Source organism: Squalius cephalus (genome assembly GCF_949319135.1).
Source record: "Squalius cephalus genome assembly, chromosome: 4".
NCBI classification, from domain to species: domain Eukaryota; kingdom Metazoa; phylum Chordata; class Actinopteri; order Cypriniformes; family Leuciscidae; genus Squalius; species Squalius cephalus.
The window spans coordinates 24,441,889-24,513,977 of NC_137125.1; the positions used below are offsets into that span (position 1 = coordinate 24,441,889).

At 41.4% G+C, this 72,089-nt stretch overlaps 2 protein-coding genes and 1 long non-coding RNA gene across 3 annotated transcripts; 1 reads left to right on the forward strand and 2 right to left on the reverse strand.

The window, feature by feature from the left end:
• Window positions 1–26,734: 26,734 nt before the first annotated feature.
• LOC307157809 lies at window positions 26,735–27,611 on the reverse strand. The gene is made up of 3 exons (XR_013821084.1): window positions 27,363–27,611; window positions 26,953–27,081; window positions 26,735–26,828 (listed from the first exon to the last, which is right to left on the reverse strand). It is a non-coding gene; the product is annotated as an uncharacterized lncRNA (long non-coding RNA).
• A 3,734-nt stretch (window positions 27,612–31,345) lies between these two features.
• On the reverse strand, window positions 31,346–34,030 carry LOC307157660 (uncharacterized protein; the record flags this gene model as incomplete). Its single annotated transcript, XM_079869588.1, has 6 exons — window positions 31,346–31,672; window positions 32,212–32,265; window positions 32,943–33,025; window positions 33,133–33,335; window positions 33,426–33,775; window positions 34,011–34,030. 6 exons carry the CDS (start codon window positions 34,028–34,030, stop codon window positions 31,570–31,572), a joined length of 813 nt encoding a protein of 270 aa, XP_079725714.1. The 3' UTR covers window positions 31,346–31,569.
• Window positions 34,031–39,387: 5,357 nt separating this feature from the next.
• Window positions 39,388–51,697, forward strand: LOC307157358 (uncharacterized protein). Its single transcript, XM_079869251.1, has 3 exons — window positions 39,388–39,444; window positions 44,358–44,513; window positions 49,947–51,697. Exons 2-3 carry the CDS (start codon window positions 44,429–44,431, stop codon window positions 51,257–51,259), a joined length of 1,398 nt encoding a protein of 465 aa, XP_079725377.1. The 5' UTR covers window positions 39,388–39,444; window positions 44,358–44,428; the 3' UTR covers window positions 51,260–51,697.
• The last annotated feature ends 20,392 nt before the right edge of the window (window positions 51,698–72,089 follow it).

A 72,089-nucleotide genomic window follows, 5' to 3' on the forward strand; every position in this document is an offset into this window, starting at 1 on the left:
CACTCACTACAGCAGGACATAAAATAGCAAAGCATGATTGGAACAGACAGGTTGGTACAGGATCAACTATGGAAGTGGCAGCTTTCATTTTTGAAACCTCGTTACAAAGAGAATGAAAGTCCAATGTGGAAACATTTGAGAGAAGGGTACCGGAAAATTCAGAAGTGATTGAGGGAGGAAGAGATGAAGGCAGAGCAGAGATAATACATTTACGAATGTTATCAATCTTAGAGCTGAAAAAAATCAAGAAACTTATTACAGATGTGAGTTGAAGCTGGAACAGTTGAAGTAGTTTGTTAATAGAATTAAACAATTGTCTTGGGTTATTCTGATTGTTGTCAATTATCTGTGCAAAATAAGCAGACCTGGCCGATGCAATTTGAGTCTTATATTCAAGTAAGTGTTCCTTCCAGGCCTGGTGATAGACAGTCAAGCCAGACATACGCCACCTACGCTCCATTCTACGACACAACGCCTTCATAGCACGCAGATTCTCATTATACCAGGGAGAAGAACAACCGAAGAAAACCAGTCGTGATTTCAAAGGAGCAAATAAGTCCAGGCCAGACGACATGAGTCGACATATATATATATATATATATATATATATATATATATATATATATATATATATATATATATATATATATATAAATAAAGTTGACTTGACTTGACTTGACGAGAGAACAGAATTTAACATGAGAACTTTGTCCTCCAACGCATCAGATGGAGAAAAACCACTTAAGGAAGAACCAATAAAATCTGAGATATCAGAGGGTTCAATCGATCTCCATTTGCGATAGTTAATAATGCGAGAAGAGGTAGTGTTTATGTCAGGCAGTTCCATATTAAAATAAAAAATAGACAGATGATCAGACAGCCCTAAGTCAGAGGTGTACAACTGGGACACAAATGAGCCATTTAAAATCACCATGTCAAGAGTGTGGCCTTTATTATGTGTAGGACAGTCCACGAGCTGGTTCAAATCGAAGCACTCCAATAAAGATAAAAACTCTTTTGTTGTTGTTGAATCTTTTATGTCCATATGGATGTTAAAGTCCCCCAAAATGAAAGTTCTCTCAAATTTGAGGCATAGCAAGGACAACATATCTGCAAATTCAGATAAAAAGTCTTTATTTATCTTAGGAGGCCTGTAGACTGTAGCTATGGCAGTGGAAGTGGGGGCAGATACACTCAAAACAAGGCATTCAAAAGAGTTAAACTGTGGAACATCCACAGGACTCATGTTGAGTTGGTGATTATATAGCACAATAATACCCCCACCTCTGCCAGAGGATCTCGGGAGATCAAATAAACCATATCCAGCAGGAGTAAGTTCATTAAAAAGAAAACCATTGGACTCTTTGTGCCAGGTTCTGTTAAACACACAAGATCCAATTTTCGTTTCTGTAATAAAGACAGATAATATCACAGCCTTGTTATTGACAGATCATGCGTTGAAAAGCACAGAATTCGACAGACGAGGAGCAGATGAAACTAGAGAAACCACCTCGCGCTTAAGAACCGACAAGTTGTTGAAATTAACCCCCATAGGCCTACACAACAGCGTTTGAGATTTACGCAGAAATGTAGGATAAGTAACAGTGGATGTAACAGTGGATGATGAGAAATATGGAAGCAAATAAGAGACATAACTATTTGAAATTTAACAGCCACTGAATACTTAGTTTTGAATACTAAGTTTGCTGTTTATGTACAATCGACTCAGGGCTCGACAGAACAGAAGTATGTTGTTGCTAATTATGTTTGGAACACATCGCTATGGTTTGTGTGACTCATCTCTCTATGTAGGTAAGTCAGCTAGGCAACATGTTATAGCTAGCAAGGTAACTTTAGAGCTCAACGGTGGCCGCCCACTTTTTGGCTGAAAGCTACATTAATGTTTATAAAAAGGTTTAAGCCTGGAACCAAGCCAACAGCTCCGAGATGAATCTTGACAATAAAACATTTGATTTGGCGCCAAATATTTTTTTTTAAAATGGCAAAAAAAAAGATTTCAATGGTAGAAGCTCACAGACAGACTGGGAGCCACAGACTGGGAGCCATCAATGTAGATGGATACGGTTAAAAGAGTCAACACATACAGTATAGCGTAACGTTACAGCGGGGTAATTTGTGTGATATAAACAGCTGTTTATGCAGATTACCTATACTGACCATACCTGTAGGCTGGTCAATGATATCCCACATAAAACGCTTTTCAGAGTAGGATAAAGTTACATCACGCCAGATTGGAGTGAATATATTAGCTTTAGGGAATTGGTTGGATAAGTCATGGTAATGAATAAGCTAAAGTTGGGGATTCATCCGTTGTGTGTGAGTTTTCAGTGATTTACTACGAGCCTACTACTAAGTTACTAATACACTCTTATCATAGTTCTAAGATAATAACCATTGCTTTAAACATATTGCTGAATATTGAGCCCTGAAACTGCATTTAAATTATTGGGAGAATGTTAGGGTTTGAAATGTAATTACTGTATGTTCATTAATGCAGCTGATTTTTCTGATGTCCATTTTTTTGTTTCTAAGGAACGGCTGCTTGACCACATTTTTGGAACGACTCCGCTCTCGTTTAGAGCATATTCTTGGACAATTGCCTCTGGATTTGGACTACTTAGAGTTCATTAGCACACAAGAATTTGTGTTTTTAAATGCCATATCCAGTCATGTAGCACAGAGGCCCTGGGAGGCGGTCCCGTGCCCCCAGCCCCCCCGGGGGCCCCGCCAGGGGGCCCCAAAGTGCGACCTGGGGGATTTGCAAAATGCTGCAGTTCAGGGGCTCGCCACAAGGCGGCAGCACGCCGTCCCACGTGCAGCCTATTCGAGGGTCGTCGAATAGGTTGTGGTATGGCGTCCACGGAGTGCCTATTTGTCCACCTAAGTGCCTACTCCTCATCATTACGTCCACGAAGTGCCTAAAGTGCCACCTAAGTGACTACTCTTCACCGTAGTCTTCCTCTCGTCCCACGAAGTGCCTAAAGTGCCACCTAAGTGCCTACTCTTCACCATAGTCTTCCTCTCATCCCACGAACAGCCTATTCGTCCACCTAAGAGCCTATTCTTCATCGTTACGTCCACGAAGTGCCTAAAGTGCCACCTAAGTGACTACTCTTCACCGTAGTCTTCCTCTCGTCCCACGAAGTGCCTAAAGTGCCACCTAAGTGCCTACTCTTCACCATAGTCTTCCTCTCGTCCCACGAACAGCCTATTCGTCCACCTAAGAGCCTATTCTTCATCGTTACGTCCACGAAGTGCCTAAAGTGCCACCTAAGTGACTACTCTTCACCGTAGTCTTCCTCTCGTCCCACGAAGTGCCTAAAGTGCCACCTAAGTGCCTATTCTACATCATTACGTCCACAAAGTGCCTAAAGTGCCACCTAAGTGACTACTCTTCACCGTAGTCTTCCTCTCGTCCCACGAACAGCCTATTCATCCCCCTAAGTGCCTATTTTTCATCATTATGTTCACGAAGTGCCTAAAGTGCCACCTAAGTGCCTAAATGACCCAAACCCATATGGGACTTTGACCGGGTGCATCTTGGGAACCAAGCCGACTTGGAGCTCCATACTCCGAGCACGGGGAGGTACCAGTGGGACCCCCATGACCCCACGGCCCCCATGGTCCTGTGACCTTCCGGTTTGGAACCAAGCCGACTTGGAGCTCCATACTCTGGGCATGGGTAGGTACCCATGGGTCCCCCATGACCCCAGAGTATGGAGCCCCATGTCGGCTTGGTTCCTGAGCTATGCTGGGTCAAAGATGGGACTTTTAACCGGGTGTATCTCAGGAACCACGCCGACTTGGAGCTCCATACTCCGGACATGGGGTGGTACCAGTGGGACCCCCATGACCCCACCATCTGCACAGTCCTGTGACCTTCCGGTTTGGAACCAAGCCCACTTGGAGCTCCATACTCTGGGCATGAGTAGGTACCAGTGGGACCCCCATGACCCCAGAGTATGGAGCCCCAAGTCGGCTTAGTTCCTGAGATATGGCCACTTCCTGTGGGACTTTGACCGGGTGTATCTTGGGAACCAAGCCGAATTCGAGCTCCATACTCTGGGCATGGGGGGGTACCAATGGGGCCCCCATGACCCCAGAGTATGGAGCCCCAATTCGGCTTTGTTCCTGAGATATGGCCACTTCCTGTGGAACTTTGACCGGGTGTATCTTGGGAACCAAGCCGAATTCGAGCTCCATACTCTGGGTATGGGGGGGTACCAATGGGGCCCCCATGACCCCAGAGTATGGAGCCCCAATTCGGCTTCGTTCCTGAGATATGGCCACTTCCTGTGGAACTTTGACCGGGTGTATCTTGGGAACCAAGCCGAATTCGAGCTCCATACTCTGGGCATGGGGGGGTACCAATGGGGCCCCCATGACCCCAGAGTATGGAGCCCCAAGTCGGCTTAGCTCCCGAGATACATCCGGTCAAAGTCCCGCATCCCACCTGTAACTTATTTGACAGAGCCCCTATATGCTGTCTGTGGACAGTTGAATTTTATGCAAATTATGTATAATTAATGGCTGTAATGTACATCAGTGTGTGGGGCTGTGTCCCCTGAGTGGTGTACAGTAGGTTTCACCTCATACAATCACTGTATATATGAAATATGACCCATTAATATACTCAGCATCCCACCTGTAACTTAATAAGTTACTCACTGGCCTTCACCAGATCTGGTGAAATCCCCAATTCGTTACAGGGATTCACCCGCTGAAAATGTCTAAGTCGAAAACAGCATCCTGCCTGTAACTTATTCGACAGAGCCCCTAAATGCTGTCTGTGGACAGTTGAATTTTATGCAAATTTTGCATAATTAATAACTGTAATGTACATCAGTGTGTCGTGGTGTGTTCCCTGAGTGGTGTACAGTAGGTTTTAACCTCATAAAAGCACTGTATTTATGAAATATGACCTTTTGATGTACTGGCATCCCACCTGTAGCTTAATAAGTTACTCACTGTCCTCCCTAAAAATCACACGTATTTTCCCTAAAACTCACATCCCACCTGTAACTTATTCGACGGAGCCGCTATATGCTGTCTGTGGACAGTTGAATTTTATGCAAATTTTGCATAATTAATAACTGTAATGTACATCAGTGTGCTGTGGTGTGTCCCCTGAGTGATGTACAGTAGGTTTGGCCACATATAACCACTGCATTTATGAAATATGAGCTTTTAATGTAATGTCCACAGACAGCCTAGAGGCCGCGTCGAATAAGTTACAGGCGGGACTTTAACCAAAACATCCCACCTGTAACTTATTCGACAGAGCCGCTATATGCTGTCTGTGGACAGTTGAATTTTATGCAAATTTTGCATAATTAATAACTGTAATGTACATCAGTGTGTCGTGGTGTGTCCCCTGAGTGGTGTACAGTAGGTTTTAACCTCATAAAAGCACTGTATTTATGAAATATGACCTTTTGATGTACTGGCATCCCACCTGTAGCTTAATAAGTTACTCACTGTCCTCCCTAAAAATCACACGTATTTTCCCTAAAACTCACATCCCACCTGTAACTTATTCGACGGAGCCGCTATATGCTGTCTGTGGACAGTTGAATTTTATGCAAATTATGCATAATTAATAACTGTAATGTACATCAGTGTGTTGTGGTGTGTCCCCTGAGTGATGTACAGTAGGTTTGACCACATATAACCACTGCATTTATGAAATATGAGCTTTTAATGTAATGTCCACAGACAGCCTAGAGGCCGCGTCGAATAAGTTACAGGCGGGACTTTAACCAAAACATCCCACCTGTAACTTATTCGACAGAGCCGCTATATGCTGTCTGTGGACAGTTGAATTTTATGCAAATTTTGCATAATTAATAACTGTAATGTACATCAGTGTGTTGTGGTGTGTCCCCTGAGTGGTGTACAGTAGGTTTGACCACATATAACCACTGCATTTATGAAATATGACCTTTTAATGTAATGTCCACAGACAGCCTAGAAGCCGCGTCGAATTAGTTACAGGTGGGACTTGATCCCACCTGTAACTTATTTGAGGTGGCAGGGGGAAAAGCATTTTTAGGGCAATTTTGCCCCGTTGCGGGGCCCCTGGAGGGTCTCGGGAGACGGGACCACCGTCCCACGCCTCAGGGGGAGAGGCCGCATCGAACCATAGGCGTCGTTTGGGGGCCAAAAAATTATTAGGGGGCGCCGCGCAGCGCTTAGGGCCTCTTGTCCACGGGCTACCTTTTAAGCTCTACATGGGTATGAAGCAAATTAGGGAAAATAGGCAGTCTGTGGATTTTTCTTAGTTCATTTAAGTTGCCATATGGCGATTTAGTTGTACGAAGGGATCAAAATCACCATTCTGGATCCTACGTCCAACTTATATGAATGGTTTTCCCTAATAATTCGTTAATTGAACCGAGGGGGCACATAGGCTCCTAGGTGGCCACCACTAGGGGGCCAGGTTCCCTAAGTCATGTCCACAAAGTGCCTAAAGTGCCACCTAAGTGCCTATTCTTCATCGTAGTCTTCCTCTCGTCCCACGAACAGCCTATTCATCCACCTAAGTGCCTATTTTTCATCATGATGTCCACGAAGTGCTTAAAGTGCCACCTAAGTGCCTACTCTTCACCATAGTCTTCCTCTCGTCCCACGAAGTGCCTAAAGTGCCACCTAAGTGCCTATTTTTCATCATGATGTCCACGAAGTGCCTAAAGTGCCACCTAAGTGCCTACTCTTCACCATAGTCTTCCTCTCGTCCCACGAATTGCCTAAAGTGCCACCTAAGTGCCTATTCTTCATCATTACGTCCACAAAGTGCCACCTAAGTGACTACTCTTCACCATAGTCTTCCTCTCGTCCCACGAAGTGCCTAAAGTGCCACCTAAGTGCCTATTTTTCATCATGATGTCCACGAAGTGCCTAAAGTGCCACCTAAGTGCCTACTCTTCACCATAGTCTTCCTCTCGTCCCACGAATTGCCTAAAGTGCCACCTAAGTGCCGATTCTTCATCATTACGTCCACAAAGTGCCACCTAACTGCCTATTCCCATGTCCACGAAGTGCCTAAAGTGCCACCTAACTGCCTATTCCCATGTCCACGAAGTGCCTAAAGTGCCACCTAACTGCCTATTCCTCATTACTCTGTCCACGAAGTGCCTAAAGTGCCACCTAACTGCCTATTTCCATGTCCACGAAGTGCCTAAAGTGCCACCTAACTGCCTATTCCTCATTACTCTGTCCACGAAGTGCCTAAAGTGCCACCTAACTGCCTATTCCTCATTACTCTGTCCATGAAGAGCCTAAAGTGCCACCTAACTGCCTATTCCTCATTACTCTGTCCACGAAGTGCCTAAAGTGCCACCTAACTGCCTATTCCCATGTCCACGAAGTGCCTAAAGTGCCACCTAACTGCCTATTCCTCATTACTATGTCCACGAAGTGCCTAAAGTGCCACCTAACTGCCTATTCCCATGTCCACGAAGTCCCTAAAGTGCCACCTAACTGCCTATTCCTCATTACTATGTCCACGAAGTGCCTAAAGTGCCACCTACCTGCCTATTCCCATGTCCACGAAGTGCCTAAAGTGCCACCTAACTGCCTATTCCTCATTACTATGTCCACGAAGTGCCTAAAGTGCCACCTAACTGCCTATTCCCATGTCCACGAAGTCCCTAAAGTGCCACCTAACTGCCTATTCCCATGTCCACGAAGTGCCTAAAGTGCCACCTAACTGCCTAATCCTCATTACTATGTCCACGAAGTGCCTAAAGTGCCACCTAACTGCCTATTCCTCATTACTATGTCCACGAAGTGCCTAAAGTGCCACCTAACTGCCTATTCCCATGTCCACGAAGTCCCTAAAGTGCCACCTAACTGCCTATTCCTCATTACTATGTCCACGAAGTCCCTAAAGTGCCACCTAACTGCCTATTCCTCATTACTATGTCCACGAAGTGCCTAAAGTGCCACCTAACTGCCTATTCCCATGTCCACGAAGTGCCTAAAGTGCCACCTAACTGCCTATTCCTCATTACTATGTCCACGAAGTGCCTAAAGTGCCACCTAACTGCCTATTCCCATGTCCACGAAGTCCCTAAAGTGCCACCTAACTGCCCATTCCCATGTCCACGAAGTGCCTAAAGTGCCACCTAACTGCCTATTCCTCATTACTATGTCCACGAAGTACCTAAAGTGCCACCTAACTGCCTATTCCTCATTACTATGTCCACGAAGTGCCTAAAGTGCCACCTAACTGCCTATTCCCATGTCCACGAAGTCCCTAAAGTGCCACCTAACTGCCTATTCCTCATTACTATGTCCACGAAGTGCCTAAAGTGCCACCTAACTGCCTATTCCTCATTACTATGTCCACGAAGTGCCTAAAGTGCCACCTAACTGCCTATTCCCATGTCCACGAAGTGCCTAAAGTGCCACCTAACTGCCTATTCCTCATTACTATGTCCACAAAGTGCCTAAAGTGCCACCTAACTGCCTATTCCCATGTCCACGAAGTGCCTAAAGTGCCACCTAACTGCCTATTCCTCATTACTATGTCCACGAAGTGCCTAAAGTGCCACCTAACTGCCTATTCCCATGTCCACGAAGTCCCTAAAGTGCCACCTAACTGCCCATTCCCATGTCCACGAAGTGCCTAAAGTGCCACCTAACTGCCTATTCCTCATTACTATGTCCACGAAGTACCTAAAGTGCCACCTAACTGCCTATTCCTCATTACTATGTCCACGAAGTGCCTAAAGTGCCACCTAACTGCCTATTCCCATGTCCACGAAGTCCCTAAAGTGCCACCTAACTGCCTATTCCTCATTACTATGTCCACGAAGTGCCTAAAGTGCCACCTAACTGCCTATTCCTCATTACTATGTCCACAAAGTGCCTAAAGTGCCACCTAACTGCCTATTCCCATGTCCACGAAGTGCCTAAAGTGCCACCTAACTGCCTATTCCTCATTACTATGTCCACAAAGTGCCTAAAGTGCCACCTAACTGCCTATTCCCATGTCCACGAAGTGCCTAAAGTGCCACCTAACTGCCTATTCCTAATTACTATGTCCATGAAGTGCCTAAAGTGCCACCTAATTGCCGTGCAACTTATTGCATGCGTTTTCATAGGTAGTTCATGGGACATTGGACCAAAAGGTCAGGGGTCAAAAGGCAGGGTTCAAAAGGTCGCAGGGGCTCCAAATTTGACACGGTGGTAGTCCAGGGGCCCCCGGTTCAGGATCCTGGGTTTCAGGGTCCTAGGTGGGTGTTAAAATTTTCCCTGCACTCTAGAGACCCGTCCTCCTGATATGTGGCAGTGGGGCCCCTAGGCTACCAGTATGTGAAGTTTGGGGCCCCTCGGACCTGTTTTCGTGCTTAACTGGCCCAATTGTCCACGAACAGCCTACATCAAATAGGTTGCAGGACGGACGTCTGGAAAGCAGGGGTCAAAAGGTCGCAGGGGCTCCAAATTTGACACGGTGGTAGTCCAGGGGCCCCTGGGTCAGGATCCTGGACATCAGGGTCCTAGGTGGGCCCCGAGTCTGTTTCTTAACCCTAATCCTAATTTTCACTGTGCCCCTTTGGAGAGGGTCTCTCTGTCTATGAGCGCAAGAGGCCTTTGTGAGAGAGTTTGACAAAGGGAGTCGAAAAAATTTCCCTGCGCTCTAGGGACCTGTCCTCCTAGTATGTTGCAGTGGGGCCCCTAGGCTACCAGCATGCGAAGTTTGGGGCCCCTCGGACCCCCGGGGGCCGAACAGTAGCCGAGGACACGTGCAACTTATTGCATGCGTTTTCATAGGTGGTTTGTGGGACATTGGACCAAAAGGTCCGTTTGGCAGGGGTCAAAAGGTCGCAGGGGCTCCAAGTTTGACACGGTGGTAGTCCAGGGGTCCCTGAGTCAGGATCCTGGGTTTCAGGGTCCTAGGTGGGCCCCGAGTCTTTTTCTTAACCCTAACCTCTCTTTTCCATGTTGCGCTGTCTCTCTGTCTATGAGCGCAAGAGGCCTTTGTGAGAGATTTTGACAAAGCAGGCCCAAAAAAATTCCCTTCGCTCTAGGGACTCGTCCTCCTAGTATGTGGCAGAGGGGACCCTAGGCTACCAGGATGCGGAGTTTGGGGCCCCTCGGACCCCCGGGGGCCGAACAGTATCCGTGTACACGTGCAACTTATTGCATGCGTTTTCATAGGTGGTTCGTGGGACATTGGACCAAAAAGTCCGTTTGGCAGGGGTCAAAAGGTCGCAGGGGCTCCAAATTTGACACGGTGGTAGTCCAGGGGCCCCCAGTTCAGGATCCTGGGTTTCAGGGTCCTAGGTGGGTGTTAAAATTTTCCCTGAACTCTAGAGACCTGTCCTCCTGATATGTGTCAGTGGGGCCCCTAGGCTACCAGCATGCGAAGTTTGGGGGCCCTCGGACCCCTGGGGGCCGAACAGTAGCCGAGGACACGTGCAACTTATTGCATGCGTTTTCATAGGTGGTTCGTGGGACATTGGACCAAAAGGTCCGTTTGGCAGGGGTCAAAAGGTCGCAGTGGCTCCAAATTTGACACGGTGGTAGTCCAGGGGCCCCCGGTTCAGGATCCTGGGTTTCAGGGTCCTAGGTGGGCCCCGAGTCTTTTTCTTAACCCTACCCTCTCTTTTCATTGTGCCCTGTCTCTCTGTCTATGAGCGCAAGAGGCCTTTGTGAGAGATTTCGACAAAGCAGGCCCAAAAAAAATTCCCTTCGCTCTAGGGACTCGTCCTCCTAGTATGTGGCAGAGGGGACCCTAGGCTACCAGGATGCGGAGTTTGGGGGCCCTCGGACCCCCGGGGGCCGAACAGTAGGCGAGGACACGTGCAACTTATTGCATGCGTTTTCATAGGTGGTTCGTGGGACAGTGGACCAAAAGGTCCGTTTGGCAGGGGTCAAAAGGTCGCAGGGGCTCCAAGTTTGACACGGTGGTAGTCCAGGGGCCCCTGAGTCATGATCCTGGATTTCAGGGTCCTAGGTGGGCCCCAAGTCTTTTTCTTAACCCTAACCTCTCTTTTCATTGTGCCCTGTCTCTCTGTCTATGAGCGCAAGAGGCCTTTGTGAGAGATTTTGACAAAGCAGGGCCAAAAAAATTCCCTTCGCTCTAGGGACTCGTCCTCCTAGTATGTGGCAGAGGGGACCCTAGGCTACCAGGATGCGGAGTTTGGGGCCGCTCGGACCCCCAGGGGCCAAACAGTAGCCGTGTACACGTGCAACTTATTGCATGCGTTTTCATAGGTGGTTCGTGGGACATTGGACCAAAAGGTCCGTTTGGCAGGGGTCAAAAGGTCGCAGGGGCTCCAAATTTGACACGGTGGTAGTCCAGGGGCCCCCGGTTCAGGATCCTGGGTTTCAGGGTCCTAGGTGGGTGTTAAAATTTTCCCTGCACTCTAGAGACCCGTCCTCCTGATATGTGGCAGTGGGGCCCCTAGGCTACCAGCATGCGAAGTTTGGGGCCCCTCGGACCCGTTTTCGTGCTTAATTGGCCCAATTGTCCACGAACAGCCTACATCAAATAGGTTGCAGGACGGACGTCTGGAAAGCAGGGGTCAAAAGGTCGCAGGGGCTCCAAATTTGACACGGTGGTAGTCCAGGGGCCCCTGGGTCAGGATCCTGGACATCAGGGTCCTAGGTGGGCCCCGAGTCTGTTTCTTAACCCTAATCCTAATTTTCACTGTGCCCCTTTGGAGAGGGTCTCTCTGTCTATGAGCGCAAGAGGCCTTTGTGAGAGAGTTTGACAAAGGGAGTCGAAAAAATTTCCCTGCGCTCTAGGGACCTGTCCTCCTAGTATGTTGCAGTGGGGCCCCTAGGCTACCAGCATGCGAAGTTTGGGGCCCCTCGGACCCCCGGGGGCCGAACAGTAGCCGAGGACACGTGCAACTTATTGCATGCGTTTTCATAGGTGGTTCGTGGACAGTGGACCAAAAGGGTCCGTTTGGCAGGGGTCAAAAGGTCGCAGGGGCTCCAAGTTTGACACGGTGGTAGTCCAGGGGCCCCCGGTTCAGGATCCTGGGTTTCAGGGTCCTTGGTGGGCCCCGAGTCTTTTTCTTAACCCTACCCTCTCTTTTCATTGTGCCCTGTCTCTCTGTCTATGAGCGCAAGAGGCCTTTGTGAGAGAATTTGACAAAGGGAGTCGAAAAAATTTCCCTGCGCTCTAGGGACCTGTCCTCCTAGTATGTTGCAGTGGGACCCCTAGGCTACCAGCATGCGAAGTTTGGGGCCCCTCGGACCCCCGGGGGCCGAACAGTAGCCGAGGACACGTGCAACTTATTGCATGCGTTTTCATAGGTGGTTCGTGGACAGTGGACCAAAGGGGTCTGTTTGGCAGGGGTCAAAAGGTCGCAGGGGCTCCAAGTTTGACACGGTGGTAGTCCAGGGGCCCCCGGTTCAGGATCCTGGGTTTCAGGGTCCTAGGTGGGCCCCGAGTCTTTTTCTTAACCCTACTCTCTCTTTTCATTGTGCCCTGTCTCTCTGTCTATGAGCGCAAGAGGCCTTTGTGAGAGAGTTTGACAAAGGGAGTCGAAAAAATTTCCCTGCGCTCTAGGGACCTGTCCTCCTAGTATGTTGCAGTGGGGCCCCTAGGCTACCAGCATGCGAAGTTTGGGGCCCCTCGGACCCCCGGGGGCCGAACAGTAGCCGAGGACACGTGCAACTTATTGCATGCGTTTTCATAGGTGGTTCGTGGACAGCGGACCAAAAGGGTCCGTTTGGCAGGGTTCAAAAGGTCGCAGGGGCTCCAAATTTGACACGGTGGTAGTCCAGGGGCCCCCGGTTGAGGATCCCGGGTGTCAGGGGCCTAGGTGAATGCCAAAATTTTCCCTGCTCCCTAGGGGCCTGTCCCTGTTAAGAAACAGGGGCTGTTTCTTAACCCTAATCCTAATTTTCACTGTGCCCCTTTGGAGAGGGTCTCTCTGTCTATGAGCGCAAGAGGCCTTTGTGAGAGAGTTTGACAAAGGGAGTCGAAAAAATTTCCCTGCGCTCTAGGGACCTGTCCTCCTAGTATGTTGCAGTGGGGCCCCTAGGCTACCAGCATGCGAAGTTTGGGGCCCCTCGGACCCCCGGGGGCCGAACAGTAGCCGAGGACACGTGCAACTTATTGCATGCGTTTTCATAGGTGGTTCGTGGACAGTGGACCAAAAGGGTCCGTTTGGCAGAGGTCAAAAGGTCGCAGGGGCTCCAAGTTTGACACGGTGGTAGTCCAGGGGCCCCCGGTTCAGGATCCTGGGTTTCAGGGTCCTTGGTGGGCCCCGAGTCTTTTTCTTAACCCTACCCTCTCTTTTCATTGTGCCCTGTCTCTCTGTCTATGAGCGCAAGAGGCCTTTGTGAGAGAATTTGACAAAGGGAGTCGAAAAAATTTCCCTGCGCTCTAGGGACCTGTCCTCCTAGTATGTTGCAGTGGGACCCCTAGGCTACCAGCATGCGAAGTTTGGGGCCCCTCGGACCCCCGGGGGCCGAACAGTAGCCGAGGACACGTGCAACTTATTGCATGCGTTTTCATAGGTGGTTCGTGGACAGTGGACCAAAGGGGTCTGTTTGGCAGGGGTCAAAAGGTCGCAGGGGCTCCAAGTTTGACACGGTGGTAGTCCAGGGGCCCCCGGTTCAGGATCCTGGGTTTCAGGGTCCTAGGTGGGCCCCGAGTCTTTTTCTTAACCCTACTCTCTCTTTTCATTGTGCCCTGTCTCTCTGTCTATGAGCGCAAGAGGCCTTTGTGAGAGAGTTTGACAAAGGGAGTCGAAAAAATTTCCCTGCGCTCTAGGGACCTGTCCTCCTAGTATGTTGCAGTGGGGCCCCTAGGCTACCAGCATGCGAAGTTTGGGGCCCCTCGGACCCCCGGGGGCCGAACAGTAGCCGAGGACACGTGCAACTTATTGCATGCGTTTTCATAGGTGGTTCGTGGACAGCGGACCAAAAGGGTCCGTTTGGCAGGGTTCAAAAGGTCGCAGGGGCTCCAAATTTGACACGGTGGTAGTCCAGGGGCCCCCGGTTGAGGATCCCGGGTGTCAGGGGCCTAGGTGAATGCCAAAATTTTCCCTGCTCCCTAGGGGCCTGTCCTCCTGATATGTGTCAGTGGGGCCCCTAGGCTACCAGCATCCGAAGTTTGGGACCACTCGGGCCCCTGGGGGCCGAACGGTGGCCGAGGACACGTGCAACTTATTGCATGTGTTTTCATAGGTGGTTCGTGGACAGTGGACCACAAGGTCCGATTGGCCCCAAATCGACATCCGTGCCTCGCCAGGGGCCCCTGGGGCCGTGTCTAGAGCCTTGTGTCCCTTTGACCCGTTTCCGTGCTTAATTGGCCCACTTGTCCACAAACAGCCTACATGAAATAGGTTGCAGGACGGACGTCTGGAAAGCAGGGGCCAAAAGGTCGCAGGGGCTCCAAATTGGACTCGGTGGTAGTCCAGGGGCCCCCGGTTCAGGATCCCGGGTTTCAGGGGCCTAGGTGGTTGCAAATTTTTTCCCTGCACTCTAGAGACCTGTCCTCCTGATATGTGGCAGTGGGGCCCCTAGGCTACCAGGATGCCAAGTTTGGGGCCCCTGGGACGAACTGGTGAAAACTAAGCTGTTAGGTGGACAAATAGGCTGCTCGTGGGACGAGAGGAAGACTATGATGAAGAGTAGTCAGTTTGGACGAGTTAATGAAGAATAGGCACTTAGGTGGACGAATAGGTCGTTCGTGGGACGTGAGGAAGACTACGGTGAAGAGTAGTCACTTAGGTGGCACTTAAGGCACTCCGTGGACGAATTAATGAAAAATAGGGACCTAGGTGGACGAATAGGCTGCTCGTGGGACGTGAGGAAGACTACGGTGAAGAGTAGTCACTTAGGTGGCACTTTAGGCACTCTGTGGACGAATGAATGAAGAATAGGCGCCTAGGTGGACGAATAGGATGTCCGTGGGACGAGAGGAAGACTACGGTGAAGAGTAGTCACTCAGGTGGCACTTTAGGCACTCTGTGGACTAATGAATGAAGAATAGGCGCCTAGGTGGATGAATAGGCTGCTCGTGGGACGTGAGGAAGACTACGGTGAAGAGTAGTCACTCAGGTGGCACTTTAGGCACTCCGTGGACGAATTGATGAAAAATAGGCACCTAGGTGGACGAATAGGCTGCTCGTGGGACGTGAGGAAGACTACGGTGAAGAGTAGTCAGTTGGTTGAGATAGACATAAAAGATAGAGATGGACATGGTCAGTGTGTGATAGACATAAAATCCAGGCAGCCTCATTCTGGATATCGAATGGTGAAAGGACTTCTTCAAGCTCAAGGACTGTGGGTGCAGTATGAACGGGCTTCCATGCACCGTGTTGACACCATCGGAGTCATATCCCGAATTACCAACTTAGGTTGCATTGTTCGAAGAACCTACTCCGTTCCTAGCCCCCAGTCCTTGATGCACACTGATACAAATCATAAACTAATCCGGTAAGTTTTTGAAGTCCTTTTATTGACAAAGGACAGATTAATTAAAAACAGTAAGATAATATTGTAATGAAATAATTATACTTTTGTATAGGCCTATTCATCATACCATCTTTATTTAATAGTGCTGCTTTCATGCTACTGCACACATATTCTCCATCAAACATGATAACTGTGTTGTTCACATTCACTTTTGACATACTAAATTATTTTTTGATTGCTTCTAAAAATGACAGTAATAATCTAGGGTTTTAGAAATTGCTGTATTTCATTTTGCAATTGTTAAAAACATTTTTTAACTTGTTCACAAGTATAAGTTCACAATTCAGATGCTTTTTCAAAAGCTTACCTGTGAAAAAGCAAACAACTAACATTTTCTCTAAGTTATATTTATCTTTTTTGTATGTGTGTTTTCCTACAGTCAAGTCAAGTCAAGTCAAGTTTATTTATATAGGGCTTTTCACAATACAGATTGTATCAAAGCAGCTTCACAGTATTAAATTAAAATAATACATCAATGTTTGTTTCTAGTGGAAAACGTCCACGTTTGGTAATGCTGATCAATAGTATTGTTGATTGATTAATTCAATTAAATATCCCCAACTGAGCAAGCCAAAGGCAACAGTGGCAAGGAACTGAAAAAACTCCATCAGGTGACCTGATGGAGAAAAAAAAAACCTTGGGAGAACCCAGGCTCAGTCGGGGGCCAGTTCTCCTCTGGCGTCTATGAACTAGAGGTCGGATTTAACTGTAAGATTAAAAGTATTATATGAATGCCTACAGCTACAACATTGTCATCTTTGGTGGCATAGATGGCTTTTCACGGAAGTTAAAGGGATAGTTCACTTTGAAATTAAATTTTGGTATGTTTTAGCTTACCAGAAGGGCATCCAAGATGTAGGTGTCTTTTTTTCCGCAGTAGTTTCAATTTTGATATTTTTAGGTCAGACCGTTCTTGTCTGACAGTCATATCATGCAGGTCTATGGTCACGGTCTCAAAGAGCAGTCACAGAGTCCAAATTAAAACAATTCCCCATCGTCTAAATTAAACAATTCCCCATCGTAAGTACACATTGATGGCCTAAGACACGAAATGAGTTTTTACCTCTATATTTATATCGTTTTTACCTCTTACAACACAACCACGTCCAAGTGATCTGAGGGCGCGGGCGCATCCTGCTGTGTGTCATGTACGCAGACTGGTGCATAGATATATATACACTAGATGTGTAAGTGACTGTGACACTTTTAGTACAGTGAACTCATTGTCATGTTCAAGAAACCAATTTGAAATGATTCGAGCGTTGTGACATGGTGCATTATCCTGCTGGAAGTAGCCATCAGAGGATGGGTACATGGTGGTCATAAAGGGATGGACATGGTCAGAAACAATGCTCAGGTAGGCCGTGGCATTTAAACGATGCCCAATTGGCACTAAGGGGCCTAAAGTGTGCCAAGAAAACATCCCCCACACCATTACACCACCACCACCAGCCTGCACAGTGGTAACAAGGCATGATGGATCCATGTTCTCATTCTGTTTACACCAAATTCTGACTCTACCATCTGAATGTCTCAACAGAAATCGAGACTCATCAGACCAGGCAACATTTTCAACTGTCCAATTTTGGTGAGCTCATGCAAATTGTAGCCTCTTTTTCCTATTTGTAGTGGAGATGAGTGGTACCCGGTGGGGTCTTCTGCTGTTGTAGCCCATCCGCCTCAAGGTTGTGCGTGTTGTGGCTTCACAAATGCTTTGCTGCATACCTCGGTTGTAACGAGTGGTTATTTCAGTCAAAGTTGCTCTTCTATCAGCTTGAATCAGTCGGCCCATTCTCCTCTGACCTCTAGCATCAACAAGGCATTTTCGCCCACAGGACTGCCGCATACTGGATGTTTTTCCCTTTTCACACCATTCTTTGTAAACCCTAGAAATGGTTGTGCGTGAAAATCCCAGTAACTGAGCAGATTGTGAAATACTCAGACCACCCTGTCTGGGACCAACAACCATGCCACGCTCAAAATTGCTTAAATCACCTTTCTTTCCCATTCTGACATTCAGTTTGGAGTTCAGGAGATTGTCTTGACCAGGACCACACCCCTAAATGCATTGAAGCAACTGCCATGTGATTGGTTGATTAGATAATTCCATTAATGAGAAATTGAACAGGTGTTCCTAATAATCCTTTAGGTGAGTGTATATAGATATAATGGGGTACCCTTTATAACTAAGTTAAAAGCATGCATCATGTTCCACATTAATGTTTTGTTGAGATATATATAAAAAAATAACTCTTGTAAATGTTACTCTGTTTTAAGGGTACGGGCTGATCAGGGCGTGGAAAATGTAGACATTGCACGCCTCATGTTTACAGTCCGTGGCACTGGAAGGGGCAGCTGCATATCCGGCAAGAGTGTTCACAATCAACTGTCAGTCCAAAACTTCAGATAATGCTAGCTGAAAAATACCACCTCACTGCTGCCATGCAAGAACATTATTATTTGCTACAAATACAGTATATCAGCTTGCAGCAGGACTACTATTTGAGGAGTGTGAGCTGAAACTCCTATCTCCAGTGGAAGCTGCTGTCAGTTAAAGGGTACTGAATAGCAACCTCCTTAGCATGCAAATTCAACAGCCTTTTCCTTGCTGCAAAAAAATAAGTTAGTTTTTTGCTGGGCAATGGGTCTGGAATTACATCAGTATGTCACTTCTGTTTTGATAGTATGCAGTACCATTATATTCCATTAAACATTGTTTCTTCTTCTAAACAAATAAAGTAGATAAAGAAAAACACAACTATGCATTAAACAATCTGATGAATTTTCCCTGTACATTAAGTCTAAAGGTTCCTATTGAACTTCACTATTTTCCAGAATCGAGAGGCTTTGGAGATACCTGTGGGTAGCTGTCACAAACATCTACTATGATGTTCTCCACTACCTTGAAGAAGAGGGCTTCCTCAACATCGCCAATGCTACACACCTCCTCTGTTGCCATTATGTGTTCCTGTCACGGCTGCAAGATTCCCTGGATACTTTCCGCAGTGGCTGGGACAATCATCCAATAAGAACAGAAGGCCATATGACCCCTAATCAGCTGTGGGAGCTGGGTCGAATCCATCACCCAATTCAAGGCCCAGAAAATATGGAGGTATGTACCAAATGTACAACTTGAATGCTTTCAATAGTATAAATCCCTACATTTGTGCTTGCAAACATTAGTTATGAAGACATTGCACGTATGTCAATACTCCCTTACCAAAGTATTTCTTCTTAAAGAAATACTTCACTGATCAGCATTAAGCTTTGTATCCGTAGTATCCCGGTAGTATTTTCGAACGAAAGTGCGAAAAATCTCTGTTTTGTGTGTGGGAAAAATGCCTCCCTCCGATGATGCGAAAAAAAGAAAGTTTTCTCGTCGCAGAGGGATATGAGGGAACGATGCACGTTCGTTTGAAAATACTACAGAGATAATACGGATACAAAGCCTAACGCTAATCGGTGAAGTATTCCTTTAATAAATAAGTTAATAAATATTTAGCAAAGTGGTTTACAAAAGTGAAGGTTACAGTAAGTGCCATAAAGCCATTAGGATAAATAATACTGCAAACAAGTAAGGTTTTTCTATTTTGTTTTGATAGGGTATGGATATTCCTCACATTGAGTGGGAAAACAGTGGACTTAAGGCCATTGCACACTGAGTCCGAAATTTTCGTATGCGTTTTTTCGTGTTCGTCAGCCTTAAAATTCGTCACGCACAGAAACCTTGCACACTGAGTCCGATGCGTATTTATTAAACCTTTGCGAAAAAAAAACAAAAAATACTAAATGGATTCGTCAGGCAGTGAGGATGATTTTGTTGCCCTCTTTAAGAGAAAAAGAAAGAGGAAATATTGGGTCCATCCAATCCTGAGATTGCACCGAGAGGAAGGAGAGTTTCACCTCCTTATCAAGGAGTTGCGAAATTATCCCGAGCAATTCAAAATTTACCTCAGAATGTCAGTGGAACAGTTTGATGCTTTGCTAGCGATACTGGAGCCACATATTAAAAAGAAGACGACCAATTTCCGTGAACCAATCGATCCTGAACAGAGACTGGCAGTATGTCTAAGGTATGGACACACACACACACACACACACACGCGCGCGTGCGCGCGGCCGGCGGAAGCGCTGGGCAGACAGAACCGAACAGCTGGATTTTGTCGTTCGGTGGCTCTGAATTGTCAAAAAAAACTCTCAAAATACTGGCTGTGGATGCGAAAAACGCAGAAAATCGAACCCAATCCGAATTTTTTTATTACAGACGAAAGTTTCGTAGACAGTGTGCAAGCGTGATTGACATAACGTGAGGTCGAAGTTTTTTTTTAACGTGCAAAAATTTCGGATGCGAATTTCGGACTCAGTGTGCAATGGCCTTTACTGCTGATGGCTACTCCAGTGTCATCGTCCCAGACACAGAAAGCCCACTGACTGATGGACAAATGGCAGCTTTAAGAGAGGTTGTTGACCCAAGAGCTGCATCCCAGTCCTTTGGCTGTGATATCTATGTTGCTGCTGTTCAATTTTGTGAGCATGTTCTATCTGAAAACTGAAAAACACACACATGCCCCCCTTGTTTCTGTTCTGTTTTTTCCATAGTGTGTCAGATCAGGGCAAGCTAACTACCAACATTTACAAGACATGAATACATTTTAGGCATTTCTTGTAATTGTTTTGAGTTTTATGAACGGGCCTTTATACTGTACAGATGTGAACAACTTAATTAAACTGGCAATAAAAACCCTTTGTAAGACTGGCAGCAGCTGCTAATGTGTCTATTTGAGCAAACGCCCCACAAATTAATCAGTAGTGTTAAACAGTAACAGGACAGTTGTAGTGACCTACCGTATATGACTCTTATTCAATTGACAAGTCATCACTTTGACAGACATCCATTGCAAAATGTGCTATTACCACTGAAGATCAAACTGATCCTGCATTACAATATACACATTTTCCTTGAATAACCGGAGGATTAAACATGCACTATTTTCATATTTAGGATGTTATGAAGTTAATCAGACTGAAAACTGTTGCTAAGTTGCAGTCAAATGACCCTTAAAAGCACAGATGGGTGTTAAAGGGCACCTATTATGACATTTAAAATGTTCCTAATGTTGTTTTGGGAGTCCCCAACAACAGTTTTACATGCATGCAATGACAAAAAACACTTTTGTTGTCGTATAATATGCATTTATTTTTACCTGATTTGCTCACCGACTCCCAAATGATTCGTTCAACGACTCATTTTTCCAAACCCCTCCTTTGCGTGACGCTAATCTGCGGTGATTGGTCAGATGACCCAGTCAGTTGTGATCAGTATAACGTTACTCTGTGCAGAAAAAGTTTGCTTTTGTGTCGCACTTCAGAACGCAGCAGGCTTGTTCGACTTCATGCAGCTTGCGTGTTTATTCGAACACCTTTAGTTCCTCTAAAGCTCACAAATCCGTTTTTTATAACAGTAAACACTCTTTTCATGTAGTTGCGATGTTATATTGTGTCATGTTTATCAAATTAAAACTGATTAAAAAACGTAGACTCCACTTCATTGATAGTAGCTTATGTTGAACTTTATTCTTGTTCAAACAGACGCTGTATGAAGCAGTACATAAAGTATTGAATGAAAATGTCTCTGAAACATCTGTGCATTATTAGGCAAATATTGCATTTATTTCACTTCAGCTGTGGTAAAGTATGCAAACACCACGTGAGCGGTCACTACGGGAACCAGAAAGTGTCCGACTTCACGTCTCCGTTTGCAGCTCCTCCCCGCCTCCACGCGGCTACTCTCGCCGATCGGTTACATCCATAGACAGTATATATAAACGGTTACATCCAGCCACAGCCGATGTCGAACGCACCTAGCGTCTCGTCGCCATGATGTTTTCAAGTTTTCCCTGGCCTTGGAGCGCAATAAGTGGGCGTATCGTATTCAAATAACTTGACAAGTTGACGTCATCTAGTCAGAGAAAAAGCTTCAGTCTTCTAACGATTCATAAAAATGACTCAGAGTCGACTCTTACTTTTGAAAGACAATAACTTTATATACTGTGCACTTTCATATTTCAAACTTTGCAGGATGTTTTTGTTCACTTAGATCTATGTTACACACTACATGAAAGGTAAATTTCAAAATTCCATTATAGGTGCCCTTTAAGATGATCAGTGTCATGTCTTTATAGAAGTTATTTAGTACCAAAGATTGAAAAAGCATGTTTGCAAAAGCAACAAAGGTTATAGTGGATTTGTTCTAGGCATTGAACATACACTCTGGAGACAGATGCATTTCTGCATAAGATGTTAAGCACAGTGAAATAAAACAGACATCACATGAGTTAATCTATGAGTTTCCATCATTCTAATCTGAAATAATAAATGTCAATCACTGATGAATTTTTATGTGATGAAAACACTGACGGATCTGTCATGAACACAATGATACATTTATTATAAGAACCTCGCAGACAAATACTGATGAAGCAATCTGAGAAAAGCAGCGGCAGCAAAATATACTTCATCCAAATATTTCTGTGCTTAACTGCATTTGTACGTAACTAAAATAACACTTAACTTTCCTTAAAACTTTTTTTAAAAGGACATTAACTTTGAAGTTGCTACATTGCCATTGCTAGCAGGTTGCATGCCAATTAATATAATTATTCAACCCCCTATACTGTATATGTCCATCAAAAAACATAACAATGAACTTTGTATTCGTAATTTAGCATATTAATATGCAATCATTTAAAGATTTAACATTAACATATGGCGTTATTCACCACTGCTTTGTCCCTACACAAGACCAAATCCTGTTTGGCAAGTGCCAATACAAGCCAGGATGTCATTTTTAAAGGATGCATAGTCCTTGTAATGTCCTGGGATTCGCAGGGTCTCAAAACAGGTGGAGGCTGTTGGGAAGCTGCCTTTAACCACCTCAATGGATAGGTTAATCCTTGGCATAATCTCCCACCCTGTCCAGAATTTCAACAGGTCAGTCAATTCATCAGGTGATGCTGTGGATTAAACAAAATGGATCAAATGATAGGTTGTGTCACAGTGTCTGGTTTATGTTCCTTTGGTCACCACTAGATGTCCTCCTTCCCCACGGTGTCCATCACACTCTTGAACTACATCCCCCATGATCCTTGTCTTTTCATTGCACTCAGCTGTCCCTTATCACTGATCATTGCACTCAGCCTGTTCCCCATTAGCATTGTCATTTCCCTGTGTATATAACCCTGTCTGTTTTAGTATGTGTCATGGAGTCCTTGTATTTCACACCACTTCTGAGTACTGTCGTTAGACCTGTTTGTTTGTTCTTGTGTTTGTTGGATTGCTACCTTGGTTTTGACCCCTGCCTGGACTGTTATGAGATTGGATTACCCTACAATAAATAATACCTACTGCATTTGGATCCTATCCTTGTTTTTGTGTGTGGATCGTGACAGAAGGACTCCGTCAACAAGGATCCAGCGGTATGTTTTTTTAATGTCTTTTCCCCAGCCATCAAGCGGGAGAGGAGAGAGGGTTTTGAGGGAACCCGTCTAGTCATTTTTCGTGGGACCCGGGGAGGTCGCAGAGGAGTGGTGGGTTGAGAGGGAGTCCAACACCACTCTCCACCATGGCCCCCCTTCGACTCTGGGATGGTGAGGGACGAATTGGAGCCACCGTCTCACCGTCGCAGACGGAGAGGGGGTAAGAGACGCACGTCTGCCGAGCCTGTGTCTTTCGGACAAGATGGCCGCCGCCGAGCCTGTGTCTTCGGACAAGAGGATTGTCTCGGAGCTGCCCACCATCAGTCCTGCCACGGCCAGGAGGGCTGTCTTTCTCTTCTACGCAGTGGCGGTATTGCATGCGTGGAAGAGACACAGCAAGTCTGCTGATCCAGAGACTGTTCACATCACGTCTGCCGATCCAGAGACTGTTCACGTCACGTCTGCCGATCCAGAGACTGTTCACGTCACGTCTGCCAATCCAGAGACTGTTCACGTCACATCTGTCGATGCAGAGACTGTTCCTGCCACGGCCCAGAGGGCTGTCTTCACTTTTTATTTGGTTGCTGTCTGGCGTGCCTGGGCTGCACACACTACCAAGATGGCAGCATCCAGTCCGGTTGGAACCCCGGACACTGTGCTGAAGCCGGTGTTTGTTTCTGTTCCTGAGCCGGTGTCCGTATCTGTTCCTGAGCCGGTGGTGTCTGTTCCTGAGCCGGTGGTGTCTGTTCCTGAGCCGGTGGTGTCTGTTCCTGTGCCTTGGCCGCCCGAGGGAGAGTCTCCGCCCTGGCCGCCCGAGGGAGAGTCTCCGCCCTGGCCGCCCGATGGACTGTCTGCTCTGCCCTGGCCGCCCGAGGGACTGTAGTCTCCGCCCTGGCCGCCAGATGAACTGTCACTCCCTGTCCCCGTTTCCCTCCATGGACCTGGCCCCCCATCCCTCCCCCTGATCCTCCACCAGTCCACCTCCCGCCTGGACTCTTGTTTGTCTGTCACGTCTTGGAGCGTCTGGTAGCCGCTCCGTAGAGGGGGGGTTATGTCACAGTGTCTGGTTTATGTTCCTTGGGTCACCACTAGATGTCCTCCTTCCCCACGGTGTCCATCACACTCTTGAACTACATCCCCCATGATCCTTGTCTTTTCATTGCACTCAGCTGTCCCTTATCACTGATCATTGCACTCAGCCTGTTCCCCATTAGCATTGTCATTTCCCTGTGTATATAACCCTGTCTGTTTTAGTATCAGGGTTCGTACGGGTGCTTGAAATCCTTGAAAGTGCTTGAATTTTGATGTTGTGTTTTCAAGGTTTGAAAAGTGCTTGAATTTTGGATACAATGCTTGAAACTGCTTGAATTTGTAACTGTATTTCTTTCACAAGAAATATCTTTCTGACGAAATGGTTCTTTATTAAATGGAGAAAATTTTTTTTAGCCCTTCAGAATCAGATACAGATTGATTCGCGTTACGCTGGCCAGAGCAAAAGTAGGCGGAGTTTTCATTTTGATTTCCGCGGTTGTTTGGATGCACCGTTTTTATTGGCCACGCAGCGGCAACAGTTCAACTATTTTAAACTTTGACCGCGGCGACGTGCGCGCAAGCTCGCTGAGCTCCGCTTTGGTCCGAGTCGCGTGGCGCAAGCCATTGAAATATATCGTTTCATTTCATAGAGCAGCGCGGTCCGCGTCCTATCTGAAAGGGCCATTAGTGACTGAGAGTACTTGGTGTGATCATGTAATGTAAGTATTGCATGTCCGTTATGTCACGTTCATTTGTGGAATATGCAGTGAACATTGCCAAAATTACAGTTCTGCAACGTGCAAATTAACCTGCAAACGTTAGCCCAGTGCATAACAACAGTCGTTGATTGCTGAACTGAAATCAGTCAGTGTCATAAGTAGTATACTGTTACTGTAAGGTTTAGGATGGCCCTATGCAATATTTACACTGCTCTATTCCAGTAAATGTATTAGCTAACGTTATGTCTTGGCCCAAGACATCTTGGCAATGAAATACATTTATCAGGCAGGTGCCTGTGCACTCAGATATTGTTCAAAGAATGTGTCCCAAAACGGGAAGGCCTGTCAAATATATCTGTTCAAATCCCAAGTCTTCATATTTGAAATTAATTCAGTTTTACAGCCTATAAATCACATTATCTGGTAAGCAATATTTGGACATTAATATAATGAAAAGTATATTATTCATATGCTTTAGGCTATATACTTAGTGATACATTTTGAAGAATAAAACTTGTGATTGGCTTAAATATTAGGGCTGCACAATATATCGAAATATTGCAAATGTATATATTACAATATGCATAGTTGCATATCGCAACGGCTTGCAATAACTGGGCTCATGAACAAAAGACAAAGAAAATCACTCACTGCTTTTGGCTGAATAGGCTAACTTTTGTAGCTTTAATAAGAATCAGTATATTTAGTGAAAACTAAGCAGTGTTTATTTTTACATTTGATTAATCAGTTTCTGTTGTTAAATAAACCTAATGTAGGATAACCTGAACCCCTGAACCCCAGTGATGTTAAAATAACACTTCTTATGCTACAGAACACTGATGTTCACTGTCAGAAGTTGTAGGGATATTTTCTTATCAAAAAAAGATTGTGAAACACGTATGTGTAGGTTATATCATTTTAAAGATAATTTAAGTTAATTTGACACACTTTAAGCATTATCGTAGCACATATTGAATATCGCATTATTTAATGAGTTATCGCATATCTCATTTTTCTTCAATATCGTGCAGCCCTCTGCTATTATGAAACATTTGGCTGTTTATCTCTTTTGATGTGATAAAAACACTAAATAATAATTTTAACTATGTATTGGTATGTAATTTACAGTAGTGTAAGGTGCTGAAAAAAGCTTTAAAATGGCCCTGGAAAGTGCTTGAAAAGTGCTTGAATTTGACCTTGGAAAAAGTGTACGAACCCTGTAGTATGTGTCATGGAGTCCTTGTATTTCACACCACTTCTGAGTACTGTCGTTAGACCTGTTTGTTTGTTCTTGTGTTTGTTGGATTGCTACCTTGGTTTTGACCCCTGCCTGGACTGTTATGAGATTGGATTACCCTACAATAAATAATACCTACTGCATTTGGATCCTATCCTTGTTTTTGTGTGTGGATCGTGACAGGTTGCTACAAATAATGGAAAATAATTTAGAAAATTAAAATAATGTTTAGTATTCAATAAATGTATCATAGTAGCTCTGTTATGTAACAAATAAAGAAGTTTCTTGAACAGAAATACCATAACACCATATACCCTGGTGAAATGTCAAAAAGGTATGAAAAAATACTATTAATAAAGCTGTGTGTGAGGAGAGTGCGTTATCTACTCTTCCTGTCCTATATACAGGTGTGCAAAGATAGTCTTAATAATAACCTTAATAATGAATTGAACAATTTCTATAACTAACTGTTTAAAAAGTAACCTGCCACTTATAAATAAAAACTTTGGGTGACTAACTTATTTTAATAACACGTTGGCAAGAATTTGAACTCTGTACACATACTATTTTCAATGAAGTACCGAAGATAACCTGATATGCAGCATTTTGTGTCAAGTGAATAATCGTTGTCATCTTCATGAGGCCTGGTGATGTGATGCAGGATTATCAACATTGACAATAAAACAACATGACTTTAATAATCTTACCACTTTATCATGGATTCTATCTATAAAATATATACACACACAAATAATATCAAATTGTAAAAGGTTACCGCAGGGTTCCAATCTGTCGGGTCACTGTGTCAGGTCGTTTGGTCAGCAATGTCCACATTGGTGTCTCTTTAAGACCACGCCTGAATTGTGTGATTTGTCGTGTGACACGTCCAATTACCTGTTAATGACATTACCGGACAGAAGGTGAAACAATTATCCCAAAATTATTTTATTATTATCCCAAAGCAAGTTCTGAGGATGACTTTTGCCAATATGTGACAGTTTCTTTAAATTTCACGCACAGCATGGATCAACATCTTCTCAAAAAGCCATCTTCGGTTATTTCCAGTAAGGCCAGGGAGATCCCAAGCATAGGCCAACTCCTGGACACTTGTTTTGTCCTTGTCTGAGCGTTCAGATTCCCCTTCAAGCTTTAAGACAGAGAGGGAAGCGAAAGGCGAGGCAAGTTGATCTATATAGCACTATTTAAATTGCTTTACATACAACATTAAAAAGCAGTTTAAAATGCAAAAAACATTCATTAAGGAGAATATAAAAAAAAGCTAAAATAGCACAGTCTTCTCCCCCTCAGACATTTTTCCATAAAATATTAGAGCCCACTGAAAAACAAATTGGCCAAGGGGGTGGAGACTTTCTTGCTTGATTGTATATAACAGGGAAGAAATAATGAGGTTAGATAAAAAAAACATACAAGCCTGATTGTTTCACGGATGTCTAGGTCTGGACAGTCCTCTGGTGTTACTGTTGCAGTTTCCGGGCTTCCTCCAAACAGGACAAGCACAACAACAGGGCTAAACCCTGACAGGCATGGTCCTCCATGAACAAAGGAGTGCCCCACCATTCTGCCTGCCATGACGATCATGTCACTTTCCACAAGAAAGTGAGAGGCTGAGGGCACTAAATGGCCTGGCTGTCCATCTAAGAGATGTGTAACAGCAGTGTTTGCTGTTTAAGAAATTTACAAATTTAGACAAAAGAAAATTCCAAATACTACATACTCTGCATAGTAGGCATAATAGTACATCCCAGATAGCAAAATTGTTCCGGGCCTTTTATGGCCCAAACACTGTTCTTAGTTTTGGCAATCATACCGCCAGGAATGCAGGGCCAAAACCGGCTCAAACAGTTTTGCCAAAAGCACGCCAGAAAGCTGCCAGAAAAATGCCAATGTCTTACCAGACGAGAGCCAGAAGACCCTAAATTGGCCCATATTCATGCCATAATATCGCCATTGAAAAGCCAGATGTCTCCCGAGCACAGGCCACAACTCTGCCAGATTATATTAAACCAACTAATTTGGCCCATATTCAATATCTGCGCCCAACAGCAACCATGCAATTCAAAGAGAAATCAAACCAGGAAACCATAACTGCTGTAAATAAGTGTTTATTTTCAATCAACATAAACATATGACCTAAATAGGTCAACATTTACAATTATTCATTTTTTTATACAAATAAAATGGAAGAAAATAAAATGTAAAAGCATTTATGATACAAAGCTTGGTTTTAGAAATCACACTTAGTTGTGTAAACCATGAAAGACCACAAACTTATGAACGGTAGTGTAACAACACTGACTATCCGGCCAGATGGTCTGAATTAGCGAATCCTGATTGTTTTTCTCATGCTAAAACAAATATGAGCACATACATGTTCAAATTCAGAAAGCCCTAAATGACTGGCTTGGTGCCACAATGGCTACAAGCGTCTGCAAGCAGGCCGCTGGTTAATGTTTTACAACGACTTGATGAAATCAACGAACCGTAAGATATACAACGACCATAAAGATACACACAGATATACACACACACATTGCCATATATGGACTGCCACTAGTAAAATTTCATTTTACCAACTATTACAAATGTACAAAGAGTGTTCTGGGTGATTTGCATGTTCCCCTGTGTGATATTAGACTAGTTGTGTTTTTGAATTACAGTAATGTAATCTTAAAGTGCCCTTGTTCAACAAAAGAATGTATCTCTATGTGTCTATCGTTGTCAGTATTCATCCTTGGTATTGTTTTAATCCCCTCTGCACGACGAAGGAGATTTTTGATAAGAGATTGTGATAAACGTTATAGTTCTATGCGTTTTAATTCCCCGAGTATAATAGCACATTTTGCCTCCTCGTGATTCCACCCGAGGGTTGGGCCGCATTAACACACAAAGAGAATCTTCCCGCCTGGTAATCCCTAAGATGATTGGTCCGCGTACGCAAAGTGGGCGTACGTTAAGTCTTTCCATAAGAAGACCAACCTAGAGTTCTCCAGGGAACACTTTCACGAACCCACTTCGTCAGTGAGAAGATCCATGGCTCCCTTTTAGGGAGTGTTCTCCGTTTCTCTTTTCTTTTTCTTAAAGTCTTTTCTTTATTTTCGTCTTCGGACTCTCCCTACGTTCAGTGAAGCGAACGTAGCCGGCAACTTCAACTTTAAAGAGACTTGAACCTCCCGCGACCGCGCTCGCCCGGAAAACACGAGAGCACACGCACGCCTCCACTCAAACGACACACGCGCCTTCGTGCCTCAACACAACAGACCACTAGCCTGGCTAACGTCAGACCACTTTCTCTTTGAGACGTGGTCTGGATACCACATGTACATTTTCTCGTATTTGAGGCGTGGTTTACGAATGCCCAGAGCCGTTTATTGGGCGCTACGAATGTCTATCAAATGCGCCTGTACGTAGCTCATAGCCAATCGTTTCAATTATACCAGATGACGTATGTAGAGCGACAGACAACGAAGAAGACGACGATGGGTCAGATTTATGTGTACACCAGAGAGTCCTGCACGGGTCCGATTTTGTAAATCCGCACCCGACCCGTTTTCCAACAGCAGCACTAATAAAAATCTGCACCGACCCGCTTAAAATAGAACCGACACCCGACTCGCACCCGAAATAAAATCAGTTTAGATTATCACATTATAGACACACTTACAAACATTTTTATTGCCAGGTCATACAGAAGTTATTACACGACCATTAACACAAGGACAACTTCAGCCGAAGCTGTCAAAAGGCCGATACATGAAGAACATGGCTAACGTTACCACACAAATCGAACAGACGCGGCTACAACACTAACGTTAGGCCTATATGCCACACAATTTCGTCTAGCCTACATCTGACAATTTTGGGTTCAAACACACCCTGCACACCACACATACTTAACAGTGTTAAATATGAAAAATACCGTTCGATAGAGCTGCTTTGTTACCAGTTATCTGCGTGCTTCCTCAGGGATGAAGTTCCACATTTGCGGCTATCCAACACGAAAATGTTTGCAGCAAAGCCTTTCACAATATTTTCTTCAGATAACTCCAAATTTCTCCCACACACTAGACTTGATTTTTGATGACGTATTGTCGACAACTTTACAATCTCCACTATTCTTTTCTTCAACTCCTCAGCATCCATCTTGACGACTGCAAGCAGAATGCGCGCGCGCGGTTGTGATGCATTTTTAAAAGTGGAAGTAGCCTAGGTTAACGATCCTGGGAGGGCGTGGCGCGTCGGCACAAATAAACTGATGTGGATTTTAAATTATTTTATCAACTTGAAATACAGGCATATTTTTGTAGATGTGTTCCTAAAAATATGCATATATTTTTACGTCTGTCATGTTGGATCCATAGATAAACAAACTGCTTCGGTGTGTCGCATATACTTCGTCATCGTCTTCCTGCTCCCTCCCCGTTCTGTGATTGGTTCCCTATTTCAGGGGAAAAATTAGTCCATGGTATCCAGACTACCTTGCAGCGTGAATAAAATCGCGCTGCTCAAGGCAGTATGGGGAAACCCAGGCTAACAGACCACATGCAAGTATCGAAATCTAAATGCTGGTTAAGGTTGCCTATTCCTTTTTTCAAGGTGATTTGATTTCTTGTTGTCTCTCTCAAAGGTTACATTGTCTGTGATTTTTGCCATAGCCTACTGCAATCTCTGATCGCACATTTTGCTTTCACTTTCTCCCTCTCTCTCATTCTCTCTCTCTCATCCTTTTCTGTCAGTCTATCTTTCTCTAATTCTGATCATTTTATTCCCCCTCTTACTGTTATTCGTTACCTTGTATTGTTTAACTGTATGTTCTGTACATAGACATATAATCCGTGTATATACATACATTCTGTTTGAATCGTAGTATGTATTCTTTAGTTTTGCAATTATTAAAATCCATTAACCTATATCCTTGATTGATTCTGTCTGTCTGCTCATATTGTAAAGTCAATGAGATGTTTTGATCCAAGCTACATGCTTTATCTGGTCACTTTTCAGTAACCTAAATTGTATAAGGACAGGAGAATAGTTTCCATGGCCAGAAACATAATTTTCCTGAAATTATAAGAAGTGATAACTTTATTGAGAAGTTGATAAATTAATCTTACGGCCGTTTGCTGGACAAACAGATTGTTTGATAACTAAATTAATTCCATTAAAGTTATCTCATAAACTCGATCTGTACAGAGACTATTGATATATATTAATGACGAACCATAACCCGTTGTGGTGATCATTCATATATACAAGCAATCTGTTTTCAGCTTCGATAAAATAATGTAACTGTAATATGCAATATATTAATCATATTCATGATTAATTATTAAAATTCCCTATAGATCATTTGAGCTAATGTTAATGTACTACCCAGTGCGCTTACAGTAGTGTATGTTAAAGTGTGGCCAGAAACGGGCCAAAGTGGAATGTATATGTGTGTGTGCCTGACTTTATGTGTTGGTGGGTGGCTGACTTTATGTGTTGGTGTGTGCCTGACTTTGTGTTGGTGGGTGGCTGACTTTATGTGTTGGTGTGTGCCTGATGTTATGTGTTGATGTGTGCCTGACTTTATGTGTTGGTGGGTGGCTGGTGGTGGAGGACTGTGCTTCTCCTCCTCCTACCCCCCTCTCGATCGCCAGCCAAATACAACCAACGCCTCAACCATTGCTCCACCTCCTGGTTCGTGGATTCTCTGCATCCAGGATTTCTCCGAATGGCTTCTAGAAACAAACAATTAAAGATATCATGGCAGGTTTCAGAGTTTAAATATAAGACTTTTTAAAGACAAAGTAAAGACAGGCAATGCCATTTAAATTTAAATTTCATTTAGGCCTTTAAGTTAAGTCCCATTCTTCTGTTGACTTTGTGTGACAGACTCAAGGGAAAGGGACAGCATAATTTGTTCATACAGTTTCTTTACCACTATGGAGTTAAACAGGCACAGACCTTACAAAAGAGATGTATACATAGCCTGACAAGCCAGACTATATCATAATGTGTAGTCTGACCACGAACGATAGACTAACACCCCTTTCACACGTACATGGTTATTTTGAAAAACAAAGACATTTCTCTGCGTTTATGCCCTTTGTTTACATACAAACAAAGAATTTGCCTCTAAAAACGGTGGCCACTGCACTGGAGGCGGCCAAGAGCCTTTATTCACCCTGTATTGAGGGGTGGGAGCTCATCGAAGTGACTACGAAGCTGGTAAATGAACCTAAAAATGTTGCCTGGTACATCTAATCAACACTTTTACCTGTAACAACATTCTTGACTTCTAGGCCCTGGAATGATATTTTGCCATGGAGGCCTGTCCTGTTATAAGTGGAGAGAAAGATGACCCAAGAGCGAAATGCAGCAAGCAGTCTTTAATTAACAGAGTCAGAATGTCCAGAGGTAAGAACAGAAATCTTCAGCATAAAAATAATAGACAACGAAAATCTTCCGGGAAAACTGATGCCGGGAACTTTAACTCAAATCCTCCGTCTAAGCAGCGGAGCGTCTCTGGTAGTAGAGGGTACCGTGAGAAAGCCAGCCGACTCCGGGATCTCCAGGTGAACAGAAAGCAACGAGCGCAGTCACAGGTACTCTGTAACAAGTATAGCTTAGTAGCAATTCACAGTGGTAGAACAATCCTCTTACGTGCACAGAACAGACAGGACAGGACAGGGCAGGACGTTTGGCAGAGAATTCGTACGCATAGCTTCTGAAATAATCTGGCAAAGAGACAGGGGAAAACAAGGCTAGAAAAAGAGAAGATAATTAGGGAAAGCGATGACTGGTGTGGAACTGATGATGAGGATAATAAGTAATGAATGATAACACCTGGGAAGAAAGCGATGTGTGTGCGTAATCACCAATGAAGTAATCAGGAATGTGTGAGCGTGTGTGTGTGTGTGTGTGTGTGTGTGTGTGTGTGTGTGTGTGTGTGAGAATGTGTGTGACCAGAGGGGGGAGACAAAGTAAAGGAAGAACCAGGATCATGACATGTCCAATTCATTTTGCATCTTCATGACCCTCCACACAGTGTCCTTGAGGGTCACACCCCCAGCAAGGCCCAGTGTCAGCACCTGGAAAACTAAAAAATAAAAGTTTTGAAAATATGAATGTTCATTGCGGAGAAAAAAATGCAAAGAAATAAACAGGTCCAAATACTAATGATAAAAGTAATTATTACCAAGTCCTTTCTCTTCTCTGGCTTTGTCTTAATGTCGCGGTCCAGCGCCAAAAGAGCCTCAGCATCCCTCAACGGCAGGAAACTTCCGTCCATGTGGTGTCCATGTGGTGTAGGTGTAGAAGAGAGATCCTGAACAATCCGCAGCAGATTTCTTTGCATATCACACATCACCTCCTGCTTGGCAATGATCTCTCGTAGTAATGCTGAAACCAGAACATTTTAAAAACTGTTCAGTCCTTGCTAGCTATAACATAGAAATGTATTGTAAATGGGAATAGAGCATAAGGTCTCACCAGAGTGCAGGTCCATCTCAGAAGCAGCATGAGGGGCAAGATAGAATGGCTCAGGAGTTCCATGGTGGCGAGACGGCTGAGAGGCAAGATGGTAGGATGGCTCAGGAGCTCCATGGTGGCGAGACGATTGAGGGGCAAGATGGTAGGACGACTCAGGAGGTCCAAGGGCGTGAAACGGCTGCAGAGAGGCAAGTTGACTAGCTGGCGGAGATATTTCATCTGATGAGGAAATGGCGTCACGCAACAGTGATGACAGAGGTGGAATGGAGGGCACCTTAGGGAGGACTGGTTTGCGCTTCACAGGCTCCTCATCAGACTCCTCCTGACTCGAGAGGAAGCGATGGTTTGGTCTTTGAAGAGAGAAAAATAACTAAAATTATTTACAACCCTACAGCCATGTAAGGCCCGTTTACACTGCCTACTATGAAGAGACCCATCTATGAATGAAACTCTATAAAACTGAGGTTTTAAAGTAAATTAAATCCCACAGTTACAGCTTCTCACCAACTACCCCACATACTATTTTTTTCAGTGCTACTTCTTACAGAAATTTGGCAACTTAAATGTTTAAATCTTTTTACATGCCTTAGTTTAGAGACAAACATTATGTAGACAAACTGAGCAAAATCTGAGTGCAACACACATTATCCTGGATTCAGCAGATTTGCGACATACCTGGTTTTTCTTTTTTCTGGCCTCCCCTCCTCTGCTTCTGACTGGAGGTGTACAGAAGAGGACTGGCTTCTTTGATTTAGATAGTTTGTGGATCGTTAGGTAGAGCTCACAGTGGGTGATCGGTCAGAATCACGCAAGATTTCTTCATTGGAAGTATTTATTGAATTTACAACTGCATGATTGAATATGTACATTGATGTGTGGTTCTGAAACAAATAAAAGAAATAAAACAAACGTAATTAGTTGAATACAAATGAATGATTATCATGCAACAAACCTCTATTTGTATTAACTGTACCCTATTATAATAATATAACAGGAATAATATACAATAATATTTTAACATGGCTGAAACTGGCATTGAAAGAATGAAAAAGGCTGTTTTGTGTTTCTAAACAGCTACAACTATAACAAAGAGAAAGAATAAACCATTCGCAATACAATAGCTCCCTCTGCTGGTCGCATAAATAACTACACCAGGCCGCTCTGAGAAGTGTCACGTGACGACCAGTGTACATGCGGGAGGTGCGTGCCCTATAACCAATTAACTGGATTGAAGGCGAATATCACCGCCATAGTTTTCAAACTATGCGCAGAGGGTGCTTAACTGGTATTCTACAATGTGTAACCAAAGAATAATGCCCGAGTGGCAACCTATACATTGATAGAAAGAAGCATCACGACACGAGGTCTAGCCGGGCAGGAAAAGCCTGAGCTTACATTTAGCAACACTAAACAGACAAAACACTACCAATCTAACCTTAGCATTGACAGTAAAAAACAACAAAATATCGATTCTTACTTGTAAAGACGCACACAGAACAAAGCAGTTGTATCAAGGGAGGTTGTAAGTCCGTGCTGTTAACGTACACTACTGACAAAAGTCTCTGACAGAATGCTACCCGCGTGCAGCGATCCTGAGTCAACTTGTGATTGGCTAAGAGTCCAGGTAAAGCGAGGCGTCTTCCAGTAGGAGAGAGAGAGTCACAGTAAAGTGTCTGATGCTTAGCGGCCACAAGGGGGCCTTTTTTACAGGAGGTCTGTGTCATCTTCTGCCCAGCGAAGTTCAACATTGCCTCACTAAAGCTATCTGTCAAGAATGGGAACCAAGTGAAAAACAAAGCTTTACCCAAACCGGTATTAGTGTTGTGAGATTAGATCATGATTGTTATATATTAAATCATCCGGTTCTTGTAATGTCTGCATCCCAGTGTCAACTTTACATTACAAAAAACAAATAAATACACTTAATGACACCAGTCATAAACATAAAAGTGTCATTAATGTCCAATGGGTGAAGCGTATTTCCACATCACGATAAAATAGGCATTCATCGCATACTCCAAAACTCTTAATGAATACTCATCAAAAACTTCATTGAGAACTGAAAATAACAAAAACAAACGGGAGAGAGGAGCGGCAGCCAAAGCGCGCCAGCGTACCCTTTCAACCAGAAGTCAGCCGGTTTAGCGGACCAAGATTAGCGAACAGGCTATCGATTACTTAAATAATAAGGTATTTCCTCACAAAAGCGGTTTACCAAGTGTAGTCTCCTCTCTATTGACATCCATACATAAAAAAACGGCCTCTGCTCTCCTTCCCTGTGTACCGGCGTTAGCATTAGCCGTTACGCTTTTTTGGCTAAAGGTTGCAGGCTTGTCATCTGGTGGCTTACACCTACCAGACTACCTACCTGTCGATACTTACCTGAATGTTCCAGTCTCGAAACTACCCTGTCTTCAGTCTTCTGTCTGCTTTCAAATCATCTGTATATAATGAAATATGGTATTCTGAGGAACCAATTGTAATACCTGAAATATGCGTATGTTTACGGGTTCCCATAGTCAATGCACTTTTTAATTGCTGATGAAGAGCTAGGGAGAAAGCGGCAAGCCCTGATGTGTTCCTCTGTGTCTGAAAGGGAAAGATATTCCATTTGTCAGTATCTCTGCTGAAGGGTTAGCATCTGTACCCATTTCATAAACCTCTCCTCAATACCCATCCTTTCCATGGTTCTGAGTATTGCCACTCAATCCTGTCGAACGCTTTTTCAGCGTCTAATGAAAGGAGTGCTGTCACGTTACGTGTAGGACAAAGCTCATGGAGACGAGGAATACGTAGAAATAACCTTTAATAATCAAACTCTCTGGGGAAACACCAAACACTCAAACTAACATTGACGATAACGGACCAAGACAGAAGGTGAACAAAAGGCTACCAGACTACCTACCTGTCGATACTTACCTGAATGTTCCAGTCTCGAAACTACCCTGTCTTCAGTCTTCTGTCTGCTTTCAAATCATCTGTATATAATGAAATATGGTATTCTGAGGAACCAATTGTAATACCTGAAATATGCGTATGTTTACGGGTTCCCATAGTCAATGCACTTTTTAATTGCTGATGAAGAGCTAGGGAGAAAGCGGCAAGCCCTGATGTGTTCCTCTGTGTCTGAAAGGGAAAGATATTCCATTTGTCAGTATCTCTGCTGAAGGGTTAGCATCTGTACCCATTTCATAAACCTCTCCTCAATACCCATCCTTTCCATGGTTCTGAGTATTGCCACTCAATCCTGTCGAACGCTTTTTCAGCGTCTAATGAAAGGAGTGCTGTCACGTTACGTGTAGGACAAAGCTCATGGAGACGAGGAATACGTAGAAATAACCTTTAATAATCAAACTCTCTGGGGAAACACCAAACACTCAAACTAACATTGACGATAACGGACCAAGACAGAAGGTGAACAAAAGGTATAAATACACAGGGACTAACAAGATAACTAATGAGGTGATTGACAATGCACAGGTGATAGACATGACTAATTAGAACAATCATGGGACACTAGGTCACAGGACTGAACCAAAAACACAATAAAGGGATGTTACATCCACCTGGCTCAAGGTGAAGCAACATAATAACGGGGAGGCCACACCTGGAACTCATTTTAACAAATAAACATTTAATGGAAAAATAAGTCAAATCAATAATACCACAACTCAAGGAAATAAAGAAAATAAGTAAAACAATCTAAAACTGAAGAGGAAAGATGAACAGGCTCAGTCCAACTCCCTCATTCCTTTTGTATGCGCTGTCTCTTGAAGCAAGCGCAATCACCGGTAACACACACACCTGTTCCTGACGCGCACTCCAAAAAAACAGAACAACGCCACCTGGTGGAAAAACACTGTGGGCCGTAACACCTCCCCTCTTAAAACAGAGGCCCCTAAAAGGGAACACTGCGAACACCAAAAATAACAAACTCCAATTATGCACAATCAAAAAATTCATGGGCTCACACACAAATGTCACTTACCCCTTTTCTCCTCATCACCTACCCACATTTCAGCTCTCAGTGTTCTCAGGTGCCTTGAAAACTCTAAACGGATAAAACGAAGATCAAGGGCAAATAACATAAAGTTGGTTTTATTCATCCACCGGAGAACGGGACAAAGCATCCGCCATGACATTATCCCACCCTCGAATATGGCAAATCTCCAAACTATATGGCTGTAATAATATAGCCCAACGAATAAGTCGTTGGTTAGGGGTTCGTAATGATTGTAAAAAAGTGAGTGGATTGTGGTCTGAAAAAACAACCACTGGCATCGAACCACCGCCCACATACACATCAAAGTGTTGCAATGCCAACACCAAAGCCAATGTTTCTTTTTCGATTGTGGAATAATTCTATTGATACGAATTAAACTTCTTTGAAAAGTAAGTAACTGTCCTATCAACCATTATCGTCCTTCTGTAATAGGACAGCTCCTGCACCTACCTGACTTGCTTCTACTTGAAGCTGAAACGCTCGATCCCACCGAGGCGCAACTAACACAGGAGCAGTACTCAGCAGAAGTTTTGCGTTTACAAACGCACCCTGACAACTTGAAGACCATTCAAACTTATTTTTAGCCTTCAACAGCTCAGTAAGCGGGGCGATTACAGTCGAGAAATTTGCGCAAAAACTGTGATTAATATCCAATCATCCCCAAAAATCTCATCAGCTCCTTTTTAGTAGTAGGAGCGGGGAAATTATCGATAGCTCGCACCTTTTCCCGTACCAGACACACCTCCCCCTGTCCCACCACTTTTCCCAGATAAGTTACCGTGGCTTTCACGAACTCACACTTTGCTAGATTTAGTTAACTTGGCCTCTACGAGACGAGCAAACAGGGCGCGCAACCGACAACGCTGTTCCTCCCACGTCTGACTATATACCATGACGTCATCTAAGTACACTGCACATCCTTCCAGCCCTGAGACCACTCGATTCATCAGGCGCAGGAAGCTAGCCGGAGCGTTTCGGAGACCGAAACTCATTACATTGTAGGAGTATAACCCCAACGGTGTAATAAAAGCAGAGACTTCTTGTGCACGAAGAGTCAAAAGAACTTGATAATACCCATTTAAAAGGTCGAGTTTGGTTACAAATTTAGCTGACCCCACGGAGTAAATACAATCTTCCATCTGCGGAAGCGGGAAAGAGTCGGGCTTCGTAACGCTATTTCATTTTCTATAGTTATTACAAAATCTATATGTCTTGTCTGGTTTTGCTACCAGAATACATGGTGACGCCCAACTGGAGTAAGATGGTTTCGCAAGCCCAGCATTTATTAAGTACTTGACCTCAACTTCCAAATATTTCTGCTTTTCAGGATAAACACGAAAATATCTTTGTCTAATGCGCAAGGAGTCTCCAACATTGACCTTGAGAATAACTTATTTTTTTTAAATTGTAAATGGTAGATTATAAGAATATTTTATGCTGATGTATGGTTTTTCTAAAGTGTTAAAAAAAATAATAATAAAAAAAAAACATTAACAATATATGAAGAGTTCAGATGCAAAAGCCTCTAAGTGCCATCTGAAATTTTCTTCTTGAATGATCATTTTTATCAAGCTCGTATATTTAAGTTCAATAATTTCACTTAAATGGCAATGCAAATTACCTATTAATTGTCATTTAAGTGAAATTACTTAACTTAAATATACAAGCTTTATAAAAATGATCATTCTAGAAGAAAATTTCAGATGGCACTTAGAGGCTTTTGCATCTGAACTCTTCATATGTCTACCAAATCTAACCGAAAACCGAGGATTTTGTGAACCATTCCACCCCTAATGTATATATATGTATAACATTATTTTAGTGACAGTGTAATGTAATATGGTATTATTGAAAACTGATTCAACAAAGGTTTTTTTTTGTGTGTATATATTTTTGTACATTTCTGTGCACTTCTGTGATTTAAGCGTGTGAACAGGACTTTTATTTTAAGCTTTCGAGATGACGTCATATTTCTGCGCCGCACTCCTGCATCTGTTGTGATTCGGCTGATCAGAGGTTTGTGTTTTTTAGCGTTTAAGGTGTTTAAATGGAAATCAACTGTTCAATCTATGTGTTTTACAAGCGATGTAAGTGAATTAATTATTATTGAATGTAACTTCTTACTGCTTTATCTAACATGAACGTATTTTTGTTGGTAAAGCGCATCCACACATGAGTAATGTTAATAGAAAAGGTGCGTCTCATTTCGCTCCTAATATCGTGAATCAGTTTATCATAAACGCGAATTCAGTCACTGGCAAGTAATGATGAGAGAAATTGAGCTTTTCGAAACTGCGAGTCAACTTGAGTCAAATGCTTCGCAAGATGATTCCCTTACGAAAATTAACCTTTTTTTTTTTTCATACAGTAACCATAACTATTAATTTTGGAGTAAGATCATACAAAAATAACCTGATTTTGCTACTGCAGTTGCAATAAAACCATAAATAGTATACACGCATATTATACTATAGTAACTACAAAATAAAAAAAAATGTGGTTATACTACACTATGTTTACTGACTCATTTATGCTGTGGGAAAAATAATTAAGCATGGTTTTATAATGAAAAAAAAAAACGGAATTATTTTCTTAATTTAAAAAAAAAAAACATTAAAAATGTTTCTATTGTCATTGTTCTAAAATCAAACACATTGCGATTTTATTGTAAAAATCATTACACAAGTGTAAATTCCATGTAAGTGATCTCTGATTGCTGGATCTCTCAAGACGATGGCACACCTTTAGGCATTGAACGGTCACATCACAGCTTTTTTCTTTTCTTGTGAATATATTTTATAGTTTATGTAAAACCTTTTCAATGAAAGAAACCTTTTTATGCTTCAAGTAATGTTTTGAAAGCAGGATTGTTACTGAGACCAGTTTATGTTGTACAGAATTTGAACATCTGCTTGTGTTGGGCATGTTTACATTTTGGGGGTTGTAGGCATTGTTACTTTGCACTTCATGTTTATTTGTTTTGCTGGTCAAAAACAAGCAACATGTTAAATGTAGTGTTCATACATTTTTTTTTTTTTTTTTTTTTTTTTTTTAAGGCCTAATAATCTCTGTAGATGATTTGTACAATGCTTATTTACAAACATAAAATAGCAACTTTTCCAATTGAAATCCATTTTTAACTTTAAACTGCACTACTTCTATTTTTTTTGTACTGTAGTACATTGTTTTGAATCATTTTGTAGCTGAGAAAATGTTATTACACATACTAGTTTATACTCTCTTTCAGATGCTGTAATAAAGTCTGTATCATAGAAGAGTAACTTGTCATTCTGTTTTTTATTTTGTAGATGTCTGTTGAATAACTGTTGAAATGTAATACAAGGTACTTAAAAACCATGGTTCAACTTTTGTAATACAACCATAGTTAATTTGTGGTAAATGAACCATGGGGCAAATTCCAACCGAAGGGCAGAGCACTTGTATGGGATCAATATCCCGTCTAAAGTATTGCAGCCACGGATCAAAAAATAATAAGCGTGAATCAAAAATTTAAAATCACATGTAAAAATATATTGCACAAACTGAAAAAAAAGAATGCAAAATGATCAGAATAGCAAACAACGTGGTCACGGATCGAAATATAATAAGCGTGAATCAAGAAATAACAAGCACAAAACTTAAACTTATGGTCATACTTTCTTAAAAAGTATGTTTTCCTTGGTTTTATTACTCTGTACTTTGTGCTCTCTTGCATTTTCTGCTCATATTTTACTCTTTTGTATGCTTGTGCTGTTTTTCTCTTCGCTCTTCTTTCTATGTTCTGCGCTTGCTTTCCCAAATGTTGCAGTTCGAGTTTCATGTAAATTAGGGCGGGCTTAAGCATCACCATTGGTCCACTAGTTCTAGATTGACAGCTACTCCTCTAGCCAATCAATCAAAGAGGGGAGTTGACGTCACACCAATGCGACTCGTGGCTACTGATGCTTACTTATACAGGGGAAGACGACAGTTTAATTTAACTTTACAAAGACTTTCAAGCAGTAAAGCTATCTGAACTCTGGACATAAATAATTAAATGAATCTTTTTTGAGATACAGAATGTTAATGTGCACACTGGTAATTGGTGTTAAACAATATTACTTTTGGCTCATGATGTCAATATGCTAAAGCCTCTGTTATACTTTCCGCGACCGCGATGGCGCGAGGGTCCGCAAGGGTCCGCGTGACGTAAAAATCGTCATCGGGGGTGCGCGCGGAGGCTCGTTGCGGACTGGCGCGTGCCTCCCATTTTTTGTGACCGCGCGGACCAAGGGCGCGCGTTCATTAGGTTAAAACCGCGAAAGAGATGGAAATAACATGGACGCCGAATTTGAAAAAACGGAAAACGCGTGCATTCTAGAAATAGAACCAATGCCTATTTTTCACGCAAGCCTGTTGGAAGCGTTTCCAGGCAAAATAGAATAGGAAAAGATGTTTATATGTCATTTTGACACGAATACATATTAATAAATGTCATTTTGATGTTTGAAAGTGTCTAGGTTTTGACATAAATGCAAAAACAAACTTTAAATATTTAAAATATTATCGATTATACTGGCCAGACCGATCTACTGCGCATGCGTTTAACGCGTTTACCGAGCGGACCTCAGCAGAAAGTATAAATACAGGTAGTCCGCGTCCGAGCTGTGCGCAGCTGTCGTGTACGCGTCCAAACTGGAGTATAACAGAGGCTTAAGGCTGCTGTAAGTGAAACATCCTGCAATTATGAAACGCTACAATTCTTTGCAAAAACTAAAACGGCCATTGTCTGAAGACTTTAGGACTTTGACCTGTCACCGCTACGCATTGCCTACCTTTTTTTATTAACTACGCCAATTGACAAAAGATTATTGAAAATGATTGTGTTACAGAGAAGATATACAGAAACCAGTTGGATTTAATTTACAGTGATTTATTACTTACTTATTGTGTAAATGTTTATTTACATAGCTACATAATTGCATAGTACTTTAGGATTAATGTTTTAAATATAGCATCAAATTTGAATACAGCAACATCTCCATCAGGGATAGGAGTTTAGCGTCAACTCCGATAAAAACCTCACCTGTCTGTAGTATTAATTATCCTAAAGACGATGATTAGCTGGTTCAGGTGTGTTTGATTAGGGTTGGAGGAGCTAAACTCTGCACCCAGGACCGACATTGCCCATCCTTGTTATTGATTAAATATGATAAAACGGCCAGTAGGTGGTGGCAAGTTACTGTTTTTACGAGCGAGTTATTCGTTCAAACTTATCGTTCAAATCGGCAATTCTTTGATGAAACACTGTTGTGTTGCTCGGAGAAGATCGACGCTCGCGGTGGTAAGAGGTAAGTGCATTAGAGGTGAATGATGGATCATCAGACAGGCACAACTGTGAAAAACAGCACAAGCGTACAAAAGAGTAAAATATGAGCAGAAAATGCAAGAGAGTACAGAGAATTAAAACCAAGGAAAACATACTTTTTAAGAAAGAATGACCTTAAGTTTTGTGCAAAATAACTTTTAATGTGTTTAAAGTTTTTATTCATGCTTGTTATTTCTTGATTCACGCTTATTATATTTCGATCCGTGACCACGTTGTTTGCTATTCTGATAATTTTGCATTCTTTTTTTCAGTTTATGCAATATATTTTTACATGTGTTTTTAAATTTTTTATTCACGCTTATTATTTTTTGATCCGTGGCTGCAATACTTTAGACGGGATATTGATCCCATACACTTGAAGTGGGGACCTTGTGCGTCATAATGAAGCCGTTTTGAACTCACTAAGCGAAGGGAGCAAAGAAAGACCACGTCATTTCCTCATTAGCTTCACATGCAATGTTACCACCTACCACGACAAAGCTAGGCAACGACAACAGGAATATCTTATTCCACCCTTTAATCTTATTCATTAAGCGATTAAATTACTTAATTATGGTGCGTTCAAGTCCTCTTGGGAAGTTCGTACATACGAGGTGGGAAGTCGTGTTTACGACGGCAGGTGCGTTCAAGTCACTTTCGTCAGAGTGAGACGGCAGAGTACTTTCTCTTAATTAATTACACAAAAATACAGTAAGGTTCTTAAACTCTTGTTCTAGAAAATGAAGAACAAAAAAATGTGCATCAGGTGTACTTTTATGTTTTTAATTAATTTATGAAGCCACTGCCAACTTTAGCATTACATGTTGCAATGTTATATTATAATGCCATCATATTCTGTGCAGGCAATTAGCTTACTTCACTGTAAATAGAAAAGCCTGACAATATCGCTGCTAAATACCTTTAAGTATTGTGGTATTCCACCATATTTCTCAGTGACATGCCCCCAACTCGTAAAGATCGGGGCTAAATCGCGAGCTCCCCACTGGTATTTACGACATTGTGGTGGCATTACTTGCATTGTAACTTGCATTGTGGCATTGAAGTGATATCGCATGTTCGCTTCGCTAACGGACTTGTGGAAGGGCCCTTCATGAATGGATTCTGTTGTTCACTTTCGTTTGGAACTTGCCTACAAATGGGTGTCCCCTTTCCAAAAGTGCCCTTCAAGGGTGCAAAAACGTGGTTTGGAATTCAGCCATGGTATTTAAAGCCACGTAATTTCACTGTTTTACTACACTATTACTATAGTAGAACCATGGTGTCAAAAACACAAACCCACTGTAAATGTTTTCATGAGAATATAATCTAGTATATAGGCTAATATACACATTTTTAAATACCAAATATAAATCATAACTATCAAGTTTCTGTATATTTTGTATTCATTATTAAGTTGTAGCACTAGATTTGAGTTCTAATCAGGTGATTTAAGTCCATTAACTCTCACTCTGACTGACTCTCTTACCAGTGCACTGAACTACTGAACTAGAGCTGATTGAGACACACAGAGATTTAGTCTGGTTTTATTTTTGTTTCTGTTAATTATTCTCATCTTAAACAGGACAGATTATCCAGACACAGAAAAAACTCCTGGTGAAGCAACTGAGATCCACGTGACACACTATTATAAAGATGGCGTTTATTAAAGAGGAGAGTGAAGATGTGAAGATTGAAGAAACATTCAGAGTGAAACAAGAAGAAAATGTGGAACAAACAGGTTGGTTTCATTCTCAAAGCTCGCATTAGATGCTACAGATAATATTTATTGAAGAATGTCATATGAATATCCTAATTTATTTTGACATGGAGCGGGTCCCTCATATGGGCAGACATGTTGAGCTCACATGATACTAAAAGACAAATAACCTACTAATGCTGCCTTCAAGAGCAACTGAGAAGATCCTACTTCCACGCTGCATTTTTGTGTGATGCAAATAATGATATTCATAGCCTCAAATTCAGGTCAAAAACACTTGTTCCCATTGTCAGGTCAAATCCGATTATTTGTGTATGTGATTGGAATCTGATCTAAATTATTAACTGTCCATACTGAGTATCGCAACTGTTCATATCCGAATTTGTGTCCAATTTGAGCAAAGATCTTTTACAGTGAAGGTTGGTAATTGTTTTTCTTATCCAGCACCTATATCACTAGTGGGGTTCCACAAGGGTCCATTTTGGTGATATATGCTCCCCTTGGGAATGATTAAAAAAAAGATGGTACTTCTTACCATCTATAAGTGAATGACTCGCAGATCCATTTGCCTTTAAGACGTAATTGTAATGTTTCCTGTGCAACACTCTGTAGGTGTCTGGATGAAGTGAAAATTAGTGACTAGGTCCGGGACCTGCCAGACCCATGTTGCACCTCTAGCTAGTGCAAAATGCCGCTACTAGAATGCTTATGAAGGCTAAGAAGACGGATCGTGTTACCCCACTTCTATCCTCATTAGGTTACAGGTGCATTACAGGATCCAATACAAGGTCTTGACATATGTTTTTAAGGCATTGGATGGAATGGCGCCAGAATATTTGGTTGAGCTTATTAAGCCATATCATTCAAATCTAATGGTGAGATCCTCAAATAAATTATTATTATTAACAATCCCAAGAGTGTGTCTTAAATTCAAGGGTGACTGCGCTTTTGCTGTCGCTGGCCCAAGATTATGGAACAACCTTCTGAGGTTTTGAGGTTAGAACGTCCTTTACGCCAAGTTCTTTGAAGTACTCTTAAAGGGTTAGTTCACCCAAAGATGAAATGTACCCCATGATTTACTCACCCTCAAGTCATGCTAGGTGTATATGACATTCTTCAGGGGTGCCCAACTTCAGGGGTTCCACAGGGGTGCCCAATCCTGCTCCTGCCGATCGACTGTCCAGCAAAGTTCATCTTCAACCCTAATCAAACACACCTGCCTTTAATTTTCAAGTGATCCTCAACATAGACATAATAAAATACATAGACGCCCTATTGGCTGCTGGATTGTACGTCAACGGCGCTGCCATATTGCGGAGGTCAACTTTCCCATACCTCTCATAACGGGAATTTAGAAAAATGCCTGCTTCGTGTGCTGCTTGGGGCTGTACAAATCGCCACACAATTGAAAACAGGTCTCGGGGAATTACCTTTCACAAGTAAGACTGAACATTTGTTTCTGGTTGTATTTGGTCATGATATAATTAGTAATAGTAATGTTAGTTGGCCACCGGAGTCAGTCAGACATAAATAGCTAGCGATGTTGCTTAGCTGTGAGAGTTGAAACATGAGTTAACATGATTAATATTATAGTTTTAGCTTACATTATATTTTATATTATAAAGTAAATTTCCTGAAATCGAAATATTCATCTATATTTTCTTGAAACCAACTTTTATGAGAAGTACTCGTTTCGGGTAGCTACTAGTCATTTCATTACTATTTTTATTTTCAGAGGAGAAAGGCCGCGGAATTTAAAAAATACTGCTGTTATTGTGTCACGAAATGTAGTTTTAAGAGTTTTTCTGTCGACAATGTAGTTGTTTAAAGCTTAAATCTGTGGTTTATTTATAAAGATAGCACCTATTTAAAATTTTGATCGTTTTCAGAGTTGTGAGATCCAGGCAATCACCGGGCGCTCATGTACCCCACCTGGAACAGCCTTTCCTCGGCTAGTGCTTCTGACGTTTGCCGCTGGCTGATGTCTCTAGTCTATTGGTTAAACATGAGATATAATTTGTCTAGTGTCTAACGGGTGATCTTTGGTCTCATTAATCTATCATTTGTTCCCTGGCAAATCGTTTCGGCTGAGGGCAAAGTGAAGTTTCATAACTTTATATATTAAGGCTATTTAACTTTAACGTTGTAGCCTGCTGTATGTTTGACTGAATCGTTTACTTTATTTCTTAACTTGTATAGCTTCTTATACCTTTTAGGCTACTTATACTGTTATAATGGCTATTATTGATCAATAAAACTGAAATTTAACAAAAAGAGACAGGGTTGTGTAATTTTATTTTATATAATGTTAGCCTATGTAAAAAATATTTTAAAATTAAATAAATTATTTTATATATACAATCTCTTCACTGTATGTAGGCCTACATAAAATAAAATGACACAAATCTCTTTTTGTTAAATGTCAGTTTAATGATCAATATTATAATGTTTCATATATTTTTCATATTGTCTATATTATTCTGCAATTGATATTACATTGTATTTGCTGTTCTTCTTCTTCTTCTTATTGTTATTATATTATACCACTTGTGATTATCAATCTATTATAGTTATGCTGTTAAATTATTGTACTATTCATAGTCACTATTTTTTATTGACTATATTTTGTAATTGATATTTCATATTCTATTGCTATTATTATAGTATTATACATATATGCTGTATGCTATATCAATATTATTATTATATTATCCTACTTATGATATTATATAATTATACTATTCATTACTATTGTATTTGCTGTATACTGTTTGTTTATTTTATTGACTAATCTATTTACTATTACTTCTCACTTTATCTTATATTTACTATTTGCATTGCACTGTAGTTGTGCCATATCATATGTATTACCATAAAGGATCCATCAGTTATCTTTGTTATTGCTAAAATAGGGTCAAAGACAGAAAATGCTTTTTCAGCAATAAGAAAACTTTATTTCATTTAATGTGAAAATTGAATTATATCTCAGTATGGGGGTCTTCACAATTCTCATCCAAGAATAAAAAGCCAAATACATGACAAGCCTGAGCTTTGACAATTCCTCATTAAAAAAAATATTTTATAAGTCTAACTATTGAGATTTTAAATAACTAGAGATGTAACATTTTGTACACCACGTACAAACCACTGGTTGATAAATTTAAACGTTATTTTGTTTTTATCCAGATAAATCGCTTTTACTCGTTTACTTGCATTTGTTTACAGCGCAGTCTTGCCCTCAGCAATATGGCGGACGCGTTGACGTATCACAGCAACGTTCCAAAGCGGCCAATAGGGCGTCTATGTATTTATTATGTCTATGATCCTAAAGACCTTAATTGGTTGCTTCAGGTGTGTTTGATTAGGGTTGGAGATGAACTGTGCAGGACAGTCAATCGGCAGGAGCAAGATTGGGCACCCCTGATCTGTGTCCGTAAGGTGTGCACATATTTTCATCAAGTTATTTTTATAAATCCCAATTTGTGCGTGGAAAATTGTGTACGCACATTTCAATGCCTTGCATGCAGCATAGTAAATCAAGTGGAGAATTGTAATGAGAGCATTTTGATTATTTTCCTGACCGACAACCAAAGCTCATTAATCGATCATTAACCATTAAACGATAAGATTAGAATGGGTGTCTGTGATTCATTAAAAATACCACAATTGTTGTCGTCTTCATGTGCAAATAGCAGCACAACAGAATATGAGAATTCACACATCGTCACATCACACACCTGCAGCACTTCTGTGAACGGAGAAAAACTGAACAAAATTAACTATATAAAAGGAATAAAATAGGACTACATAAAACATATCTCACTTCAATAATTAACAGATAAACAAAAGAAAAAAAACTGCGACAAGTAGTATAAGCTACGCTTGATTTTTACACTCAAAAGAAATAAAGTAAATGCAATGCTTTATTTAATTCATTCCAACTGATCGAGCAGACATTTTAGACATGAATGGCATATTTAAGATCTGTGTAAAATGAACAAGTTCTCCTGGGTTAAACAGTGGGTTAGAGCCTTGGACTGCCTGCAGTGTGTACTTCACTCCTGCCCACTTCTACAATGCCTGCACCAATAGAGATTGGCAGAGCTTGTAGAGATAGTGAAGAATTTACACAAATATTAGGGCTAAGCTAAACTTTTAGGGGTGTGTTCCCAAAAGCATTGTTTGTGAACTATGCTCGCAAGTTCTGACTTTATCAAAGGTGGACGTTTCTTTTTTTTCTGAGTTCAGTTCATGCTCTTGGGCACAATAAGCAAGCTTACATTCAGTACATTATATCTATTTCGTTCCATTAAAATATGTAGACATTTCATTCTGTATATACTATAGCATGTCAACAATCAGCTGCGTTTTTGAAGAATGCATGTGCATAAATGCATAAGGCAACCTGGTAATATGACATAGTAAGTGAATCCACGATGAATCACACAAAATTATACTAAACGTAGTTCTTAAATGCCATGTTCATTACAGCAGTATTAGAGATAGCTGCTGACTGAATAAAATGTGTATATATAGCCTACAGGAGTAAAGGTGACAGACCACAAATGACGAATAACTAATAAGCCTTTTTTATTCTTCTAATAAAACACTCAGCTTTTAGCTACAAAAACATTATATTCAAATGTGCACAATAACACATATAATTGACAAATAACTATAACAGTTTGTGATGTAGCAATAACAACACAAACGGTGTGATTACACATTTATCTGTAGTATCTTGTTTAATATGTGCAGGATGAAGTGATTTATCCTTGAAGGAGAGCTTATTTTGACCTGGGAGTACGGAGCAGGAATGTCGCCTCAACGAGGTTCCAGAATTGTGCCTGTTGTCAATGCTTTTACACGTTTGTTGCAACTTACAAAGTCCAATTCTGTTAGTGCGCGTGCACATGAAGGGGGGTGTGGGGAGTGGAGGAGAGAGAAGCATTAAGAGGGAAGTTAGCTAGAGGAGAGTTGTCCTAGACAACGAAAACGACTAACGTTAAAATGTTATATTCTTGATAATTTTGATATGGCCGACACATGACCAAAGAGACGGCGTTCCGATGAACAAATAACAAAGAAGAGGGAAAAGGAGAAGGACGGTGCGAAGTCTAGAATTTACATAGGAAAGCCTTCGAAAGGTGAGTTAGTGACTGTTTCAGGAAACACAGAAGGGAGGGGACGGGACGGGACGGGACGGGACGGGATGAGGAGGAGGGAGGGTTGAGCTAGCCTCCGTTTTGTTTGACAATACTTCGAACGTCAACAAGAAGTGACGTCACCCAACATCGCTTAGAGCACCTTTAAGGAAGAAAACAGTTACCAATATTGACAAGAGGTTCTGAGATTGCAGGTTACACCTCTTTCAGTAGCTTTGTGGGTATAAGATGTCCATTGCTTTGTGCCATTTAACTGAGGTTAACTTGTATTTGTCTTTTTCTGCCTTAGACCTGATAGTGCTGAAAGTTGAAAGTCAAGAACTGAATGATATGGAAGAAAACGATCTTCATGAGAAACATCATGAGTTCATGACTGGAGAAAAATATTTTAGTGACTCACAGACCGAAAAGACTTCCTCACAAAACAAAACTCAAAAAACAGGAACTAGAAACTTTAAAGTCCACATGAGAATTCACACTGAAGAGAGACGTTTCACCTGCCAACAGTGTGAGAAGAGTTTCTCGCTGAAAGGAAATCTAAAAAAACACATGAAAATTCACACTGGAGAGAAGCCTTACACCTGCACTCAGTGTGGAAAGAGTTTTACACAGAAAAAAAACCTTGATGCCCACATGATAGTTCACACTGGACAGACCCCTTATACCTGCAAACTTTGTAAGAAAAGTTTCTCACTAAAAGGAAATCTTAAAACTCACATGAGAATTCACACTGGGGCGAGCCCTTTCACCTGCCAACAGTGTGGGAAGAGTTTCTCACTAAAAGGAAATCTTAACACTCACATGAAAATTCACACTGGGGAGAAGCCGTTCATATGCCATCAGTGTGGAAAGAGGTTTACACAAAAAAAAAACCTTAATGCCCACATGAGAATTCACACTGGAGAGAGTCCTTACACCTGCAAACTGTGTGGGAATAGTTTCTCACTAAAAGGAAATCTTAAAACTCACATGAGAATTCATACTGGAGAAAAGCCGTTCATATGCCCTCAGTGTGGAAAAAGTTTTAGACAAAAAAACAACCTTAATGCCCATATGAGAAGTCACACTGGAGAGAGTCCTTACACCTGCAAACTGTGTTGGAAGAGCTTCTCACGTAAAGATTGTTTTAGGATTCACATGAGAATTCATACTGGAGAGAAGCCGTATGTGTGTTGTCAGTGTGGAAAGAGTTTCAGATGTAAAGATACCCTTAATCACCATATGAAGATTCACTCAAGAGAGGACCATATTATATGTCATCAATGTGGAAGGAATTTCACAGACAGGAAACATCTTAAGAATCATGTAAAAACTCACACTGGAGAGAAGCCTTTCATGTGCTATCACTGTGGAAAGACTTGCATAAACAAATCAAACCTTGAGGTTCACATTAGAATTCACACCGGAGAGAAGCCTTTCACCTGCCCTCAGTGTGGAAGGAGTTTCACACGTAAAGGAAACCTTAACATTCACTTAAGAGTCCACACAGGAGAGAGGCCTTACAAGTGTCTTCAGTGTGAGAAGACTTTCACATTTCACACAATCCTGAAACGTCATTTGCAAACTCATTCTGTAAAGAAAATGCAGCATTCCACAGTCTGACGAGGTTTAGAAAATGGAGCAGTTTCAAAAATCACCTGCACATTCACTTTGGAGGAAGACTATTTGTGATCAGTGTAATGTTTGTAATGCCATCACACTTACAGATGCATAAAAAGTCATGCAAATGTGAGACCCTGTTTGTGTTCTTTGTGAAAGTATGGCACCAGAAAATACATATCTGTGTGAAATTAAGACTTTATACCACAGCTGAATGTGAGCCACATATCTCATTGTCCACCTTCATGACCACTTCTTTTATAGGCACATTACTTTGCTGCTTTTTGTCTTCTTTTGTGTTTTTCATATACAAAGGAGATGTATTTTGTGCATTTGGACACATCAGACCATCTCCTTTTCTATAGTTTAAAATTCTGAAATAGCAATGTACCTGAAAGATTATAAATAAAAGGACATAAACTTATTGAAATAATGAACATTACACTGCATTATTTGATTAATCTTTATTGAACAAATGCACAGATAAACATATGTTTTCTAGGTGTTTCTAGCTTTAGTCAAGTCAATTTCAATTGTCTGATATTTCCAGGATTCAATAATTGTTAGTAAACTAATCCTAATAAATTTTAAAATTGTGATCAGTAAAAAACATAAATATATTTTTCTAGTTATGCTTGGCTCTAAAATATTGATTTTTGTTGTTGTTGTTGTATTTCTAATAGCCTGTATGTACATATACTTACTATTTCCTTTCAAATTAATTTGGAATTTGGAATTATTTATAAAATAATTCATTCATTCTCCAAACCACGTGTCTTATGTAGGGTTGCGGGAATGCTGGAGCCTTTCCCAGTATCTCAGGCTGTAGGCAGGAAAATGACCTTAGGCCTTGTCCACATGTTTTGGCCTCCCGTCCACACTGAACAGTGTTTTTGTCAAAGAAGACAGAACTTTTTGAAAATGCTTTCCCAAGTGCATAAATTTGACAACGCCGTTTTCACGTTGTAATGTGGACTGTAAAAACTGAGGTATTTGAAAACGATGATGAATGCTATAACAATGCCAGTATAACCATAGATATCTACGGGTACTTGGCCTGATATTTATTTTCATAGTGTTGCCAAAGATAAATATTCCTTTGTAGAATAGTCATATTACATTCCTGCAAAGATGACAGAAAATGCTGTCCTGTGGAAAGACCATACGATTTTGAGTGTAACGGGGACAAACAAATTTACGAGTTTGTTTGCCCATTTCTGAGGTACAAATGGATTCCTGAGCTGGAGAGGACCATTTTGAAATGGGTGGAATCAGTGGATTAGCAGCAGTAGAATGTAGAGATGAAGTCTGTGTAGAATATAGACGTGTTAGTAACGTTAGTTTAAAACTAATCGTTTGACATATTTTATCTAGTGTTTGATAACGATTAATGCTCACGTGTGTGTCTGTTACGATCAAGCGGCAACCTCCCCGTCTCTCTTGAAACCAACACGGAAGTGAGTTAAACTGCAATTCATTAACTGACCACTTGGCCTGGCTGCAGAAGTGAGTCAAATCTGTATCTCCCTCATGTTAAAATTACCAACTTTACAGCAGAAAAAAACATGTTTACAGCCTGGTTCTCTCTGTGGCTTTGGTCTATACAGCTAATTTTGCCCTTCATAACAACTGTGAGGGGGGTGAATTTTTTTATAACTCATCCGTTTAGTTGATTAATATTTAAATTTAAGGGTGTGGCCACTTGAGTGACAGGTGGATTCCTGCTGATGTCAATGCTAGCCGTTTGTCTGCTGTTACTAGCCGTCCCTTCACCTCAGCAAATGTTAGCTGCTGAACTTGCCTTCTCTGCAGTGTTTGTGCTTTTTTTCGGGATTATTTCATACAATTTAATACTTGGGTACAAAGCCCACGTCTTTGGATTCAGTCGTTGTCGTCGAGTATTGTTTGAGAGAACAACCAGCGCTGTATTTCAGTTTTTTTCCTCTGTGAACATGCACTAATGGATGTCTGACAATTTCATTGCTTTTTGGGATTTTCAAATTTAAAACGTCAATAAAGGCTTGTTCGTTCTGCTCTCACGGAACAGATGGATTATAATATGCTTATGTACCGTCAGATGAAATCATGCAGGCGTCGGCGCTTTCTCCGTCCGTGCAATAAATGCACATCCATGAATGAGCGCGGATTTTCTAGCGCATTTACTTGAACTTCATAGGTAATATATCTATGGTTTAACGGTTTAACCCATTTGAGAGGCGGCCAAAATCAGAATTTAAAATGGACTGAATAAGCTCTCTACGAACTTGAGCGATGCCGCGCTGACGGACCATGAAAGAGTGACTGACATGTATGCACATAAATCACTGTCACACACAAACACTCTCGAAGTAATACACAGTCTCACTTGTAGCCATGTATTTTAACTATTAAAATATTTCAAAGGGCAAAAACAGGAACTTTTAATTGGCTTTACATCATCAGCTAACTCGGTAGAGCTAGGTGATTTCAGATAGCCAGGCTCATATCTATGGCCAGGCTCCTCAGCTCCACTCACGCCCCGCCTGTTTGCCTATTTTCTGTTATCCGGGAGTGACGCAAGGCCAAGATGGCGACGGACGGCTCCGCCCACTTTAGGCTTCAAAAATGCTCTTCAGAAACCTACGGGTGACGTCACGGACACTACGTCCATATTTTTTTACAGTCTATGGTTACGATCCTAGTCTAGGGTCAGGTTCTGAAAACCCGTTTCAACCATTTATTTTATTTATTTATTTTAGTTTCATCAAGAACAAAAATGAAGCAAAATCTTCAGGGTTCGGCAAAGCCAAAACAACAAACAAAACGAACACTGACTAAACCCAATTACAACTAAATAAAATAAAATACAGTTGTCTTCTCTATCTCCCTGGCTATTCCAAACGGAAGAGAAAAGATATACAAAAAGAAAATGGCTTCTAAAAAAACACCTATAGCTAGGATGCAATTCATGAAAATTGGGCACTTCTGGAAAAGTTTTAGATTTTTGGCAGGGTGTTAGGTATAGGCCTAAGGTTTTTAAAAATCCATGGATACAAGTTGGGGTGGCCCCCCTAGTCGCAGTTATCCATAAAATCCAAAATGGCCCCCGCCGAAAAGAGAAAAGGTTATATCTCAGCTTCCTTTAGTCTTAAATTGTTGTATAATGTGATTTTTTTTCTACTTTGTTTGATACAAGGAATCCAATTCTGATATATTCTTCTTATTTTAAGTCCATTTCCATGTTAAATCTATTATCATAGTCATATTTAGCTCAAATAAACTGTCAATATCTCTGAAAAAGTCACATTGAAATATTACTCAGGGCCCTAGACCCATATTTTTACCTCCAAGGTATGCTTTTCTTTGTTGATTGGACAGGTCACTATCACTATAGTGTCAAAAATCACATGTTGTGACCAAAAGGACCATTGTTGAGGCTTTAAATGAACACAACTTTAGAACTATGCCACAGTGAAAAGTTATATTAGGCTTTTCACCATGTTAAGGATCAATATAACATTTTAGTCAAATAACACACACACACACAAAAAAAACAATACATACTTAAACATCATGTATTTATTCAAAATAAATTTGTTTCACTCTTCATCATTATTAGTACAGCCTCCCTCACACAATGTGGTGCAGCGAAGTCCAGCTCGGTGACACTTACAGTTGCCCTTACAGGCAACCACACAGCCACAGTTGAGGAGGAGTGAGCATCCCTTGCTGACATTTTCCAGATCTGTCCAATATGGCACCCAGACTTTGGTTCTGTCATTCCATTCCCAACCCCACTCACTGGGGTCTGGTATCTCTGGAGTTTTGGAGAGGGACTGCTTCCAGACAAAAGCTGCAGTGTGCAGGGCACGCTTCCCATGCTGGAATAAGGCATGCTGGGTCGGGGGGATTGAATCCAGGGACTTGAGGCCATGAGTGAAAAGATGCTTCCGGGCTTCATTGACTGAATTGACACCGCAGTTCTTACTATACATGAGTACAGTCCAGCGTTCGAGAATTCGCATGTGCACTGATTCCAGTGTGAGGCTGGTTGGGTCTTGGGTGATCACAATGAGGGTGTCAGTGACTTCTGGGTAAGCTGCCTAAGCATTCCATGCAGTTTTTTTTGCCAATTCCATACACTGCTGATACAATGTCACTTTTGAGTGGCATTTTTGAGATCCCAACATTTCTGAGATGTGGTGGATTGGAATATCTTTATATGCCTTCCCTGATCCAAATCCAATCAACAGCTCTGAGAGGCCTAACTCCTGGAACAGATTGATGGGCAGCACAACCACATCACTATCTACTGTCCTTAGGTAAGCCTTGGTGTGACCCTGTTCGGCAGCATGACGTAAATGTAGCATCATTCGTGTGTCTGCTTCCTCTTGCTGACATGGTGACAATGATTCTAGGTCAGTAGGTTTTGTTGTAAAGTTTTTCTTTCTTCAAAGCAGAGACCAGGAGACAGTTGGGATCGCGTTCAACAGAAGTTATTCTTTATTGAGAACTCCTCTGTACGCGGCTGTAGAAACTTCCAACATGATCTGATCTAACATAACTTTACATGTTATCTTATAGGCATTTTAGGAGGAGGGACTTTTGGAGGTGGAGACAAATTCAAACAAAGCATGTAAATGAGTATGCAGGTTAAGGTAACAAAAGGTGAGATTCTCAGTGAATCATTCGTGTGCTAATCCCATCAGTCTGAGTGAAACTGGGGCTCGAAGAGCCATTAAAGAAAACAGGAATTACAACTTTGCTGAGATCTTAACCTTAAAAGCTAAAATCAGTATTCTTCAACGTGATGTTATGTAAGGAAGCATATCTGAAATAGATTCTTAAATTTTAACCCTTCAGTCCCCTCTTTGAGAGTTCTTAAAAAAACTCTCACAAAATACAAATTTAAACACATAAAGTTCATTCTTGTAACTGGTGTAAGTTACAGGCACATATAACTTGCTCTGTGTTGTTCATCTGTAATTGCATGCTGACACAGAAACATAACATGCAACTAGGGTCCGTGAAGTCCTTACAAGTAATAGTCTTTTCTGGTTGAAAACTGTTATTTCCTTGTGCTGGACGTGAGACATTTGTTGGTTGACACACTTGATACTAACAGGTTTCCGAACCATGAAAAGTTATCTTCAGTCATATTAACCAGGTGCAGCACTCAGATAATGGTGCAGGCTTGTAGTCTTGATCATATCGATGGATGACTGAAGGTTTTGTATCTCTGCGTTGTGTTTTTTTTTTTTTTTTTTTCTTTTGTGATTGGCTCGTTCAGCAGTGGGTGTAGTAGTCTTCTTGAGGTTGTGGCTTCATATGCAGATGAGACGTCGTTGCATATGGATTTTTTTTTTTTGGAACAGCCCTCAAGTGTTTATCTGCACAGAGGAAGAAAGAAAACAAAACAGAGCAGTATTTCCTCAAAACACTACGGTTGTAGCAGTTTAAACACTATGGTTCTATCGTTTTCAGAGTCTACGGTTGTTGTTTCATTCTTTCCCTATTTCTTAATTTATGAGACACCTAAAAAAGAACAGTGAGGTGAGGATGGACTATGGTTGGGAAGGGCCTATAAGGGAATCTTCACCGCAGGGTTGGCCCCCAAAAGCCTGTTGCTTCCAGTTCTCCCCTGGGCACCTCACTGGTCCATGTGTCCTATCCTATCCCTGTGTTGTGTACACACTGTACAGTGTGTGAGAAAATTGGCACATTTCCATTCTCCAGTGAAACATCAGTCCTAATAAACATCATTAACAGAGGATGGTTGTCTGACTGCAATATTTTATGGCATAACATTTAAGGCTGTGAGTCTTATTTAATGTCCCCCAAACAAAAGCTGAGACAGTCACTTTCCTTTTGTTCTATTAAACAAAAATAAGTCTTTCATCGTTGTTGTAAGTTACTGGGGAGATTAAGCAATCACAGCCTAAATGGTTAACACTGTATCAAGTTGCCCCAACGAGGAGGGGATAGGCTGCTTCAGAATATCAAGCAGGCTAAGCAGAACTGAGTAACCTTATTTACATCTTTAAAGTTCTTTTTGCTTTTCCTACACTCATTTCCAAAATGTCCGTGCTTGCCACAGTAAGAACAACTGGCTTCTCTAGGACTTTTGCGTTTCTTTTGCTTCTCTGAGTTAACCTTAAAGGATGCTGCTGCAATTTTTACTCTTGCCTTGACATCAGAGTCTCTTTCCCACATAGCTAAACTGTCCAAGTTGTCTTGCAGGGTTCTATTTGACCATGTAAGATCTAAGAAAGGCAATGCATTTCTATGTTCTGACAAAAGACCATCGGACCATGCGCGAACTAGAGGACCATTATGACCTAACACTTTCTCTGGAGTGTCGGCAATTCCGCTGTAAACGGCAGCGGTCTGACAGAATCGTTCTGTGTACTCACAAACAGTTTCTTTTTTCTCTTGTACACAATTGGTAATTTTTGACCAATCGATTTTCAGTCCTAAGATATTCTTTAGGATTTTCAAAACACCTTCTCTCAAATCGCCTTTACTGACATGTTGCAGTTCGGAAGTAAAAGCAGACTCAAAATTGTTGAATTCAGATTCAGTTAGAATTTGTGACATCAGCTGTGTAACTTCCGGCAACGACATGTCGTAAAGATGCATTTTACTGAACAATGCTCTCCTAAACTCAGAAAAATTTCTTTGCACTGATGGCAAACTTTCAGCAATTCTCTCAATATCTTTCAGACCTAAAAATGTTTTGACTGCTTGTGTTTGGACAACAGAAGAGTTCGGAGTAACACTTTTAGTTCCCTGAGATCTTCTCCTAGCCCCACAAACCTGCACTGAATCTACAGGCTGATCAGTTACTGATTGGATGGCTACATTTGTTTCAAAGAAAGCTTTTAAGTCAGGATAATTGTTATCAGGCTGACTAACTTCTTCCACATCAGTTTTTTCTGCATCTTTGTTGCGGTTTACTTTCTTAGTCAACGAAGATATTCTAGCACCGGAGCTCTTTGATCTGTTTCTCTAGCTCGGAGTTGCGCTTAGACTGTTCTGTAGCTAGGGTTAAACCAAATTCTCTGTGACAACAGATAAAACTTTTCACACTGTTCTTGCGAATACTTTCTCCTAGTACCTTCTTACAATCTTCAATTGACCAAACTTTGCCTGGATCAATGCCAAATTTCTTTGTTAAATTCAATCTGACTTCCTCAGTCATGATTGAGTCCATGTGCTCTGATAACAAAGACTTGAATTCACTATCTGTCCAAAAAGGTGTAATATGTCTAATACTTTTCCTAAACATTTTGTGAATTTTTGTTACCACAAACAAACACTAAAAAAAAACTTCAATTTCATCTCTAAAAGAAAAACTTTTTAGAGGCTTATCTTTAGTTAACCAAACTCTACAGCTGTTTGTTAACTACTTCTCTGAACGGCGCAGAGGAAAACATTTGTACTGGTCTGCATTGGTTCTTTTAATGGAGTGAAACTCACTGAGTCTTTCATTTGTAGAGAAAGATTCCGTCTGGAAAAATTCAGTCTTTGAGATCTTTTTGGAGCTTGAAGTTTTCAATCTGGATTCAGAAGATTCAGTCTGGAACTCAGTCAGCTTCGTTGAGATCTTTGAGCTTGAAGTTTCAAGATGCAGTTCTTTGAGCTTAAAATTCTTTGAGTTTCCTTCTTCTCCATCCGGCTCACGGCACCATCTGATGTAAAGTTTTTCTTTCTTCAAAGCAGAGACCAGAAGACGTTGGGGATCACGTTCAACAGAAGTTATTCTTTATTGAGAACTCCGCTGTACGTGGCTGCAGGAAACCAACATAATCTGATCTAACATAACTTTACATGTTATCTTATAGGCATTTTAGGAGGAGGGACTTTTGGGGGTGGAGACAAATTCAAACAAAGCATGTAAATGAGTATACAGGTTAAGGTAACACCCTAGACTGTGAGGGTCTGGCCAATCCTAATTCAATCAGCATAAGGCTCCAAGAGCCATTTGGGTCCGAAAGCCATTTGCAGAACAAAAGGTGAGATTCTCAGTGAATCATTCGTGTGCTAATCCCATCAGTCTGAGTGAAACTGGGGCTCGAAGAGCCATTAAAGAAAACAGGAATTGCAACTTTGCTGAGATCTTAACCTTAAAAGCTAAAATCAGTATTCTTCAACGTGATGTTATGTAAGGAAGCATATCTGAAAACATATTCTTAAATTTTAACCCTTCAGTTTGTTGCTCAGGACCAAGTTAGCCTTTGTTGTGTACTTTGAGCCAACTGTGGTCTTCAGAAGTTCGTCACTGATGTACTGAAACAGCTCATCTTTATTTTGACTGTCCTTGAGGAACTTCTGCCATTGAGCTCCCTTTGGCAGAGGTATCTTAGCGGAGACTCATGTTCTGTACCCTGCTGTCCCACCACGCTTAACACGAGTCTGGGATTTGAGACTTGCCTCTATATACTTGTCCCAGACTGCATCCACTCTTGTCGTCTTGTCAGTCGTACATCGCTGAATATGCTGGGGAAATCAAGCTTTCATCAATTTCAGATGGAACAGCCAGACCAGCTTTCACTGAGAACACTCGAGCAGGAGTGCCTGACGAAGCATGGCTAGACCATCTCCAAATGGTCCTGATAGAAATCAGTACATCAGGTATATCAGTACATCAGTGGCGAACTTCTGAAGACCACAGCTGGCTCAAAGTACACAACAAAGGCTAACTTGGTCCTGAGCAACAAACCTACTGACCTAGAATCATTGTCACCATGTCAGCAAGAGGAAGCAGACACACGAATGATGCTACATTTACGTCATGCTGCCGAACAGGGTCACACCAAGGCTTACCTAAGGACAGTAGATAGTGATGTGGTTGTGCTGCCCATCAATCTGTTCCAGGAGTTAGGCCTCTCAGAGCTGTTGATTGGATTTGGATCAGGGAAGGCATATAAATATATTCCAATCTACCACATCTCAGAAATGTTGGGATCTCAAAAATGCCACTCAAAAGTGACATTGTATCAGCAATGTATGGAATTGGCAAAAAAAAAACTGCATGGAATGCGTAGGCAGCTTACCCAGAAGTCACCGACACCCTCATTGTGATCACCCAAGACCCAATCAGCCTCACACTGGAATCAGTGCACATGCGAGTTCTCGAACGCTGGACTGTACTCATGTATAGTAAGAACTGTGGTGTCAAGTCAGTCAATGAAGCCCGGAAGCATCTTTTCACTCATGACCTCAAGTCCCTGGATTCAATCCCCCCGACCCAGCATGCCTTATTCCAGCATGGGAAGCGTGCCCTGCACACTGCAGCTTTTGTCTGGAAGCAGTCCCTCTCCAAAACTCCAGAGATACCAGACCCCAGTGAGTGGGGTTGGGAATGGAATGACAGAACCAAAGTCTGGGTGCCATGTTGGACAGATCTGGAAGATGTCAGCAAGGGATGCTCACTCCTCCTCAACTGTGGCTGTGTGGTTGCCTGTAAGGGCAACTGTAAGTGCCACCGAGCTGGACTTCGCTGCACCACATTGTGCAAGTGTGAGGGAGGCTGTACTAATAATGATGAAGAGTGAAACAATTTTTTTTTAATAAATACATGATGTTTAAGTATGTATTGTTTTTTTTTGTGTGTGTGTGTGTTATTTGACTAAAATGTAATATTGATCCTTAACATGGTGAAAAGCCTAATATAACTTTTCACTGTGGCATAGTTCTGAAGTTGTGTTCATTTAAAGCCTCAACAATGGTCCTTTTGGTCACAACATGTGATTTTTGACACTATAGTGATAGTGACCTGTCCAATCAACAAAGAAAAGCATACCTTGGAGGTAAAAATATGGGTCTAGGGCCCTGAGTAATATTTCAGTGTGACTTCTTCAGAGATATTGACAGTTTATTTGAGCTAAATTTGACTATGATAATAGATTTAACATGGAAATTGACTTAAAATAAGAAGAATATATCAGAATTGGATTCCTTGTATCAAACAAAGTATAAAAATTACACTATACAACAATTTAAGACTAAAGGAAGCTGAGATATAACCTTTTCTCTTTTCGGCGGGGGCCAATTTGGATTTTATGGATAACTGCCACTAGGGGGGCCACCCCAACTTGTATCCATGGATTTTTAAAAACCTTAGGCCTATACCTAACACTCTGCCAAAAATCAAAAACTTTTCCAAAAGTGCCCAATCTTCATGATTTTTCACGTATTCCTTCCCAGCTATACCACTTCAGTAATAAAGGAGAAATTCAGTATATACAATATTTACAGAAAAAAAGGGGCAACACAACTGCCACAATAAAGAAACAAAAGACAGTAAAACACTATAAATGGATGAAAACACTAGGGACAAAGGTCAAACTGAGGATGCTTCTCAAAAGTAAATAATAATTGGTAATAGGTGAAAAGAATATACACAATTTACAGATCACTAATCAAAAGTCAACATCAGTAATACTTTCTCAGTAGCTACAACACCCCAACAACATCTCTCTCTGGGCCACGTCAGCATCCCCATGCCCAACAATTTTAGTAGTCCACGCACAGTGTGACCAAACACTAAGTCATTGGGACTGAAACCTAGCGATTCTTGCACAGTCTCACGAATGGAGAACATAAGTATCGTATTCCCTCTTCTCAGTCTCAGCAGCATGGTTCCTTTTTGAGTCGTTCTCGACACTGCGTCACCGTTAGGTGGCGCTATGGGGTTATCCCTTCTTCTTCGAATCCACTGAAAGCCTTATGAAATCTTGCAAAGGCGTTCAAGCGCGTGAAATAGAGGCGGGCTCCCCCGCATAATAGGGCGGCGCTGAGTGCCATTGCCTCAGAATCTTTTCCTTCAGCTACAAGAAGCCAGATCGCCATTGATGTACGCGCTCCTCAGGGTCAGAGCCCAAAAGGATTGCCAATCCCCCATAGCGTTCCGGCAAGTATGACATATTTTCTTCAAGATGTCTCCTGGACCGCAGTGCTGCTGCCTGGACGATGCCCTTCAGGAGCAGCGCTGCGCGAGTCCATCTGATCAAATGACAAGAAATCTTCAGGACAATGCTGCGTTGCGTTGCCGAGCGGCAGCAAAGAAAGAAAACAGCTTATCTTCATAAGTCCGGCTTGTAAGGCTTTCCCCCCCGTGGTAAAGCTGCGAGCCGGGTGCGCTGAATGCAGCTAGTGTCCTCATGTCGGCACAGGTCCCACATGGCACTTCATACATGCATCTTTCACATGATAAGCAGTCTCTCGCCTCAGAGGCGCGGCCTACTGTGTACAGAAAAGCACTCACACAATATAAACAGCCCCGTCTCAGTGCAGCGGCCTGTCGTGTATGGAAACAAATTCCCAGCACTTTCATGATAAACAGCCCTTGTCTCAGTGCAGCGGTCTGTCGTGTAAGGAGTACAAATTCCCAGCACTCTCACGATAAACAGCCCCCTGTCTCAGTGCAGTGGTCTGTCGTGTAAGGAGGACGAAATTCCTGCCACTCACGCAAGATGAATACCCTCCTGTCTCAGTGTAGTGGTCAGTCGCGTACAGTGGAAAAATGGAAAAGCTCTTCTTGTGCTGCCTATGGTGGCTGACTGTACTAAATCAACTATTGTAGTCCATTCAGAGAGTGGATTAAATCATCTCATCTTCTGCTTCCCAGAGAAGTAGAACTGGGCCTTGTTGTGATGCGAGCTCGTATTTCACAGGGATGCTCACAGTTTGTAAATTTTTATCTCCGCTCGTTCGAGCTGAGATGAGTTTCTCCCTTTAAGTTTTCTCAGGAAGCTCCCTGGCTGATGGCAGAGTGTTTGCTATGCTTTCACTGATAGCAAAACTACTAGCCCTCTTATGTCTGTCCTCACGTTCCCTGCTAGTCGTTCTGCTGTGCAGTGCACTAAGTCGGAGATGTTTATTGAAACATGCTTTTAAGTGGGTGCATTGGGACAGACCCTTGCACAGAGCCAGGGGTCTGGATTATATCAGTGTGCCTGAAATATATATCTTTTGATCAGACAGCCTCTGTCAATGGTCTTGTCTTTGCAAGAGTACTTGGACGGCGACTTATGCCACTGACGCCACAAGTGTGGTCATGTTTCATTTCAGATCTGAGGATATCTCTAAAACTATGAATTTTATTAAATATTTTCTAAGATCATGTTGTGAGTGTTTAGAGAAGGCTGATAACATTCTAATAAAATATGTTATTGCCCTTTAACCCTCTGGGGTCTAAGGTGTTTTTGGGGTCCTTGAGATGTTCTGACATGCCCTGACATTTTTGCTTTTTTCAGTTGCTTATAAACATATTAATGGCAAAGGTGTAAATTCACTCTATATAGCACAAACAGGGCTACCATCATATGTGAGCACCATGCATGTACATGTTTTCATTTTTGAGAGAATAATGTTTATGCATGGTTATTGAAAAAACTAAAAACTAAAGTTTCTGAAATAAGGCCATAAAACACATTCTAAATATATGTCAATAAGACTTTTGTCTAATGGATGTCATCACCTAGTGTTTTTTCTTCAAAATGATGTGAAAATTATCCTGCCTAATCATTTACATAACACAATGCATTGATTTAAATTTTGCAAAACACTTTCTGTCTGGAAAGGCAATATGCGGAGTGGGCGTCAACGATCATGCATATTTAGTGGTTCGCACCTGGAGACAATGGGGCCCGCATACTTAATGAGCCATTCATTCAGGTGTGTCACAAGAAAGAATGCAAGAGCAACAGTTGGAAGCATCTCAATATTTTTTTTTTCCACAAATTGTGCTTGCAAATTGGCCTATAATATCAAAAGGAAAACATGTCTAGTAATTGTGCAGTTAATTCTCATACTGTATTTTCAGTTTTGGAATATTTATCCTCTCCCCAAATTTGTCACTAATAAAACACAATAAAAAATTATTTTAAAGAAAAGGCTTATATTTGCCTTTTATTAGTTTGTTTACATCTACCTTGTATATATTTTTTTTTATTAAAAAGGTTACAATTACAACAACAATTCAAGTGTAATCTTTCTTTGTAAAAACTAAAGTATACATTTTATCATACATATTTCAAAGTTAAGGATTCATTACTTGAATATAGCCTAGGCTACATTGGAATAAACACTATAACTTATTATTTGATTATTTTTGACAAAACATACTATATTTAACATATGAGCAAAAATTGGCAAACAAAAGCTTATTTGAGGTGGCAGATATTTTACAGTAAAAATGTATAATCTATCCAAAACTAATCAATGAAATGTTGTCTTTCATATGTCTGTAACATAGTAACTTTCGTTTTTATTATAAGAAATAAAAATGTTAATTTGCAGTTTAATACGTTGCTTATACAAATAAATTTTATTTCAACATATTTCACTCGATTTTTACTCAGTAGCCTATAGCAATACTATGGAAGCCCGTTTCCGCCACATTGAGTAAAAAAATAAAGATTCTTTAAGTCATAATAATGAGAAACTTTCTCATAATTATGACTTAACATCTCGTAATAATGAGAAACTTTCTCGTAATAATGAGAAACTTTCTCGTAATAATGACTTAACATCTCGTAATAATGAGAAACTTTCTCATAATAATGAGAAACTTTCTCGTAATAATGACTTAACATCTCGTAATAATGAGAAACTTTCTCGTAATAATGAGAAACTTTCTCGTAATAATGACTTAACATCTCGTAATAATGAGAAACTTTCTCATAATTATGACTTAACATCTCGTAATAATGAGAAACTTTCTCGTAATAATGACTTAACATCTCGTAATAATGAGAAACTTTCTCATAATAATGACTTAACATCTCGTAATAATGAGAAACTTTCTCATAATAATGACTTATTTTCTCGCACTTCTACGCATGCGCAAAGCAGCGGAGCAGAAGGGCGTGCCACACTAGCGACATCCGCTGGTCAAAGCCGTGTAAATGCATCACAGCAAACTTGGCACGCTCTGCAGTGAATAACATTAAAGATAAATGATCAGTATATGAGACAGGCTTCCATACTAGATAGTCTTTTATTCATTTGTAATATTCATTTGTATTTTTGTGTATGAACAAGCAGCAATACAAGGGTGATCCATGGATTTCAAATAGACGGAGGGATGACAGCACGCCTTTCCAAATCTGTTTAAGAACACTTCATCTGGAAATCTGTGTAAGGGTCCGTTCATACAGAACGCGCTTTTTCATTGCTTTTCTAGGCAAACGCGCACTAGACGGACGTTGCGCTCGCTCTTCTGCAGCAATCTTGCGCATGACACGGCGTTCTAAATTGAAAAGAAGTTCAGCTTTTAAAAACACGTCTCGACCTTGCGTTTTCCCCCATTCCACTGCCCACTTATGTTTAAATGTCCCCAAAGTCATAAACATCTTAAAGGTGATTTCTGTATTGATATCTTCCAGATGAACCTGCACATCAAATATCCTAGAAGCATCTGCAAAATACGTGTTATATTAACACACATATGTGTTACACTTAAACTTGACGAATAAATGTAATATTCCAACTTTAATCTGATAGTTTTGTAAATTCATGTTTACAATTTCCATCGGTGTGCACAAGCAGGCGTCCTTCGTTACCATGGTAACCGTCCTGCTTCTGCATTCCACTTTTACACCTTATCGTGCGCATGGAAAAGTATGGAAGATAGGCCTACTGATGATGTTATTTAATGATACTACAGATTGCACTTAGTAGATCAAACTGACTTTAATGAAAACAACTGTTTTGCAGAGCGTGCCAAGTTTGCTGTGATGCATTTACACGGCTTTGACCAGCGGATGTCGCTAGTGTGGCACGCCCTTCTGCTCCGCTGCTTTGCGCATGCGTAGAAGTGCGAGAAAATAAGTCATTATTACGAGAAAGTTTCTCATTATTATGAGATGTTAAGTCATTATTACGAGAAAGTTTCTCATTATTACGAGATGTTAAGTCATTATTACGAGAAAGTTTCTCATTATTACGAGATGTTAAGTCATTATTTCGAGAAAGTTTCTCATTATTACGAGATGTTAAGTCATTATTATGAGAAAGTTTCTCATTATTACGAGATGTTAAGTCATTATTTCGAGAAAGTTTCTCATTATTACGAGATGTTAAGTCATTATTATGAGAAAGTTTCTCATTATTACGAGATGTTAAGTCATTATTATGAGAAAGTTTCTCATTATTACGAGATGTTTAAGTCATAATTACGAGAAAGTTTCTCATTATTATGAGATGTTAAGTCATTATTACGAGAAAGTTTCTCATTATTATGATAAAGTTTCTCATTATTACGAGATGTTAAGTCATTATTATGATAAAGTTTCTCATTATTATGAGATGTTAAGTCATTATTATGAGAAAGTTTCTCATTATTACGAGATGTTAAGTCATTATTATGAGAAAGTTTCTCATTATTACGAGATGTTTAAGTCATAATTACGAGAAAGTTTCTCATTATTATGAGATGTTAAGTCATTATTACGAGAAAGTTTCTCATTATTATGAGAAAGTTTCTCATTATTATGAGATGTTAAGTCATTATTATGAGAAAGTTTCTCATTATTATGAGATGTTAAGTCATTATTATGAGAAAGTTTCTCATTATTATGACTTAAAGAATCTTTTTTTTTTACTCAACGTGGCGGAAACGGGCTTCCATACAATACAGTTTGCTAAAAGCGAAACATTCACAGACAGAAACGATTCAAATTTAAACCGTCTTTTGCCAGTTGTGGTAAACAGCGGCATCTCTGCCGTTCATTCATTCATTCATGCACAGAAACGCGCCGCACTTGAGAATGAAAAAAAAACGTACTACATTATTCCATAGCCTCGGATCTGTTGCTCCTCGTACTTCCGAGGTAAATTTCCCATTATAGTATTATTCCTCACAGCGCTGCGAGACTGTGTAAACAAGTACAATGATCTGATGTGTTTTCTCGAGCTGATATGGGGGCGTTCACAGTTTGCGTGGATTGCCTCAGACATTTGCGTTTGAATAGCGCGCTCTCCGTGGGCGGGGTCACATTACATCTGAATGAGCTCTAATTAGCTCGACTGGAATCGCTCTCTTTTAATGCAGATTTCACAAGATGAGAATATTTGTTTTTTATATAAATTACTTCATTTAAAAGAGGAGAATTCAAGCTTCATGCCTGTGTGTCTGTATGCCTGTTTGACTGAGTATTCGCTGAGTTATGGTTCATTTTCGGACGCGTTTCAAAATTGACTACACTGACAGAGAGAAAGCAGAACTCGCATCATGTTTATTTTTCTTTATTTGGCGAAAAGCACAACACTTTGTTTTTATTGTGAGTATACACAAAAATAATACACACTTAACAGGATCGATTGATGTACAACACAAGCATATAAGATAAAAAGTAATTTTTATTTTTTTTTATTTTTTTTCACTGATAAGGAAAAAAACGAGCCTATCGAGCCGGCGCGATAGCCGACCTCAGGGGGTTAAACACCCATTTGCAGTCTATTATTTAATGTCTGGCGAGAAGAACTGCTCAATTCATGTTCTATTGTTCTCACCTGACGAACCTTTCACACTTCTGCCGGTGTGAGACTTTATCTTTCACTTGCCCCTTCAAAAAAATCCACTTGTCCCGGACAAGCTTTAACCCTCTGGGGACCACAAACGCGCCCGCGCGTTTTGCTCGTTTTTTTTTTTTTAGCAATGAAAATAAACACTAAATGCTCTGTTAAATTTGATCTTTCATTTTCGTGTAATACATCAATCGATCCTGTTCAGTTTCTATTTTTTTTCTGTATACTCACAATAAAAATTAAGTGTTTTGCTTTTTGACAAATAAAGAAAAATTAACATGATGCGATTTCTGCCTTCTCTCTGTCAGTAAACTCCCATTTGAAACGCGTTCGAAAATGATCTATAACTCCGCGAAAATTCAGTCAAACAGGCAAACAGACCCACGGGCATAAAGCTTGAGATCGCATCTTTTAAATTAAGTCATTTATATAAAAAACAAATATTATCAGCTTCTGTAATCTGTATAAAAAGAGAGCGACTCCTGTCGAGCTCATTACGAGCTAATTCGACCACTCCCCGGAGAGCGCGTGCTATTCAAACGCAAATTCTGAGAACTATTTCAGAGCTGTGAAACGCCCACATCAGCTGTAAACAAAGCGCGTCGCGACTCCTCGCGAGTGAGACATTATAGCCTACCTTATGGAGAAAAGATTCTTCAGAACAGTGCTGATGAGGAGCAATATCTCCTGAAATGAGGAGCAGATTCCGCTGAGGAGTGAGGTAGGCTGTTTTCTTTTCTCACGTGTGGAATAACGTTATGGAATAACGTTAGTGTAGGCCTATGTAAACCGCAAAAAGATGAATCGCATTTCTATAATATGACTCGCCTTTCTGTGAGATGAATGAAGGGGACATATTTGTAAAGACTGTTTAGCCTAAATATGAATCGCGCGTCTGTGTGTGAAAGAATAAACTGCTTTGCTATAGCCTACTGAGATGAGTAAAAATCGACTGGAATATGTTGAAATAAAATGTATTTGTATAAGCAACATATTAAACTGCAAAAAAAATACTATTTTTGTCAAAAATAAATTCATAGACTAAGATGTTAGATGTTCCAATGTTGGCTATATTCAAACTAATGAATACATATGATAAAATGTAGGCCTGTAATCTTTTTTTTTTTTTACAAAGAAAGAGTACACTTGAAATATTGTTGAAATTGTAATTATTGTTGTAATTGTAACATTTTTAATAAAATAGCAAAACATATTTACAAGAGACATGTAAGCGAAATCTTAAATGGTCAATATAAGTCTTCTTCTAAATACATCTTTTGTCCTTGCATTGTGGCTCAGTCAGTGTCACACCTGAATGAATGGCTAATTATGCAGAGTGGGTGGGACATTGTAATCTAAGGTGTAAACTGCTCCTCCCCCTCGCATATTGGCTTTCCAAGCAAAACCTGTTTTACACCATTTAAATCAATGTATTTTTTTTTTGTGAACGATAAAGCAAGACTATTTTCACATAATTTTGAAGCTAGAACTCAAAGGGACAACATCCATTAGTCAAAAGTCTTGTGGACACATATTTAATATGTGTTTTGTGGTCTTAATTCAGCAACTTTCATTTTATTTTTTTCCAATAACCACGCATAAACATTATTCTCTTAAAAATACAAACATCTACATACACGTTGCTCGCATATTATGGTAGCCCTGTTTGTGCTATATAGAGTGAATTTACACCTTTGCCATTAACATGTTTATAAATAACTGAAAAAAGCACAAATGTCAAGGCATGTCAGAACATCTCAAGGACCCCAAAAACAGCTTGGTCCCCAGAGGGTTAATGTCAAGCCCTGCACTCTGTGTGTGGGATTCCACCCCCTTGGTGCCCATTGTACACTAGAGAGTTTAAAACATCTCAGACAAATGGCGCAAACGGCTGACATCTCAGACAAACGGTGCAGTCCAGACATGGGCTTCATCCATCACGAGAATTCATCGTTCTTCAAGTTTTTTAGTAAACTTGCATTTACCCATTTTAAACTAGCTAGGAGGCTGGTCAGCTAGCTGTAGTTCGACCTGTAGCCCAGCTGTGTATGGTGCTGCGGTAGGGGCCCAGCTGTGTATGGTGCTGCGGAAGAAGGATCTGTGTTGAAAGGCTGAGCCAAAGTGGGAGGTGAGTGAGGTCTTGCCGCAGTCCTGCCAGGCTCACTGAAGGTCTGACGCTGCAGCCTGACACTCGCAGAGAGCCATATCTTGTGCTGGAGGAAGATGGTGGTAACGGGCGAGGCGAATTCGGGGCCCTGTGGCTTTTGCTCTGACTATTGGCCACCTTGGGGGCTGGAGTGGACTTAGAGGTAACGTATAGATCATACAGTTCCGCTTTGTTCATCCTCTGCGAGGGCTGAATGTCAGAATTAATCAGCACTTGCCTCAGACTCAATACTGTCCACTTTCCAATAGGTGGAATTGTTGGCACGGCTGAATGATAGGAGGACGCCAGTGGATTACCCAGAAGCAAACCTTAACAAGTGAGTATTCACTTGTCCCCTAAAACTGTCCACATTCTCAGCAAACCTAATGCTGGTTGGCAGAGCATTCCAGAGTCTGGGTGCCACAGCGGCTTTAGACCAGTGCATGGCATAGATAGCAGATTTTGGTTATTAGATCTGAGAGACCAGAGAGGGGTGTGTAGGTGAATTATGTTGGCAAGATAAGCAGGGGCCTGACCATAGGTTATGGTGAGAATTTTGAATTGGATCCTGTAAGTTACAGGAAGCCAGTGAAGGGAGCAGAGTAGAGGGGTAATATGGATGCGCCTATTTGATCTAGTAAGTAGCCTAGCAGCTGAATTTTGAATGGATTGCAGGCAGTGAAGGACACATTTGTTGAGTGAGGAGAAGAGTGAGTTGCAATAGTCAGTACGGGAGGAAATGAAGGCATGAATCTCCAGTTCTGACTGAGAGACCACAGCCCTCAATTTGCTAATGTTTAGTCAGTGATTTGATGTGAGTTTCAAAAGATAGGGATTTGTCAAATGTCACCCCAAGGTTCCTTAGACTAGGCCGGACCGTAGATGACAAAGGTTCAATGTTCTGCATAATCAGAGGGATAGCGCTGTCTGGCGCTATAATTAAAACTCATTTACATATTTACAGAAACACTATCAAATATGTTTACATTAGTGGTGCACTGTTACGTTTTGGTTGAACCAAAGGAAGAAGCAGGATCCAAGTGCAGTAGTCTTTAATTAAATAAACTCAAAACTTAACATATACAAACGCAAACTCAGGACTGAGACTCAGGAACAGAACAACCACCATGGTGCAACAAAATAAGAACTGACAAAGACTGACTTTGTCACTTTGACAAAGGAACTGCTAAACATGGGACAAGACAGGGGAACACAGACATGAATCATGACATGCACATTAAAAGCTGTATCAAAGTTATTTATAATGTTACATTACAGTGTTGTTAAAGAAATGCTTTAACAGTTTTCTGAAAACAAATAACTTTATTAAGCATTTCTTTAACAACACTGCAATGTAAAAATATAAATAACTTTGATACAGCTTTTAATGTGCACCACTAATCAAATAATCATTCTTGAAGAGATGACTGCATACTCTTGAATTAGGAGTGATATTAAAATCTGTACGCTGGATAGAGTGAATGCATTTTTTGCTTGTTGCCATGTCCAAACTATGGAAACTAACCACAGAACTAGACCATGAGAATGATTCACATAACAGATAATACTGAGACATCGTACCTTCATGTCTCAAAACGTTATGTTTTAATATAATATATTAATCATTAGTAAATCAAAATATGACAGAAAGACCACACTACTACCACAGTTTGCTATCTGAGAATAGTATTATTATTTATTATCTATTTCTTTAGTTGAGTTTTTTTCTAAAGCATCAGGGTCCATATGAGTCTCTTAAGACAAGTCTTAGGGAATGTTTACACGACAACAATATGCTTAAAACGGAAAAGTTTTTCCTTTGAGTTTTCCGTGTACAGACGACACCATTATCAAAACTATCACCATTCAGACGGATCTGCGAAAACGACTAAAAACGCTGTATTCTGCTGCCAGGCCATTAGATGACGATGTAACACTATAGACTGAACACTTAATACGCATGTGCATGACGTCGTCGTCTTCAGAGATTCACATTTTTGTTGTTTACGTGGAGACCGTTTTCAAAAACTCGCACTTTGAAACCCATTTTCAAAAGTTAGTGTTTTCAGGCACACAAAACGCTGTTGTCGTGTAAATGAACGACCAAAACGCATAAAAAGTCTTCTGTTTTTAGTTGAAAACAGTGTTGTGTAAACGTACCTCAAGCTTTGA

What these genes read in the sequence shown, in the direction of transcription:
- LOC307157358 (XM_079869251.1), top strand. Translation starts at nt 44,429, where the DNA reads ATGGCGTTTATTAAAGAGGAGAGTGAAGATGTGAAGATTGAAGAAACA. An exon ending in AGAAAATGTGGAACAAACAG is followed by an intron (nt 44,514 to 49,946) that starts GTTGGTTTCATT and finishes TTTCTGCCTTAG; the next exon opens with ACCTGATAGTGCTGAAAGTT.